This window comes from Symphalangus syndactylus, chromosome 22 (genome assembly GCF_028878055.3).
Source record: "Symphalangus syndactylus isolate Jambi chromosome 22, NHGRI_mSymSyn1-v2.1_pri, whole genome shotgun sequence".
In the NCBI taxonomy this organism is placed as follows: domain Eukaryota; kingdom Metazoa; phylum Chordata; class Mammalia; order Primates; family Hylobatidae; genus Symphalangus; species Symphalangus syndactylus.
In genome coordinates, this window is record NC_072444.2 from 75365879 (window position 1) to 75433680 (window position 67802).

General features: G+C 60.0%; 2 protein-coding genes across 20 annotated transcripts; one reads left to right on the forward strand and one right to left on the reverse strand.

Moving 5' to 3' along the window:
* Positions 1–5124: 5124 nt before the first annotated feature.
* Positions 5125–10027, reverse strand: LOC129472709 (uncharacterized). Of its 5 annotated transcripts, none has more exons than XR_008654019.2 (3): positions 9461–10027; positions 6255–6385; positions 5125–5672 (listed from the first exon to the last, which is right to left on the reverse strand). XR_008654019.2 is itself a non-coding variant. In XM_055262640.2 (3 exons), the coding sequence occupies exons 1-3, from the start codon at positions 9660–9662 to the stop codon at positions 5483–5485; spliced, it is 273 nt and encodes a 90-aa protein (XP_055118615.1). In that variant the 5' UTR covers positions 9663–9850; the 3' UTR covers positions 5125–5482. The 5 variants fall into 5 exon arrangements, 4 of the variants coding, with proteins under 4 accessions (XP_055118615.1, XP_055118614.1, XP_055118616.1 ...); XM_055262640.2 differs by lacking the exon at positions 6255–6385 and having other exon boundaries at positions 9461–9497; positions 9617–9850; XM_055262638.2 differs by lacking the exons at positions 5125–5672; positions 6255–6385 and adding an exon at positions 7401–8387 and having other exon boundaries at positions 9461–9497; positions 9617–10027.
* A 164-nt stretch (positions 10028–10191) lies between these two features.
* On the forward strand, positions 10192–42666 carry MICALL2 (MICAL like 2). Of its 15 annotated transcripts, XM_055262636.2 has the most exons (18): positions 10455–10547; positions 11733–11851; positions 20057–20105; positions 21606–21747; positions 22636–22826; positions 23655–23770; positions 24999–25775; positions 27881–28173; positions 29707–29800; positions 30306–30466; positions 31820–31975; positions 32439–32503; positions 32572–32695; positions 32812–32902; positions 33522–33595; positions 34313–34427; positions 36128–36169; positions 36557–36788. In XM_055262636.2, exons 4-18 carry the CDS (start codon positions 21663–21665, stop codon positions 36762–36764), a joined length of 2592 nt encoding a protein of 863 aa, XP_055118611.1. In that variant the 5' UTR covers positions 10455–10547; positions 11733–11851; positions 20057–20105; positions 21606–21662; the 3' UTR covers positions 36765–36788. The 15 variants fall into 15 exon arrangements, 11 of the variants coding, with proteins under 11 accessions (XP_055118609.1, XP_055118607.1, XP_055118610.1 ...); XM_055262634.2 differs by lacking the exon at positions 11733–11851 and having other exon boundaries at positions 10192–10547; positions 36128–36174; XM_055262632.2 differs by lacking the exon at positions 11733–11851 and having other exon boundaries at positions 10230–10547.
* The last annotated feature ends 25136 nt before the right edge of the window (positions 42667–67802 follow it).

The window sequence follows — 67802 nt, forward strand, 5'->3', positions numbered from 1 at the left end:
TCTGGGAGGGTCCCAGTGCATGCGGGGTGGAGCTTAGCGTGGGGCCCTGTTTGCTGGCCCACAGTGCACTCTCCTGCCTCCCAGCCAGGTTGGGGCTAGGGCTGCCCACCCCTCTGTCCTCCTCGCACCGGGGTCTTTCCAGCACACAGATGGGACCTGTGCTCTCCCGGTTCCCCATGAGTGCTCCCAGGTCAGCCAGGCCCTGGCTGCCCTCCACCCAGGCCACTGTGGCTGAGAAGCCGACCCAGGCCCTCCTGCAAGCCCAGGTGGCGCGAGGCCTCAAGGTTCTAGTGATGCTGTGGCCTTGGAGGACGCCCTGTGAGCACCCAGCAAGGGGGCAGCCAGGCTCCAGGCCCACAGCCTCCCAGCCTAGCCCCTGGCCTGCGCACCTGCACCACCTGCCTGGGCCCCTGGGCACTCCTGCGCCCACCTGCCCGCCCTCTTCGGATTCTTCCAGGCTGCACAGGTCTGGGGACCAGGTCCCGGGTGGGGTGAGCCACCGCCGGGTCTGTCACCAGACGTGCCTGTCACCAGACGTGCCTGTCCACAGCTGGCTCCTGTGGCTCCAGGGGACTGGGAGGCTGCTCTGGGAGTGACTTGGAGGCCCGTGGGCCGCCGAGCGGTCTCCATCCCAGCTGTGCGGGGCCGTCCTCCCCCACCCGTGCCCCTGGTGCCAGCACCTCTGCTCTGGGTCTGAGTATGTGTTAGGGACAGGGACAGCAGTGAGGAGCGCCTAGCACAGGCCTGGGTGTGGGGTGAGGCCCTTCCTGCTCTGCTGTTGGCTCTCCCACTTTGCGCGGGTAAGGGGCAGGGCTGAGATTTGAGCCCTGGGGCCCTGGAGCCATGGGCTGCCCCAGAGTGGGGCTGGGCTGAGTGGAAGCAGGGCCCAAGGTTTGTGCAGTGGGAAGGGGCCCTGGAGGCTCAGCAGATGCAGGGCAGAGATGTGGATGCCTCCCCAGCCCCGGGGGTGGGGTGTGGATGCAGGGAGGCATCCTCATAGGGGGTGGGTGTGTGCAGGCTGTGTGGGCTCAGGGATCAAGGTCAGGGCCCGTGTCCATCCGAGTCTTAGAGGACAGAAGCATGCTGAGGCTTGGCGGGGACATGACCCGATCTCATCTGAGACCGAGTAAGCACGGGCCCACCAAGCCCTTCAGCCCCCAGTGCCTGCTGTGTATGCCCCACACCCAAACCCCAGCCTTCTGAGGGCCAGGCTGCCTTTCCCAGGCCTGGATATGGGGCCTTTCCTAGTCCACACCTTCGGGATCCTGACCCTTCTCCCCAGGTGCAGCACCCCAGCTGTATCACCGCGTCCCCTCCAGCCAGGAGCCACCCTTACCCAACGCTACACCCTCTATGGGCTCCCGGGGCACCTCCAGTCTGCCTTTCTACACCCCACAGTCCAGAGCCTCCTGTAGCCCCACCAGCCTCTGGTCCTCTGCTCTCCTGACGTCACTCCAGCCAGGCTGTGGGGTGGGGGTCCTTCCAGGCGAGGCCTGCCTGCCTCAGGGTCTAATCAGGGAGGGAGGGAGGTCCAAGCTCTGTGGGCCCAGAACCCAGTGCCTGGGTTGAGGACAGGGAAAGGGAAGGACACTGCTGCCAGGCCCAGAGGCCAGTCTGTGTGTCCCAGCTGGGTGCAAGCCTGGGCCCTTCACGGGGGTGCGTGTATCTGGCTCAGAGCAGCCTGTAGCAGGTAGAGCCCCGGGACGTTGGCTGGGGTCGTGGACCAGGCAGGGGGAAGGAGGATGGGGAGGGCGCAGAGGGCAGGGCCCTGATGCTGGGGCCCGGGACCCTCTGGGCCTCTTGCTGCCTGGGCCTGTGTTCACTCCTGCCCAGGAGGCAGCAGAGGTTAAGCTAAGCAGAGGCATCTGGGGGAAGTAGCTGGCCTGGCGGGTGGCAAGGGCTCAGGTGAGGGGTATCAGCTGTGGTGTGTGTGCCGATTGGGGCCAGGATGTGCCAGACGTGCCTGAGACCCCACCCACCCACCCCAGGGTGATGACCCCAGGGCCCAGGGCCTTGGTGGCTCACAATTGTGGCACCCATGGGGCAAACTTAGCCTCTGCCTGGCCCAGGGCTTCCATAACCTCTGGAGGGTATCCCAGGCCTGTCCCCACCATAAAGGGAGCCCCAGGGGGCATGTCTGGCCTTGGCTGCCAGGGTGGACCCCAGGTTCTGTGTGCCAGAGGTGAGAGGCCTCTGCGGTCTGTGCTGGGGAAGATGGAAAAGACGCCTGGGAGGGAAACGTGACCGCGCCTGGACAAAGAAATGAGTAGATTGGAATCTGTGCCTGCAGCGGGCACCTGGCAGGGGCCAGTGTGAGCAGAAGTGTGAGTGTTGGAATGATGGTGCCGACCCCAGGGTGGACGGGGCTGCGAGATGGACCAGGGAGCCCTGGGTCAGGCCATGATCCATGCGTGGCCTCTCCCTCCCTCTGGCTCCCCAAGTTCCTCACCACGGCCACTGGGCCCAGGGACCCCGGGAACCAGCCTTTTGGGGCACTCAGCAGGACCCCTGTGCCACTGGGTGGCTGCGGGCAGGTCCCGGGCCATCTGTTCTGGAACAGTGGAGGATCTGGGATCAGCACCTTCCTGTGTGGCTGTGGCTGTGGCTGTGAGCCCCTCGCCCAGGGTGACCACTGGAGCCCAGATGGCCCCAGGACTCAGAGGGTCCGGCCCAGACTCCACAGTTCCCTTCCTTCCAGGAGCGGAGGGAGGCCCAGGAGCTTGTCTGAGCCAGGCCAGGCAGGGTCCCAGCCCCTCCCAGTGGTTCCCAGCAGTCCCGGGCTGCCTTCTCCAGGTGGGGCCGGGGCGGGGCCGGGGGATGCCATAGTGACAAGCTCACCTGCTGCTTCAGTCTCAAAACAAGTGCTTCCGGGTTTCATTTTCAGCTCTGGCTGGGGATGGACCCTGACCTTCAAACAGGCCAGACAGTGGCAGCCACAGGCTGAGTGTGGGCACCTGGGGCCTGAGCGCCCTCGGCAGCAGGAGTGCAGGTCTCCCCATGAGGCATCTCCCCCATTCACCCTGGGAGGCCCAGACAGTGGCCCGAGGTCACGTGGCAGGTAGGGTGCAGGGCAGGAGCTGCTTGGGGGGCCTGGGCCTTCCCCAGCTCCCTTCCTCAGAGCACCCTAGACCCCTGACCCAGTTAGGCCCAGGCCTAGCCGGCGGTTGGGGTCATTCCAGGTGCTTCCGAAGAGGAGGGTATGGCTGAAGCCTCCCTCTGGGGACAGCAGCCCCTCTGTCCTGGGAGGTGGCCTGTAGGAAGCTGAGCATGGGCAGGCAGAACTGGACGTCCCAGTTCTTTCCAAACCCTCAATGGGCCAGGCCCAAAAGGACACCCCAAGCCGGGCCCTGCTGGGCTCACTGGGGACCCAGGGTTGGACCCCAGTAGGCCTGTGCCAGGGTGTGGTGGGCACCCTCTCTGTGGAAGTTAGGAAGGGCTGTTGGGGGAAGGTGGCATGGTGGGGTGGGTCTTGAGCAGTGGGGAGGAGTTGGGCCCATCCACTTGTAGTGGGGCACAGGGCTCTGGCTGACTACCAGCAGGGCAGGCGGAGGGAAGGGTCCAGCGCCCACAGCCCTCTTTTCCCACTAGTGTCCTCCTGCTGTGGAGCCAGGCCTGGAGGAGCCTGCAAGCCTCGGGGGGGCACAGGGGGCAGGCCTGGCACACAGAGGGCTCCTCAGGCACTCATTCCGTAGTAGGGAGATGGGCCCTGGGAGGGGAGGGAGCCGGGAGGCAGCCACTCGCCCTCCCTAAAATGGAAAACGCAGGGGCCTGGTGAGGGTGTCGCTGACCACAGTGCTCTGCATACCAGGCCACTGCTGGTGCCCCGGCTCTGGGGAACACAGGGTCCTTAGGGACACAGGGCCCGGGGGCCTCTGGAGCTGGGGTACGGTGGAGGGGCTGCTGGATCCCAAACACCCTTTAGGCCTCCTCCACCCCCAGTAAGCATTCCAGCCAGGACCCCGGGGGCCCCATCCAGAGTCCTGTCAGCGGGGGCCATAGCCTGTGGCTGCAGGCCTGGGCAGGTGGGTGACACGAGGCAGGACCGACCCCAGGGTTCTAACGCCTGCTCCCCACTGGCCTTGCACAAATTGCTGCCCCTTTCTGAGCTTGATTCCTCACTGTGAAGTGGGCATCAAGGTAATGCCTGAGGCCAGGCACGGTGACTCACGCCTGTAATCCCAGCACTTTGGGAGAACGAGGTGGGCAGATCAGCTGAAGTCAGGAGTTCAAGACCAGCCTGGCCAACATGGCAAAACCCTGTCTCTACTAAAAACACACTGGGCATGGTGGTGCGCGCCTGTAATCCCAGCCACTCGGATGCTGAGGTGGGAGAATGGCTTGAACCCGAGAGGCGGAGGCTGCAGTGAGCCGAGATCACCAAGGTAGCGCCACTGCACTCCAGCCTGGGTGAAAGAGCAAGACTTCGTCTCAGAAAATAAAAAGGCTGAGTGTGGTGGCTCACGCCTGTAATCCCAGCACTTTGGGAGACCGAGGCGGATGGATCACCTGAGGTCAGGAGTTTGAGACCAGCCTGGCCAACATAGTGAAACCCTGTCTCTACTAAAAATACAAAAATCAGCCGGGCGTGGTGGTGCACGCCTGTAATACCAGCTACTTGGGAGGCTGAGGCAGGAGAATCCCTTGAAACCCGAGAGGCAGATCTCAGTGAGCCAAGATCACACCACTGCACTCCAGCCTCGGCGACAGAGTGAGACTCTGTCTCAAAAAAATAAAAACTGCCTGAGACTTAGGGGCAGTGAACAACCTGTGTGACACACAGCAGGTGCTGAGGGCCAGGCATCTGCGCTATTATCGCTCTCCTCTGAACAGAGAGGTGCCATGACCCGGTCAAGGACACACAGCAATCAGAGGCAGGCTGGCTTCTCTGCCCCGGTCCTGCCACCCAGCGACATCTGTCAGCCCTGTGTGAGCTCTGTGCTCCTCGAAGTTGGGGGCGGGGTGGGCTGGGCCCCGTTACAAGGGATTCCTATAAATGGCGTGGAGAGGATTAATAATGTATTTATAACACATCGTGGTGGTAGTCGAAAATGATCTATAAATGTGCAGTAAATGTTTTATAATGTTTTTGTAACCCGTTATAAATGATAAATGGCAGACCATAGATGCCGGATCAAATATTTATAACGCATTGTGCGCGGCATTGGGCTGCTACAGTTCAGGAAAGCCATTAATAATAAAGTGGATGGAAATGCACGAGTTACCGACATGCCCAGCAAAGCCATTTATAATGAAATGTAAAATTTGGCTGTGGGAAGCAGCCCACCGGCCCCAGCCGCAGCACCGGCCAGGCTCTCCTGGAGGCTGGGGAGGGAGCGGTGGTCGTGAATTATTTGTGAGGTGTTCAGACGAGAATGTATACTCCGCATAGCACACCATATAAATATGCTATTAATATACCCAAGGTGGCATGCATTATTCATGGAACCTAATTAATTAATGGGTGGCCCCTTAAAATGGGGTGTCACAGCTTCCCGCTCCCTGTCCTGCCAGGGGCCGTAGGGATGGCACTGGTTGACGGCAGCCTCGGGGGTGGGGAGGAGGGCGATGTCCCTTCCACGCTCTGTGGTGGGGCTGACGTGGTCCCCGACAACCGTCCGCAGGGGTCCTGTGGGCAAGTCAGTTTGGGAACCATTGTGCAGTGTGGCCTCTCCCTGGAAGAGTGGAGGTGCGTATCAGGCGATGAAGGCTCTGAGAAGTCCCGCGGGAAACGCCGCTCGGCCAGGACACCTCCCTTGGTTCTCTCTCTCCCGCCCTCTGCATTCCTGAACCGCCTCCGCCTCCCAGCCTCAAGGAGCCGATTCTGTTCCAGCTTGGCCCAGCAGCCTTGGTCAGGTGACGTTCAGGGTTGAATCCACTGGTGGAAGGAGTCGACCCCTCATAAGCCCGCCCCACCCCTCTGGGTGTGGCACCTGGGTCCCTACCTCTGTAGCCCCTCTTGGGGACCCAGCAGCCAGCATGTCCTCCAGGAGCTAAGCTAATGCAAGCCGAGGTGGACGTTTAGGACTGAAGTGAGCGATGTCTCGGGCCATGTCCTCCCTGGGTCCCCAGCATGGGCCCTGCCACCCTGATGGGCTGAGAGAACCCTTTCTCCCTGCCTCTGTCTTTGAGGGGTTCAGAACACGTGGAGGCTGGAAGTGGGGAAACTGAGGTCATCTGGCCTGGAAGTCCTGTCCTGGACCAGGGTGTACACTTGGGCAGGACACCAGCTGGGCCGACCTTCTCCCGGGCCTCACCTGGTGTCAGAGTCAGGGCCGCTGCCTGAGAGGGCAGGCTGATCGGGGGGCCTTCTCCCCTCCCTCTTCTCCCCTCCTATGCCCTCCCCTCCCTCCACTCTCCTTTCCTCTCAGAACCTCAGTTTTTTGAGCTGCAGAATCAATAGAGCCATTTATTTTGTAGATCATAAACAGGGTCTTGTTTTGTCACCCAGGCTGGCGTGCAGTGACATGATCACAGCTCACCGCAGGCTCGACCTGTCAGCCTCCATCAATCCTCCTGCCTCAGCCTCCCGGATAGCTGGGACTACAGGTGTACACCACCACGCTCGACTAATATTTTTGTATTTTTTGTGGAGGCGGGGTCTTGCTATGTTGCCCAGGCTGGTCTTGAACTGCTGGCCTCAAGCAGACCTCCCACTTCAGCCTCCCAAAGTGTTGGGATGACTGGCATGACCCTCTGCACCCAGCCAGTCTTGGGTTTTAAACCCACGGCCAACCCACAGCCAACCCACACCCATATATGTACGTGTACACACACACACACACACACACACATTAATGTCCCTGTCACCCACGCTGGAGTGCACTGGTGTGATCACAGCTCACTGCAGCCTCCTGTTCTCATGTGATCTCCTGCCTCAGCCTCCTGAGTAGCTGGGACTACAAGCATGAGCCACAATACCTGGCCCAGAGCCACTTTTTTTTTGGGCGGCGAGTGAGGGGGTGGGGACAGAATCTTGCTCTGTCACCCAGGCTGGAGTGTAGTGCTGTGATCTCAGCTCACTGCAACCTCCACCTCCCGGATTCAAGCGATTCTCCTGCCTCAGCCTTGCAGGTAGCTGGGACTACAGGCATGTGCCACCATGCCCAGCTAATTTTGCATTTTTAGTAGAGACGGGGTTTCACCATGTTGGCCAGGCTGGTCTCAAACTCCTGACCTTGGGTGATCGTCCCAACTCAGCCTCCCCAAATGCTGGGATTACAGGCATGAGCCACCACGCCTGGCCCAGAGCCACTTTTAAAGGGTGACTGTAAGTATCAAATGACAACGTAGGCATGGAAATTGGTGGGAGAAGTTGGAGTAGGGGCCTAGCTGGGCCCTGCTGCCTGCACCCCTTCCTCCTGCAGCCCCTGCACCTCCTCCCAGTCCCCTGCACCAGCAACACCAGCCTATCTTCGAGTCTTCCTTCCTGCCGCAGGGCCTTTGCAACTCCTGTTCCCTTTGCCCTTTCCCCTTCCTCCAACAAAGTGATTCCTACTTAGCCTCCAGGTCTCAGTTCTCATGGTCCTCCCTAGGGAGGCTCTTGCTCTGTCTTCTCTCTCTCTCTCCTCTCCGCTTTCTTTCTCCCCTCTCTTTCTCTGTCTCTCTCTTTCTCCCCATTTTCTCTCTCTCTGTTGGTCTCAGGCTGAGGTCATCATCATTTCTAAAGGGCCTGAAGTCTGGGCCCCCATCTCAGAGCTTCCCCGTCCTGGGGCCTGTTGAGCTCACACTGCTCTTACCTGTTCCCCACCCCTGGGTACATCATGCTGCATTTATTGCGTGCCTGGCCGTGGGGTAACCCTTGGTGGAAGGGGCTATGATGTCACTTTGCAGATGAGGAAACTGAGCCCAAGAGAAGGCAGTTCCCCAGTGAGGCCGGAAGGCAGCAGGTTCCCCGGGTAGAGGCTCCCTCCATGTTGGACGGGGGAGGCGTGTGCAAACAGAGTCCACATGGCAGCCCTGGGGAGCACAGATGGGTACCCCGGGAGCCTTCGGTAGCTCCAAGGGGCTTCAGGGTGGGGGTCCTGGAGGACGAGGAGGAGGGGCGGGTGCTGGGGGCCGGTGCGGGCGCGAAGCTCTGGGATAAGCGTGGCAGGGTGCGGCCGGGGAGATGCGGCGTGATAAGCCTGCCGGAACGTCTGATAAGCAACCTGGACTTTATTCGAAGGACAGCCTGGGAGGCTCCTGGCAGGGGAAGGGCTTGGTCAGGCCTTCTAGAAAGATCCCTCGGGCTGCTGGGGAGGGTGGACTGTGGTGGCCGGAGGGGCAGGAGGCAGCCCTGTGGGCAGAGGCGGGGGGACAGGTCGTCTGGATGGGAGGGTGGCAGCCATGGGCAGTGGGGAGAAGGGACCATTTGTCTGGGGGTGTCCTGGCTTCTGGCTTCGGGGACCCTGGAGGGACATGCTGTGTGAGGTGCTGGTGGGGAAGCGTCACAAATGCTGCCTCCCAGCTCACTGGTGCCAGAGGGGGGCCGCGCAGGATGGGCCACGGGGTGACCAGTGAGATGGCTTTTTAAGTGTGCAGCGGTAAAAGTTCACGATAAAAGTGAAACCCAGGCCACCTCCCACACCACTCTTCTAAGGGAGCTGGGCCCTAGTGCCTGTCCACCCCTGTGTCCCCCATCCCCCACTAATTCCCTCCGCCCACTGCCCCGCTGCTTCTGCTTCTTGATCTTTCCCTTCTTTTCCAGCTTTTCTGGTTCTCCTAACCGTTGCCCTGGGAATCAAGAAAACCCGGTGCCAGGACCGGCTCCGGCTGTGCTGGCACGATGTCCCCTGACATCCGCAGGTCAGGGACTGTGGCGGAGCAGCGGTTAGGGCCAGCCACAGTCCCAGGCCACAAGGGCTCCCCTGCCTAGCAGCTGCTTGCACGCCCCTGGTGACAGGGAGCTCACCACCTACACACAGGCCTCACTGACACTTAGGCAGCCGGCCATGCACACTACGGTGTCTCACCAGGGACCAGCCTCAGAAAAGACCTGGAACAGCACCAGTGGCTGGGGTTGGGAGACCTCAGTTTCTGCTCCTCCCAAGGGGCACAGAGAAGCTGCCCTGACTCCCTGCCAGGGGCTACTGCGGGAAAACACCTTCCTTCCTGCAGGCCCTGCCCGGACAAGCCCTGGCCCCACAGCCAGCAGGGTAGGCCCCCCTCACATGGCTGGTGTCAGTGATTCCGCCCTCGTCCAATCCCCGTGGCCACAGACAAGGTTCCCCAAGGAGAACGGGGCCAGGGGCCAGCCCAGGATAATTTAGGGCCCCACCAGAGGGACTTTCCTTATTTCTTGTGCCACACCTCAAAGTGGAAAATTAGGAACTACCCTGCAAGTCAGCCTGAGGAATCTCCTGCCCAGGAACAGATCCTGCCCACAGGCCCCCAGAAGAAAAGCACAGGCCAGCTGTGCAACTCCGGCTCCACGGCCCTCTTCCTGCCCTCAGTTTCTCCTCTGGCAATGCCCAGGCCTCACCTCTGCCTTGCCTGGAACCCCCGCTGGCATGTAGCGGCTGGAAAGAGAAACCAGATGCGGACGTCCTTTGAAACCCTGAAACACAAGGCGCCTCCTGCTCCCCGGGAGGCCAGGCTGCCCAGGCCTGAGGCCCCAGACAGGGCAGGGCTGTTCGAACCTCAGTGTCTCCATTTGTCAACGTTCTTTCCTGCCTCTTCTCCATGGCGGTGGGGTGAGATGGTGGTGGGAGGTGGGGCGGCGAAAAGAAAGAAAATCCCAGGTCTCTTCAGGGGTCCAGAATGCCAGGAGCCCCAAGCAGCCCGCGCCCCTTCACCGGTTGGGGGTCTCGGCCAGCAGCGGTGGGGCGGGGCCTGGGGAGGGGCCAGGCGGCGTGGGGGGCGGGTCCTGTCGGGCGGGACCTGACAGCGTGGGGGCGGGACTTATCAGGAGGCGGGACCTGCTTGGGGCGGGAGCCCGTACCGGGGCCCGGCGGCGTGGGCACGGGGCCTATCAGGAGGCAAAACCTGGAGGCTGGGGGCGGGTGTCCGGAGTCGGGGCCTGCCTGGAGCGGGAGCCTGTGCCGGGGCCAGGAGGCGTGGGGACGGGGCCTATCAGGAGGCAGGACCCGGCGGCTGGGGGCGGGGCCTGTCGGGAGGCGGGGCCTGCCTGGGCGGGAGCCTATGCCGGGGCCGGGAGGTGTGAGGACGGGGCCTATCCGGAGGCAGGACTTGGCGGCTGGGGGCGGGGCCTACAAGGAGGCGGGGCCGGCGGGGGCGGGGCCGGTCTCGGCTTCTCTTAGGGACCCGGCGCTCGTCGCTCTCAGTCCGACTCAGCTCGGGCTGGGCGCCGTGGGTCTGGCGGTGCGGTAGCGGTCCCAGCGTCTGTCCCGCCGGCCGGAAGGTCGCGGCACGGCCGCGGGAAGGTGTCGGAGGGCGGTTCCGCCGCGCGGCGGGCGCGCCGCCCACATGGCGGCCATCAGGGCGCTGCAGCAGTGGTGCCGGCAGCAGTGCGAGGGCTACCGCGACGTGAACATCTGCAACATGACCACGTCGTTCCGCGACGGCCTGGCCTTCTGTGCCATCCTGCACCGCCACCGGCCCGACCTCATGTAAGTCCTGCCTGGCGCCCTTTGACCCCTCTGCTGTTCCGCTGGGCGCCGACACGGGCAGGGAAACTGAGGCCCGGGCGGCTCGGGGATGGGGAGCCGAGGCGTGGGACTGGGCAGGCACAGCCCACCGTGCAGCCCCCGAAGCTGTCCCCAGTGGCCTCAGTGTGCCCGGACACCGAATGCAGCTGGGCCAGAGCCGTGGCATCCCCCGCCCGCCGGCTGAGTCAGACGTGACTCAGGGCGGTTCCTGGGCCCTGGCTTCAGTCCAGTCCCCCTCTGTGTCCCTGGGAAAGGCCAGCAGAGCTGCCTCTTTGGGCCCTCCGAGGCTGTCACTGCCCAGGGGCCTGGCCACCAGATGGGGTCCCTGGATACCCCTCGTGTGGGCACTGACCCTGCCCCAGCCTGTTCAAGCCCCTGGGGGGATGCGGCTACGGCCACTGTGGGGGAGCGGCCAGTGCAGGGCAGGAAGCCCCCAGACCCCATGTGCTGCTGCCAGCCGGGCCTCTGATGCCCCGGGTGATAGGGCCCGAGATGGAGAACAGCCCCCATCTCTGGGAGCAGCAGGAAGTTGCAGGGGATGAGGACTAGGCTGTCTCCCCCCAGGAGGGTCTTGGCGTGTGTAGCTGGGCAGCTGGCCCTGCCCATTGCTGAATCTTGGCCCGAGCCTGGACCTGCTCCGTCGTTTATTTACTCAGCAAACACTGTTTGGCTAAATGACTGGGACCAGGCTTGCTGGGAGAGATCTGTGTGTTGGGGCTGGGGGCTAGAGGCTCAGGAAGGGGGGGCCCTCAAAGGCCACCTACAGCCCAGGCACCTTCTGGGCAAAGCATTCTCCTGAGTGTGTTTTTGGTGGGAAGGTTTTGGGGTTGGGAGGAGCCACAGGCAGCACCTGGGTTCTCTGTCAGGCCACAGCTGTGCAGACCAGAGAACCGAGGCTAAGAGGAGGGGTCCTTGCTCAGGTCACACAGCCCCAGCCCGTTGTGCAGATCTGGGGCTCCTCCCCTGTGCCCCTGGACACTGTCCCGCCAGTCCCACTCTCTGCAGGAAGCTGGGGTCTTGAGCAACAGCCTCAGCCCCTGCCCTGAGGTTGTGACATGCATTCGTGCAGCCACCAGGGGCCTCTGTGTGGCGTTTGGGCAGCAGCCGCTCTCCCTCGCCAGGAACGTGCCTCTGTTGCCCTTGCAGGCAGGAGATGCTGGGTACAGGGTGCGTGCTTCCATATAGAAAGCCTGATGCTGAGCTTTGACGGAGAGGGCCAGGGACCCGGAGACTGGGAGAAGGACCCGGAATGGGGAGGAAGGCAGGTGAGACCCCACCCCCGGGGCTGCAGGGTCCTGGATGAGGCTGGCTGGTGGCCAAGCCCAGGCATCCAAGCTGGGGCCAGACTGAAAAGCCTTCGGGGCGGGGAGAGGCGTTGCCGGCGGCTGCTGGCCACCAGCTTCATGGATCACTGGTGTCGCCGGAGATTTGGGGCCCTCTAGTCCTGGGGAGCTTCTCTCTACTCCCTGCCGGCTCAGATGTGTGCAGTGCCCAGGGGTGAGCACAGGTGCAATGTGCATGCACTGGCACAGTGGTCGCTGTGTATCTCCTCAGTGCACTCACAGTTATTGAGCACCTGCTGTGTACCCAGCACTGAGTCCTTTGCCAGTTCCCCTCAGCCTCCAGATGCAGGGAGCAGTGTTCCGGTCACAGAGACAGACAGGGAACAGGTAAATGAATAAAAGCCCAGGGTGGCTCCAGAGAGTCAGAGGCCAGAACAGGAAGGAGGCGGGAGAGAGACGAGGCCCTCTGCCCCCAGCTCCGGTGGGTGTGCAGTTGCCCAAGCTGTGGCTGACTTGGTTCTATCCCAACTGGACTGTCAGCTCCAGAGGGTGGGGGCTCTGTTTTGCTCACTGCTGCATCCCCGGTGCCTGGAACTGGGCTTGGTAGATACCAGCACGGGGTTGGAGCTCTGTAGATAAGGGCCTTTCCGTTGGGGCTCAGTAGATATGGTAGGAGCTTAGTAGGTGCCCACGTGCAGAAGGACAGAGAAGGCCATGTGCCCTTGGAGGCAGAGATCAGAGAGGTGCAGCCACAAGCCAAGGGTGTCCTGGGCTGGAAGTGGCAGGAAGGACCCTCTCCGAGAGTGCCCTTAGGCAGCAAGGCCCAACCCACACCTTGACGTCGGAGTCCGGCCTCCAGAGCAGTGAGGAAACAAATTCCTGGTGTTTTAAGCCCTGGAGTTTGTGGCAATTTGTTACAGCAGCAGGAAGAAGCTAGTACAGGCTTCCATGGGTGTTGGGGCATGGGGGCCTCTGCAGACCCTGGCTGATGGAAAACCCGGAGTGTCATGGGGGTTGGGTGTGCACCAGGGTGTGGGGACACGTGCTCGTACGGGTGCCTAGGCCCTTTGCTTTTATTCCAGAGTTGGAGTCTGGCTCTGTCGCCCAGGCTGGAGTGCAGTGGCACCGTCTTAGCTCACTGCATCCTTGAACACCTGGACTCAAGCAGTCCTCCCACCTCAACCTCCCAAGTAGCTGGGACCATGCCTGGCTAATTTTCTTATTTTTATTTTTATTTTTTGAGACAGAGTTTCACTCTTGTTGCCCAGGCTGGAGTGCAATGGCACGATCTCGGCTCACCGCAACCTCCACCTCCCAGGTTCAAGCGATTCTCCTGCCTCAGCCTCCCTAGTAGCTGGGATTACAGGCATATGCCAACACGCCCGGCTAATTTTGTATTTTTAGTAGAGACGGGGTTTCTCCATGTTGGTCAGGCTGGTCTCGAACTCCCGACCTCAGGTGATCCGTCCGCTTCAGCCTCCCAAGGTGCTTGGATTACAGGCGTGAGCCACCGCGCCCGGCTAATTTTCTTATTTTTAATTTAATTTAATTTTATCGATTTATTTATTTATTTGAGACAGATTCTTGCTCTGTCACCCAGGCTGGAGTGCAGTGGTACGGTCTCAGCTTACTGCAACCTCTGCTTCCCAGGTTCAAGTGATCCTCCTGCCTCAGCCTCCCAAGTAGCTGGGGTTACAGGGGTGCACCACCACACCCGGCCGATTTTTGTATTTTTTGTAGAGGTGGGGTTTTGCCACGTTGGCCAGGCTGGTGTCGAACTCCTGACCTCAAGTGATCCATCTGCCCGCTTCAGCCTCCCAAAGTGCTGGGGTTATGGGCGTGAGCCACTGCATCTGGCCTGTGTCTGGCTACTTTCTTTTTTTTTTTTTTTTTTTTTTTTTTTTTTTGAGACAGAGTCTCGCTCTGTCGCCCATGCTGGAGTGCAGTGGCGCAATCTCGGCTCACTGCAGGCTCCGCCTCCCAGGTTCATGCCATTCTCCTGCCTCAGCCTCTCCGAGTAGCTGAGACTACAGGCGCCCGCCACCACGCCCAGCTAATTTTTTGTATTTTTTTAGTAGAGACAGGGTTTCACCGTGGTCTCGATCTCCTGACCTCATGATCCGCCCGCCTCGGCCTCCCAAAGTGCTGGGATTACAAGCGTGAGCCACCGCGCCCGGCCTGTCTGGCTACTTTCATTCAGCATATTGTTTCTTTTTTTAATTGAGAGGGGATCTGGCTATATTGCCCAAGCTGGTCTTGAACTCCTGGCCTCAAGTGATCCTCCTGCCTCAGCCTCCCGAAGCGCTGAGATTACAGGCATGAGCCGCCGTGCCTGGCCCCTGGCTCTTTGGATGTGCCTGCCTCTGTGCCTTCATCACCCCCATCCCGTACCCTCAGCCTCTGCTCCCTGCCGTGCCTCTGGATGAGGTGGTGGCTGGGGTGGGGGTCTCCTTGTGCAGCCCTCAGCTGTCCCTCCTGTCCCCAATAGTTTTCAGGAAGGGAGGAAACGCGTGTGAAGGACAGGCACAGACCGGTTGTCCTCTCAAGGCAGCTCTGAGATCAGACTCTGTGTGAGGCCCCGTCCTCGCCACCTCATTCCCCTCTCCTTCCGGTGAAGACCCCTTGACAGCAGAAGGGTGGACGTCCTGTCTCTGTGTCTGTAGCTCTGCCACCAGGAAGTCTGTCCCTTTGTCTGGCCTTAGTCCTTCCTGCTGCACGCAGAGTGCGCTTCCGCTTGGCCCTCAGGGGAGAGCAGCTGTGAAGGAACCAGCTCGGGCGCCAGGCCAGCCAGGTGGGGCAGCCGGGCTCCTGGTTCTGCCTCTGCCCTACTGACCCCAGGTGGAGGGGGCGGGGATCCGGGCGTTCCTGTGTACCATATTCCGGCTCCTTGAGCCACGTGTGACCACACTGGGGAGCCCCACAGACACAGAGAGGTGTCCGTGAATCTCCGCTTTACAGCCAGGAAACAGGATCGCCCAGCCACGCCAACCAGGAGGTGGCAGGGTGAGCGGGTCCCCTGCCTGGTCAGCCTGCCTGTGCCCGCTTGCCCCGTCTCACCTGCGGCTGTGGGTTCTCTGAAGCCAGGCCTCAGGGCGCCTGCCCCCGGGCACTGTTTCCATACTGGTGTCACAGGGCAGCCGGGCAGCCAGGTGAGCTCAGAAACCACCCAGAACAAACAGCCCCACCTGCCGCCTTGCCTCCCTCAGCCAGTCAGCCTGTCGGGGCTGGAGCGGCTCTGCCATGGGCTGGCTCCTTTCACTCCTGGGCCCAAGCAGGTCTCCAGGCACAGCCCTCGGGCAGATGGGGCAGGGGGCACAGCGTGTCTGGGCTGGGAGGGAGCGGGGCTGGAGGGAGGGCAGGCGTTTTGTGTGGCGCAGGAAGCCGTTCAGCAGGTGGGAGAACATTACTGGCCTCCTCCTTGGGGTTCGTGGCTGGGGGCATTTGTTGGATTTGTGACCAGGCCTTGGGAGGGTGTTGTAAAGTTGGGTCTCTGCTGCACCCTCAGTTCCAGGGCAGGGTCCCTTAAACTTTCCCTGGTCCCTGCAGCTCTGGAGGCCGGCTCAGGGCTGGGCCAGGAAGTGGGGGTGTCTGGGGCGGCCACTGTGCAGTGCATGGAGCCCTCCAGCAGTGGCTCCCAAGGGTGGTGGGGCTCCCCGAGACACCACTATTGTTGGGGGCCACGAGAGAGACTCGCACAGAGGCCCCCACCCAGAAGCTCCCAGGCAGTGCCCTCACTTCCTGGGCCGGAGCCGAGGGTAGGCTGACCTCCCCTCCCACGCGGGGCTGGGTCAGCAGGAAGCTGCTTGTGGACAGAGGCCTTCTGTTGCTGCCCCAGGGCCTGTAGCCAGACCTCTGTGGCCGCCTCTGGCCGGAACCCTCCAGGACGCACGAGGGAGGGGTCTGCCTGTCCACCTACTGCAGGGGGACCGCCCAGGGCCCCACACTTTCCTTCCAGAGGCCCAGTGTGTGAGGTGGGGGCCCTGCGGCCTCCCCACCCACCGTCGTCACGGCCCCCTGCCCACCCCCTCCTCTCCTGAGCTCTGCCTGGCCATGTCCTTGCTGTCTCTGAGGTTTGCTCCTTCCCCGAGTCCCCTCTCTGCCATCCCGACTGTGCCGTCTGGTCCCTGTCTCTCTTGGGCCTCCCTCCACCATCTCTGCCGGGGTCTTCGTCTCTGTCTTCAGCTCTGTCTGTCTGTCCGCCTGCCTCTCCCCACTCCCTCTGCTCCCTTTTCCGTGGGATTCTCTCCTGATGTGCTGGATGTGCCTCGGCTGGGGCTCCTTCCCTTCCAAGTCCCGCACCCCCCCGCCCTCCCCACTCCGTGGCCGAATCTTGTTCCAGGAAGTAAACAGTGTGGTGTCGGCCACCCAGGAATTTGGAGGGGGGTATACATTCCCAAGAGCCCCCAGAGGCGCCGGGGCAGAGGCCGGCTGGACTCCATGGGCTGAAGTGGATGGTCATGGGTCAGTTAGAGGGGTGGCGGGGGCAGGTGTGGCCGGGCAGGGGCACGCACGGCGGAGAGTTGCCCAGGGCAAATCTTGTGACCAACACACAGACTCAGTAAATTCATTCATTCAGCCAGTGTTGAAAGAATAAGTTACTGCCACAGAAGTCTCACCAAGCACAGAACAAATGCATCACAAGCATTTATAGGGCACCGACTGTGTGCCTGGCCCCACGGTGTGTGTCTTGGAGCCGGGCCATGGTATACCTGATTTTAATTCTGAGGCTTCAAATAGGAGAAGATTAAATCTGGGAGGGTGCCATGTCTCGGAGGTGGGCAACCTGCAGCCCCCATCCCACAGCCCACAGGTTTGCAGTGGTGGCTGGGGCTGTGTCCCGGTTCCGGCCGTCTCACCATGGGCAGCTGGTCACCTGCTAAGTGGGGGGAAGCTGATGCATTTTTGTCCAGCAAGGGCAGGGGTGTCCACCTGCTTGAGCTGCCCTCGAAAGGTCCCCCAAACGGGCGGCTTCAACAATGGAAGGTGTCCTCCCGCAGTTCTGCAGGCCAAAGTCCTGACGGAGGTGTGGGCAGGGCTGGGCCCTCCTGGGGGCGGGAGGGAGGATCTGCCCGGCCTCTCTCCTTGGCTCTGGGGTGGCCGTCTTCGCCCTGTGCCTTCACATCCTCTTCCCTGTCAGTGTGTGTCTGCATCCACATTTCCCTTTTATGAGGACACCAGTCACGGGACCAGGGCTCCCCGCTAAGAACCCTGTTTGAATTCTTTTATCTCCAAAGGAGACAAAATGAATTCTCTCACCTCCAGAAAGACCCTGTCTCCAAACAAGGTCACGTGGGGGAATTGGAGGTTAGGGCTCCAATGTGTCATTTTCTTGGGGGGCTCCTGGAGACACCTGTGGGGTCTCCACCTGGCAGTCTCGGTGGGGCTTGTGAGACGGTTCTGGCTGGCGATTTCGGCCTCTGAGCTCAGCTGCTCGGGGCCCTGGAATGTGAGCTCAGGGACGGCAAGGTGCATCTGGGGAGGGCCTGGTCAGTGCATCGGGCGGAGCACGGGAAAAGCTGTTCTGCGCCGGGAGTGTGGAGCCATGGTCTGGAGGCTGCAGGGCCGGCCCTGGGGAAGGAGCTTGGGGCAGGACGGGTGGTGGCTGTGGGACTGGCCAGGGTGGTGCAGCCCAGTTGAAGAGGCCTCAAACGCCCAGAATGCAGCTTGAACCTCCTCCTGAGGCCGCGGTGGTTGAACTAGCAGCCCAGCCCTGCGCACTGTGCGGGCACTGGCTTTGATGTGTCCAGAGGGCCTGGGGTGCCCTGATCTGCCTGGAGCTCTGAGAGCCTGACTGTGGGTCTGGGGGTGAGATGGCCCTGCAGGGAAACCCACTGGACAGAGCCGCCGCCGGCCCCTGGGGTGGACGGAAGCAAATGCGGGAGGCAGACGGCCTCCTCCTGCTGCTTGTTTAGAGAAAAAACAGACTTGTGACACTGGCCTCCCAGCCGTCGGGGCATTCTTTCCGGGGACACGGCCGCTTTGGTCGGTGACCCTGAGGAAGGTCTGCAGGAGAGCTTGAGCTTTCAAAGGGCTGCGGGCGGGGAGAGAGGGAGGGAGAGCCGGCTCCTAAGCCCTGGGGGCTGAGGCTGAGGCCCAGCATGGCTGCAGAGTCCCTGGGCATAGACAGCCACCCACATGCCCTTGAGTCACACCCTATCCAGGGACAAGCCCAGGCAGACAGAGGCATCGGCCCAGGCCTGAGCAGATGGAAACCCCTTTCCCTGCCACTGAGCCCAGGGAGGGGACTCCTCATCATCCGTCCACCTGGAGAGGAGTCCACGCCCCCTCTTGTCCTGTGTGCAGAAGCTCCGCCTGTGCAGACGGGTGGTCCTGCCGTCTGAAACCTGTTATCTGGGAGGGGGTCCAAGCTGGAAACAGTGGAGGGTTCCCAAGGATCCCAGCAGATTGATGGACGGCAGGGCTGGAGGCAGATGGGGCGGGGGCTTCCTAAGGAGGGAAGTGGGCAACCTGCAGCCCCCATCCCACTGCCCCCTCCCCACCGCGTGGCTGCTGCCCAGCCTCAGTTTCCCCATCTGTGAAACGGGTGAAATGGGCTCACTGTCCAGGCCTCGGAGCGTTCTTATGGGGGTCAGGGCCAGGCAAGGGCTGTGCAGGCTGGGCTCAGAACTAGGCTGCCCAGGCCGCGTGGCCACAGGGGTCTCAGCCCCCACTTCTCCGTTTGAGACCTGCCTGGCCTTCCTGTTTGCTGCAGCTACGGCCGTCAGATTCGCCACCAGGAGCTGCAGTTGTCCTCCCAGACAGGGAGACTGAGGCCCTGAGACTGAGGCTGGCCGGGGTCAGACATGCAGGCTGGGGTGAGGCAGGATACGGCTTACAGCCCCAGCTTCCTCTGTGGGGCCAGCAAGCTTCTGGAACAGTCCAGTTCATGCTGACATGGTAGCAGCTGCTGTCTGGGACCCCACAGGCAGCAACGTGGACAGACGGGTCACGATCACTATATTTTTGTTTTTCTGAGACGGGGTCTCACTGTTACCCAGGCTGATCTCGAATTCCTGGGCTCAAGCGATCCTTCTGCCTTGGTCTCCTGAGTAGCTGGCACTACAGGCGTGAGCCACTGCACCTGGCTTCCAGATCACGATTTAACCAACTCTCCCTCCCAGAAGCCGCAGCCCATGCTGGGAGCCTGGTGGTTTTTGTCAGAGGACCTGGGGCTGGGCTGGGGCCTCCTGTGTGGGATCTCGGTGTGTTTTCTGCCCAGGGCATCCTCCCAGGGTGCCCATGAGGAGTCCCAGGACCAGCTGGAGGTCACGTGAGGCTGTCCTCTTGGGGTCTCCAGGAGGGTCCTGCTGTCCAGGCTGGCCGGGGACCTCATCTCGGGAACTTCCTGGGACCCTTGCATCCCTGTGGTCTAGTGTGTGAGTCGGGGGTGAGGCTGGGCCCTCGCTGAGCACCTGGGAAGGCCACTCCACCACCCAGAGAGAACCATGTAACCTCAGTGGCCTTGGCGGCTGTCTCCCCACTGTGTGACCTGGGGCAGGTCCCCGAGCCGCTGTCTCTGTGAGATGCGGACATAACCGGTGTCTGCCCCACAGGTCGGCTGTGAGCCTTAGGTTGGTATTTGTGAAGCGCTGAGAAGGGCACCCTTCACCGCAGGGTGAACAGAAGTCACCCCTCCCGACAACAGAAGCGATGATGTGTGGGACAAGGCGTATCCGGGGCCTGTCTTGCCCTCGGGGGCAGCGTGGCCCGCCCTCTCTGCATACGGCACCATCCCTGCCCTGGGAGCCTTTTTCCTTGGTTCCCTGTGGTCCTCCGGGGATATCAGGCTTCTGCGACCCGCCTGGTCACCAAGCGTTGTGACGGGAGGACCCCCCTCCTAGCTGAGCTGTGCTGGACCGCCCTGGGCTGGTGACCTCACCTCCCAGGCCTGCTTCCTGCTACCTCTGACTGTGGCAGGAGCACTGGTGAGGGGCGGCCTGTCCAGGGCACAGGAGGTGAAGCTGGGGCCGTCTGATGCCGTACCACGGTCCCAGCAGCGTCACTGTGGCCGGAGCAGGGCCGGGAGCCCGGGCCTGTGCCCACCTGTGTTCCTGTGCCACCTCATTCCTTCACAGCCCCCCATCCTGGCCTCAGTTTCCCTGTTTGGGCAAGATGACCTTTGAGGCCCTCCAGCCCCTCCCTTCATGGACTCTGAGCTGCTTTGGACACCATGTTTTTATCTTCCAGAAACTTCAGTGCTCTCAAGAAGGAAAACATTTATGAAAACAATAAACTGGTGAGTGGCCCCTGCACCGGCCCATGTCCTCCTTCCCCACCCCGGCCTCACAGCTGGCTTAGCTGGCCCGCTGAGCCCCACCCACATCCAAGGGACCGAGGGACTCCCCCCAGGCCCTGCACCTGCCTCGGGAGTCTTGCCCGGGACGTGGGGGCTCCCTGACCAGCCCTGCAGCGCGTCCTGGGCTGGGTGACCCTAGAGTTCTAGAAATAGCCTCTTATCTTGGAGCCCAGGGCATACTGGTCCCCTCTTTTCCTCAGTTGGGGAGCAAGGTGGCAGGAGGTGGCTGAGGACCCTACTTCACTGCGGGGGGCTCAGCCCAGTCTGCCCCAGGCAGAGCAAGGGCCTGGGGGTGGCTGTGAGGGGCCATGGATGGGTCCCAGTGGGCCAGCTGCCACTCCCACCACATGGGACCTGCCTTCCGGCCCTGCCAGGATTCCAGTCCTGCCCTGCCCGCCCCAGCTTCCAGGCCCTTCCCTGTGTGCAGCCTCAGTTTCCCTGCTGCAGAATAAGCTCCACGCTCCCTCGTGGGCAGAGGCACCGGCAGACTCACTACGCGCCTGCAGGCGTGTCTTGTGCTGTGCCAGGCAGGCCCTGGCCATGTCCCTGCCCCGGAGCTGGCCTTCAGCGGGGACAGCGGTCAGCACTGAAGACACAGTCATACCTGCCCGGCCGGCACTGCCCTGCTCAGCACAGGGACAATTTGAATTTAAGCTTTAACTTAATTAAAATGAACTAAAATTACAAGTTCACGGTGAAACCTCGTCTCTACTAAAAATACAAAAATTAGCAGGGCGTGGTGGTGTGCACCTGTAATCATAGCTATTCAGGAGGCTGAGGCAGGAGGATTGCTTGAATCCGGAAGGTGGAGGTTGCAGTGAGCTGAGGCTGCGCTCCAGCCTGGACGACAGAGTAAGACTCTGTCTCCAAAAAAAAATAATAAATAAAAAGAAATAAATAAATAAGCCCAGTTCCTCAAGTGTGCCGGCCACACTTCCCATGCTCACAGCCATGCCTGGCCAGCGGCTGCTGGGCTGAACAGCGTGGGCTATCGTGTCCCTGTCTCAGCCTCTAGTGGCCCCCACCTGTTGCCTGGGAGCACTGACATGGCGACCTTTGTGTCCCTTCTGGCCCTGGGGGAGGGCTCGGCAATGTCAGCCCTGCCTCTGGAGGGAGCTGTTTCAAGACCGCATAAGTCTGGGTTGGGTGGGGCCCGGGATTCTCCCAGTGAGGGGCAGGATCCCCTGAGGTTTCACCTGGGCAGGGCCTTGAGCGCCCACCGGCCTGGCGACCTCAGTCCTGTGCGGATGGGACCGTGATCCCCACTGCAATGATGGGTAAGCTGAGGCTGGGAGGCCACGCGAGCAGGGCCCAGCTCCGGCCTCGAACCCACGCCTCTTTGGGCTCCAAGACTGTGTCTTTGAGTCGAGGTGAGCTGGGGCCTGGAGGAGGAGGAGGGAGCTCCCAGCTGCCCCGCTGACCCCCTCCCACCTCCCGCAGGCCTTCCGCGTGGCGGAGGAGCACCTGGGCATCCCAGCCTTGCTGGATGCCGAGGACATGGTGGCCCTGAAGGTGCCCGACCGGCTGAGCATCCTGACCTATGTGTCCCAGTATTACAACTACTTCCACGGCCGCTCCCCCAGTGAGTCCCTGCTGCACCCGCCGAGCCAGGCAGGACCAGGCCCCCCACCCCTGGCCCGGCTCCCAGGCCCATGGACTTTTTGGGGTCCATGCCCAGCCCCCCCCCAAGAATGGCCCCTGGCATGGGCACTGGGGCTGTGCACTGGCTGTAAAGCAGCAAGAGGCCTTGCTGGGCGCCCCCCACCTCTAACCCCAGCCCTGTGCAAAGCCCCAGGCTGTGTCTTCACCAAGAGGGACCGGGGCCCTCGTCCTGCTGCCCTGCCCCTCACTGGGCCTCAGTTTGCCCATCTGGACCCCTGAGCTTCTGTGCCCACTGGGGTGGCTTGGCCAACCAGGGGCAGCTCCTGGGCCTGCCTTCATCTGTCCTGATTTTGGACCCTATGGAAGCCAGGCTGGGCTGGCAGGGTGGGGCCCCCGGATAGAACTGGGCAGGGGAGGGACAGGCCCGGCCTTTGTGTGTGTAGAGCTCAGCTCCCCACCCCCCACCCCCACATTCCTCTTCTAGGGTTTAGAAATCCCCGGAACCATTCCGGGCACAGGGCCTGCCCTGCCTGCTGGAGAAACAGAAAAGTCCCTTTTCCCTGACCCAGCTGGGGCTCTGAGTGGGGAGGGAAGGAGTGGGGACCGACCCGGGGCTGTGCCAGAAAAAGTGCCCTCAGGGCTACCTCTCCCCAGCCCTGGGCCCCCAGGTCCCCCCCGGGCACCAAGGCCTGTGCTGGGCACTGGGACCCCTGGAGGGACCTAGACCCTCTAGACCCTTTCAGAGCCAGGCCTGGGACCCTCCCGACCCCTCAGACCCCTTCAGAGCCAGGCCTGGGACCCTCCCGTCCCCTCAGACCCCTTCAGAGCCAGGCCTGGGACCCTCCCGATCCCTGCTTGTTTCCTCCAGTTGGGGGCATGGCAGGCGTGAAGAGGGCCTCGGAGGACTCTGAGGAGGAGCCGTCAGGGAAGAAGGCTCCAGTCCAGGCGGCCAAGCTGCCCTCGCCCACCCCAGCCCGGAAGCCTCCATTATCTCCAGCCCAGACAAACCCTGTGGTCCAGAGGAGGAATGAGGGTGCAGAGGGCCCGCCCCCCAAGACTGTAAGCTCCCAGCCCACCCTCCGCCTGGTTCCCTGGGTTTTCCACCGGCGGGTGCAGAAGGGGCTTGTGGGACTACGTGCAGCCCTTAAACCACAGGACCCAGAGAGGGGTGTGGCCTCTAAGCTACAGGACCCAGAGGGGGGTGCGGCCCCTAAGCCATGGGACCCGGAGGGGGATGTGGCTCCTGCAGTCCAGGGCTCAGCCTTAGCAAGAGCCACCGGGACCGGCTCTCCAGGGCTCCATCAAGCCAGGGGTTGTGATCCCACTTTGTACAGATGAGTAAACTGAGTCCCAGGGAGGGCACAAAGGTGGGACAGAGCTTGAACCTAGATGGGCCCAGGACACCTCCCTCCCAGGGAGAGAAGGGTTGCTGGGCTATGCCCTGTACCCAAGGCCGGCTCTGCAGAGTGAACCCAGGCACTCCCATTTCTCAGAAGCGGAGTTGGGGTGGAAGGCGGTGGGCGAATAGCTGGTGGTTGGCAGCCCCTGCTATGCCTGGACTGCCACTCCAGGCTCCCGGGATGGTGGGAATTGGATGGGATCCGTGCCCCTAGATGGGGCAGGAGGCCTGGAATCTGTCCCCTGGCCCCCAGCCCCACCGAAGGACCACTAGCATCGGGCCCCAGCTCCTTCCCCAGGGCTGGGCTAGAGGCCCTGGACTGGGGCTGCCGCTTGCCCGGGTGTGACCCCGACCGCAGCCCTGCTGGCGGCTCCTCTCCCTGCCAGTTCTCCATCTGTAAGATGGGCTCTTCCGGCCACCTGTGGGCTGCCGCCAGGAGGGAGGGCTGGGTGGACGGCCACTCAGAGAGGTGCTGGCATCTTCCCCAGGACCAGGCGTTGGCGGGCAGCTTGGTCAGCAGCACCTGCGGGGTCTGCGGCAAGCACGTGCACCTGGTACAGCGGCACCTGGCCGACGGGAGGCTCTACCACCGGAGCTGCTTCAGGTGGGGCTGCCCTCTGCCCGCACACCTGAGTGTGCCCCCCCCTCCCCTCCCCTCCCACAGCTCCCATCCCCTCCCACCCGGCCTCCTCCTCCTCCTCCTCCTTCACCTCCAACTCCTCCTCCTCCTCCTCCCCCCCTCCTCCATCTACCCTCTCCCCTCCTCCCCCTTCCCCTCCCCCTCCCCATCTCCCCTCCTTCCCCTTCCCCCCTCCTCCCTCCTCCCCCCTTCCCCTCTCCTCCCCTTCTCCCTCTTCTCCCTCTCACTTTCCTCCTCCTCCTCCTTCCCATCCTCTCTTCCTCCTCCTCTCCATCCTCCCCCTCCTCTTCCTCCTCTCCCTTCTTTCCCTCCTCCTTACCCTCCTCTCCCCCTCTTCCTCTCCCTTCTCTCCTTCCTCTCCCTCCTCCTCACCCTCCTCTCCCCCCTCCCTGTCCTCACCCTCCTCCTTCTCCCCTTTTCACTCTCCTCCCCCTCTTCTTCCTCCCCCTCCTCCTCTTCTTCCTCCCCCTCCTCCTCTTCCTCCTCCCCCTCCTCCTGCTCTTCTCCCTCCTCCCCCTCCCCAGCCTTCTCCTCCTCACTCTCCTCCCCCTACTGCTCCTCCTCCTTACCCTCTTCCCCACCCCCCGCTCTGTTGCTGATAGCCCAAGATGCTTTGCTGTTCCCAGACACCCAGGGCCTGATGCCCCTCACTAAGCCCCAGTGTCCCCCAGTGCCCCCGTCGAGATGCCCTCCTGACTGTCCTTCCACACACACACCAGCTCAGTCTCCCTCCTGTGCCTTAGCCCTTCCCACTGGGGTGTTTTACTCAGTGGCCATCCCCAGCCCCTCCCTGCCACCCTGCACCCCGGGTGCGGGCTGCTAGGAAACAAGCGCTGTTCCCCCTACTTCTGTCCCCAGCTCTGCAAGGCTGGGGTGGGCCGGTCCCCCTAGTTCCATCCCCCATGCTGTGAGGCCAGGGTGGGTCGGCCCGGAGGTGGGACCTGGCGTGGCCTGTGGGTGCGTGTCTGCTGACCTGCACGAGCACCCTCTGGGGTTTGCACCCCAAATGAGGTTTTTGGTGGGGTCTGTGACTCAAGTGGTTAAGGACCCTGAGAAGAGGCGTTTGTTGAATGAATCAGCGACCTCGTGAGTGGACACAGGAGTCCGCCATGCCTGCTCTCAGGAGCACGTGGTGAATGTGTGGCGGGGCGGGTGGTGCCGAGCTGGGGCTCCTGTGCCTTTCCTCCCCCAGGTGTAAGCAGTGCTCCTGCACGCTGCACTCGGGGGCCTACAGGGCCACAGGAGAGCCGGGCGCCTTCGTCTGCACCAGCCACCTCCCGGCGGCCGCCTCTGCAAGCCCCAAGTTGCCGGGTCTGGTCCCCCGACAGCCAGGGGCCACGGGTGTGGATTCCAGGACCTCCTGTTCCCCACAGAAGGCCCAGGAGGCGAACAAGGCCAGGCCGTCGGCCTGGGAGCCTGCTGCGGGCAACTCGCCTGCCAGGGCTTCCGTGCCAGCTGCACCCAAACCTCCAGCCACCAGCGCCGCGTCCATCCACATGAGGAGCCCAGCCAGGCCCTCTGAGAGCCGCCTGGCCCCCATTCCCACGGAGGGGAAAGTCCGCCCTCGTGTGACCAATAGCTCCCCGATGGGCTGGTCGTCAGCTGCCCAGTGCACAGCAGTGGCCGCTTCCCATCCCGCTGTGCCCCCCAGTGCCCCAGACCCTCGCCTGGCCACACCCCAGGGTGGGGGAGCCCCCCGAGTGGCAGCTCCTCAAACCACACTCAGTTCGAGCTCCACAGCTGCAGCCACGGTGGATCCCCCAGCCTGGACCCTGTCCGCCTCCAGGACCCAGCAGGCCCGGAATAAGTTTTTCCAAACATCAGCGGTGCCGCCCAGCACCAGCCCTGCTGGCAGGGGTCCCGCTCCATCACTTGCTGTATCCAAGGACAGCAGCAAGGAGCAGGCTCGGAACTTCCTCAAGCAGGCCCTCTCAGCGCTGGAAGAGGCTGGCGCTCCAGCGCCTGGCAGGTGAGTGGCGTGGGGACCGAGGGACCTGAGGGTGCGGCCTCTATGCACCAGCCAGCGGGGCCCCCGGAGGCCAGAGGGGTTGGGGGCGCTGCCCCTCCCTGGCTGTGTGGCCCTGGGGACTGCACTTCCCCCGACCTGTTTCCTCCTCTGGGGAATGGGGAGGAGGAGCCAGGGCGGCAGTGCCTGTGCTCGGGGTGGTGGGAGCCAGGTCCTTACGGAAAAGCTGCTGTGTGCATGTGCTCGGGCGTCATGGGTGTGGTGGCACTGCCACTCCGGGGCCCACTGTGCCGCACTCCCTCGGAACCCAAGGGCCCTACGCCCATTTCATGGATGCAGGGACAGGTTGCGAGTAGGACCCACACTGGCTGGTCTGAGTGGATGCGGGGACAGATTGCGAGTAGGACCCACACTGGCTGGTCTGAGTGGATGCGGGGACAGGTTGCCAGCAGGACCCACACTGGCCGGGCTGAGCATCACCTTGTCTGACTGAGTCCAGCCAGGCCCTGACCTTCCACGCCTGGGCCCCGTGCCTGCCCGTGCCTGGACCCTGGGCAGATGACGTGGACGGGTAGAGTGGGGGGTGCTGCGTCAGTTTCCAAAGACCCCCTCACTGGGCGGCTTACACAGCAGAAATCCACCCCCTCACAGCTCCGCAGGCCAGAAGTCCGACCTTGAGGCGTGGGAAGGGCCTCACCCCTCGCAGGGCACTAGGGGTGGACCTGTCCTTGTCTCTTCCAGCTCCCAGCGGCTCTGAGCGTTCTTGGCTTGTGGCCGCCTCCCTCCAGTCTCTGCCTCCGTTTCCACGTGGCCTTCTCTCTGTCTGTCTTCTCCTCTTCTGTCTCCTCTAAGGACGTGGTTGTTGGACTAGGGTCCACCCTAACCCAGCGTGAGTGCATCTTAACATGATCATAGCTGCCAAGACGGTTTACAGATAAGGTCACACTCTGAGCTTCCCAGTGGACGTGAATTTTAGGGGTCACCATTCAACCAAGTACAGTCACTTAGCGAGTAAGGATGCTTGTCGCAGTCTGGCTGACAACGCTGTTTGCTGCCCCGTATCATGGGGTGCAGGCGTCCCCTGCTCAGAACTGCCTCCTGCCCCCGCAATGGTCAGCAGGGGGTGCTCAGAGCCTCTGGGGTGGTCACAGGCAGGAGAAGAGCGAGTTCGCTCTGCTCCTCCTGGCACTGGGGGTGTCCAGGGCATCCTAGGGACTGAGGATGACTGGGGGGGGAGCGGCTCCAGGGAGTGCTTCGTAGGGGGTGGAGCGGGGGGTGTGTGTGGCTGGGGAGGAGCCCAGCTCCTCTGGGGAAGCCGGCCTGGCACACCTGAGCCTAGTGTAAAGGGAAAGAGGGGAGGGAAACTGGTTGTCGAGGGGAGTGGGGACATGGAGGCACTGGCTCGGGGTTGGGGAGGCACCTAGTACCCCCACCTCAGGCTCTGGCAGCCTCACTCCCGGCGTGGGCCCGAGGGAAGGCAGGAAGGCACGGAGGCCTGTGTCTGGCCCTGTGTCTGTGTGTCTGGCCAGGCTGGAGAGACTGTGTCACATAGGACTGAACCTGGCAGCCCAGGCAGGCCCAGGCTCTGACAAAGCCCCAGGTGCCTCCAGCCTGGGTGTGTGGTGTGTTTAGGGGGTGGATACTTTAATCTCAGCCAACACTGGATTTCACAGGAGAGTAGAATCAGCCACAGCATATGCTCATGCCAGAAACAGGTGTCTGTGGCCTGTCCCTTACCAGGGTGGTCCGTCCTGCGGCCAGAGGCTGGGCATTGGGAGCAAGCTGCAGGGAGGCAGAGGGGTGGCCTGGCGCAATGATGGGGGAGGCGGAAGGGTGGTCTGGGGTGATGGTGGGCGGTGAAATGTGGCCTGGGGTGATGGTGGGACTCCGTCCGGAGGCTGGGCATTGGGAGCAAGCTGCAGGGAGGCAGAGGGGTGGCCTGGCGCAATGATGGGGGAGGCGGAAGGGTGGCCTGGGGTGATGGTGGGACTCCATCCGGAGGCTGGGCATTGGGAGCAAGCTGCTGGGGAGGCGGAGGGGCAGCCTCAGGTGATGATGGGAGGGTGCCTGGATCCAGCTGTGCCTGATGCGTGCGCTTTTACTTATAGGCCCTCCCCAGCCACTGCCCCTGTTCCCAGTTCTCAGCCCAAAACTGAAGCACCACAAGCAAGTCCCTTAGCCAAGCCGTTACAGTCCACGTCTCCCCGGGCGCCTGGCCTCCCTTCGAGGATGGAATCGCCAGCCCCCCTGAGCACGAGCAGCACCTCTCAGGCATCCGCGTTGTCCCCAGCAGGCAGGAGGAGCTTGGCCGAATCCTCGGGGGTCGGCAGGGTGGGTGCTGGCTCCAAGCCGAAGCCAGAGGCCCCAACGGCAAAGGGTAAAAGCACCACCTTAACGCAGGGTGAGTAAGGGGCTGGGAGGCAGGAGGCCCCAGGGGCTCGCAGCTCTGGGACTCTCCCCTGGCCGCTCTCTGCAGTGTGTGTGGTTTCACCGTCAGCCCCGCCCGCCTTCCTCTCCATCTCGTCTCGTCTTGTCTCTGTCCTCCGTGACACCTGCTCACAGCCTCCTGGGGTCCTGGCACGCTCTCTGTGCGGTGCCTGCAAACGTTCTCAGGGCTATGCTGTTTGCCGGCACCCAGCCCACCCCACCCACACGTCCTGCAGGTGCCTGCAGCCCAGCCCTGCAGCGTCCCACTCAGCTCGGTCTGGCAGTGACACCCGGTGGCTCGCAGTGGCCTGGCTTGGCCGTGGTCTGCGGGGCCTCCTGTTCTCCGTGGTGTTTTGCGCTTCCTGCCTGTTGCTTTGTTTGACGATGTTGCACTGTTGCTGTGGCACTCTGTGTCGCCACATACTGGAGATGGGACCCTGTGCCCCGTACCTCCCAGCAGTGTCCCGGAGACGGTGCCCTATGCCCCATCCCCTCCGCTGGTGTCCCAGTGATGGCACCCTGTGCCCTGTCCCCCATGGTGGTGTCCCGGTGACAGTGCCCTGTGCTCTATCCCCCCCAGGTAGTGTTCTGGTGACGATGCCCTGTGCCCTGAGGGCTCTGGTGCCTCCCAGGCTGGGAGGTCTTCCTGGGGGCTCCCTGGACCACACGGTCCTGTTTTATGGCCTCACGTGTTTTCGGGAACAGGGAGCGAGCTTTTTTCTAGGCACCTGGCCATCACCCACCAGGGGTTAGTCCCCTGGGTGATCATGGCCCGGCTGGACAGGACGTGGGTGTAGGGCTTGTGAGGCCAACCCTGTGCCAGCTGGGAGGCCCAGGGCCCGGGGATGGCCAGGCTACCCAGTGAGCTGTCAGCTGTGCCAGTACAGACCCCAGGCTCCCGGCGGCCCTGCTTTGATGCACGGCTCTGTCTCCCAACGTGGGGGCAGCCGAGTCCCCCTCCCTGCCCCCCTGCAGGAAACTGGCCATTCCTGCCACCTGGGGGTGCCTAGAAAAAAGCTAGAGGTTCCCGTGGCTTTATTAAGCTGGGCTCAGAGAACAAGCTGGGCTGCAAAGGGTTTTTCCAGATCCTTCCCTTCAGCTGAGTTCTCATTGTTAAAGCTACGCCCTGGGTCCTGCAGGACCTAGGAGCCAACAAAGCCTGCAGACGGGCAGCTGTGGCTCAGGTGTTCCCCTTGCACAGGTGGACAGAGGATCAGAGTCCACGGGGCTCACCTTGCCATGTCCCCATCCATTCGGCAGAAGGGGAAGTTGAGGCCCAGAGGCAGGGAGACCTTCCCCCAGGGACACACAGCACGGGAGACCTAGCTGGGAGCCCCTCCCCTGACTCCCTGCCCGGTGCTCCTCATGCCCACTGGCCAGCTGGCTGTGGGGGTGTCTGAGGGTGGAGTGGCTATGGGAAGATGGCAGGGGGAGGCACAGCCATCCTTGCAGACACCCCATTCCCAGCACTCCTGCCTCACGCCCAGACCCCTTGCCTCCCACCCAGACAGGAGCGCCAGCCCCCAGGAAGGCCAGGAGGACGGGCCGGCAGGATGGAGAGCGAATCTGAAGCCCGTGGACAGGAAAAGCCCAGCTGAGAGGTTAGGGATGGGTGGGGCTGGCCCAGGGCCTGGTACACCATAGGTGCTTAATGCAGTGAGTATGTAATCGACCGATTGACACGCCTATCCAGGGATGGACGCACCTCCCTGTGAGTAGCAGAGGCCAAGTCACCCCTGCCTGAGGGACATGGGGGCCGCTGTCCCTGGTTTGGGGGCAGCGTTGCTGCGTGTCTCACTTGGACATGGCAGCACCCGTGTGGGTTCACGCACCATGCCTGCAGCTGGGGTGCAGTCTCCCCATGTGTGGGTCCTGTGGGGCCCGGAGCTCACGCCTGGAGTCTGGTTTGCACCACAGCAGGTAGCGGTGGACACATCTGTGTTTGCAGGAGGGTCCCAGCAGGTGTAGTCGGTGGGCTGGGAGGTGGCATTTGCTCAGCAGGCCACCTGCTCACTCGGGCTGGTCTGCATATGGCCTGGGAGCCCCTCCAGGTGGGCCAGGCCTGGGGCTGGTGGTTTGGGTTCTGACCTCATGCCTTCTGCCCAGGACTCTGAAGCCCAAGGAACCACGGGCCCTGGCAGAGCCGAGGTGGGGGGAGGCCCCCCGGAAGGTCTCAGGCAGCTTTGCTGGGAGTGTCCACATCACCCTGACCCCCGTGAGGCCTGACAGGACCCCGCGCCCAGCCAGCCCAGGACCCAGCCTCCCAGGTACTGCTGGAGGGGACCCTGGGGCCCCCGGGTGCCTAGCTGGCCCTCCCCCTTGTGTGGGGGTCCCAGGACTGGACCTGTAGTGCCACCTCCTGGGGCGTGCGGGGAGGTCCTCTGGTCAGCCAGAGAAGCTGGTGGTCCTGGGCAGGCTTGTGTGCACGTGTATTCATGTGTGTGATGCATGTGTACATCTGTGTTCATGTGTGTGATGCCTGTGTATCTGTGTTCATGCGTGATGCATGTGTCCATGTGCACATCTGTGTTTATGCATGTGATGCATGTGTATGTGTTCATGTGTGATGCATGTGTCCGTAAGTACATCCGTGTTTGTGTGTGATGCATGTATCCATGTTCATGTGTGATGCATGTGTCCATGTGTACATCCGTGTTTGTGTGTGATGCATGTGTGCATGTGATATGTGTCCATGTGTATGTGTTCATGTATGGGATGCACGTGCATGCGTGTCCATGTATGTGATGTGTCTGTTCATGTGTACGTGTGTTCATGTGTGATGCATGTGTCCATGTGTACATCCATGTGATGCATGTGTGTGCAACCGTTTGTGATGCATGTGTCCGTGTGTGCGTGTTCATGTGTGTGATGCATGTGTTCGTGTACATCCATGTGGTGCATGTGTATGCAACCGTGTTCATGCGTGTGATGCATGTGTGCAACCGTTTGTGATGCATGTATCTGTGTGTGCATGTTAATGCGTGTGATGCATGTATTCATGTGTACATCTGTGTTCATATGTGTGATGCATGTGTCCGTGTACATCCATGTGATGCATGTGTATGCAACCGTGTTCATGCGTGTGATGCATGTGTGCAACCGTTTGTGATGCATGTGTCCGTGTGTGCATGTGTTCGTGCGTGTGACGCATGTGTTCATATGTACACCTGTGTTCATGTGTGATGCATGTGTGTGCATGTGTGCAACCGTGTTCATGTGTGTGATGCATGTATCCATGTGTGGATCTATGTTCATGCATATGATGCATGTGTGTCCATGTGTGCACCCGTGTTCATGTGTGTGATGCATGTGTATGCACACACATCTCTGTGTGTATTCCCAGCACTCACAGCTGCCCTGGATCCATATCTAGCTCTCGTGCCACTTCCTGTGTGACCTTGAGCAGCCAGCAGCCCCCTGGGTTAGCCCCCTGGGGAGACATGGCCAGGTTGGGCAGGACGTGGGTATGGGGCTTGTGATGCCAACCCTGTGCCAGTCGGGAGGCCCAGGGCACGGGGATGGCCGGGCTACCCAGCGAGCTGTTGGCTGTGCCAGCACAGACCCCAGACTCCCAGTGGCCCTGCTCTGAAGCGTGGCTCTGTCTCCCCACCTGGGGGCAGCCAGGTCCCCCTCCCCATCCCGCCGCAGGAGACTCGCCGTCCCTGCCAGCCTCGACGTTTCTGACAACTGGCTTCGGCCGGAGCCCCCTGGCCAGGAAGCCCGAGGGCAGAGCTGGAAGGAGGAGGAGAAGAAACCCCACCTTCAGGGCAAACCAGGTCAGCCCTAGAGACGCCGTTGCCGTTAGGGGTGTAGGTGAAGGGATCCTTCCTCTGAGGAGGCGATGCCTGCTGGGGCTTGCATAGGAGCTCAAAGGACCTGGAATGGAGGGAAAGGACCCAGCCCCGTGCCCCAGGCCTCCCTCATGAACAGAGACCGTAGCTGTCTCAGAGCACCTTGTCACAAACTCCTGATGATGATGGAATGTCTGCTCCTGGCAGCTTGAGGGACTGCGGTGGCTGGGGTGTTGCTGACCTGCAGGAGGGCAGGGTGCAGGGTGGGGCTGGGCCTGGAGGCCACATGTCTGTGGGGCTGGGGCAGGGCAGCCCAGTGGGCATGCGGGGCATTAGGGAGGCAGGGCTGGGGCCAGCTGTGCTGAGGTCAGGCCCCTTCCAAGCTGTGTCCTGGTCACGTTGGGCCTGGTGGCCGAGGCCCCAGAGGCTCATCCTGCCCCTTCTCCAGGGAGACCCTTGTTCCCGGCCAATGTCCCTGCTCTGCCTGGCGAGACGGTGACCTCCCCGGTCAGGGTGAGTAGCGGTGGGGAACCGGGCAGGGGCCCAGCCCTCCGGCATCCTCACCACCTCTCCGTTCCCAGCTGCGCCCCGACTACCTCTCCCCGGAGGAGATACAGAGGCAGCTGCAGGACATCGAGAGGCGGCTGGACGCCCTGGAGCTCCGTGGCGTGGAGCTGGAGAAGCGACTGCGGGCGGCCGAGGGAGGTGAGCGCCTCGGCCTGGCCCTGGGCCACCCCGACTCCCACAGACACCCTCAGTCCTGGGGCTGGGGGCCGTGAACTCTGGCGGGCCCCCCTGCCCCAGCTGGCTCCTCTCCCCAGATGACGCTGAGGATAGCCTCATGGTGGACTGGTTCTGGCTCATTCACGAGAAGCAGCTTCTGCTGAGACAGGAGTCAGAGCTGATGTACAAGTGAGAGCCCAGCCATGGGCCCCTCCTCGAAGGCCAGGACCTCGCTGTGGGCTGGGCAGGCCAGGCGGGGGACGGGGCGGCAGAGTCAGGCCTCAGATGCGTGTCTGTGCGGCAGGTCCAGGACCTCGCTGTGGGCTGGGCAGGCCAGGCGGGGGACAGGAGCGCAGAGTCAGGCCTCAGACGCGTGTCTGTGTGGCAGGTCCAGGACCTCGTAGCGGTCTGGGTGGGCCAGGCGGGGGACAGGAGCGCACAGTCAGGCCTCAGACGCGTGTCTGTGTGGCAGGTCTGGGACCTCGTGGCGGTCTGGGTGGGCCAGGCGGGTGACGGGGCGGCAGAGTCAGGCCTCAGATGCGTGTCTGTGCGGCAGGTCCAGGACCTCGTTGTGGGCTGGGCAGGCCAGGCGGGTGACGGGGCGGCAGAGTCAGGCCTCAGACACGTGTCTGTGTGGCAGGTCCAGGACCTCGTGGCGGTCTGGGCGGGCCAGGCGGGTGACGGGGCGGCAGAGTCAGGCCTCAGCTGCGTGTCTGTGCGGCAGGTCCGGGACCTCGTTGTGGGCTGGGCAGGCCAGGCGGGTGACGGGGCGGCAGAGTCAGGCCTCAGCTGCGTGTCTGTGCGGCAGGTCCAAGGCCCAGCGTCTGGAGGAGCAGCAGCTGGACATCGAGGGCGAGCTACGCAGGCTCATGACCAAGCCCGGTGCGTCCCCCGCGCGCCAGCCAAGGGGCCCCAGCCAGGGACACCGCGGAGCCCAGGGTGCCTGGGGGCCGGCTCTGTGAGGCCACCTGACTATCCTGGTGGTGAGACCTTCCCTGGAGCCAGGCGGGCCCATGTTTGAGTTTCAGCTCTCCCACCTCCTGGCTGTGTGTCCTCAGCCAAGGCACTTAACCTTGCTGTGCTTGGGTTTCAGCCCCTGCAAAGTGAGGATGCTCGTAGCACCCACCTCACACAGCTGTTGTGAGGATTAAACACATCAATGAGCATAAGGCATTTAGTGTAGCAACAGTCAGGGTGAGCCATGGGCATTTGTCTTGTGATGCCAGGTACCCTGACTGAGGGCACAGGCCCTGGCCATCTGCCTCTGCCCTTTCCTTGCTGTGCGGCAGGGACAGCGACACCCTGAGCCTCAGTGTCCATATCTCTGCAGCAGGTGGTGTTTCTGCGAGATGACGGGGAAGGGTCCCAGCGCATAGACTCTGACGTGGCCATTCCTTCCTTCATTCACTCATTCACTCACTCATTCACTCATTCATTCATTCATTCATTCACTCATTCATTCATTCTGCTCCAGATGCCCCCAAGACCCCATCTTCCTCCAAAAGAGGAGCCTGGCGCTTGGGGGGTGAGGACATTGTGTCCTGTGAGGGGCATGGCAGCGGCGGAGGGGGGCTTCTGCTGACAGAGCCGTCCCCACAGAGGCTCTGAAGTCACTGCAGGAGCGGCGGCGGGAGCAGGAGCTGCTGGAGCGGTACGTGAGCACCGTGAATGACCGCAGTGACATCGTGGACTCGTTGGACGAGGACCGGCTCCGGTGAGGGGCAGGCGCCGGGGGCCCCTCCCAGCCGGGCCAGGTCACCTGGTCCATGCTTCCGGCCCTCAGGGTCAGCCAGCCCCGTAGAACTTTCTGTCCAGGTGGTTACTGTCTGTGCTGACTGGCACAGTAGCCAGGGGCCACATGTGGCCATCGGGAACTTTTTAAAGTCTTTTTTTTTTTTTTTTTTTTTTGAGACAGAGTCTTGCTCTGTCACCTAGGCTGGAGTGCAGTGGTGCGATCTTGGCTCACTGCAACCTCCACCTTCCAGGTTCAAATTATTCTCTTGCCTCAGCTTCTCGAGTAGCTGGGATTACAGGCGCATACCACCACACCCGGCTAATTTTTTTGTTTTTGTTTTGCTGTTTTTTTTTGAGACGGAGTTTTGCTCCTGTTGCCCAGGCTGGAGCGTAGTGGTGCAATCTCGGCTCACCGCAACCTCTGTCTGCCGAGTTCAAGCGATTCTCCTGCCTCAGCCTCCTGAGTAGCAGGCTCGCACCACCATGCCCGGCTAATTTTTTCTATTTTTGATAGAGATGGGGTTTCACCATGTTGGCCAGGCTGGTCTTGAACTCCTGACCTTAGGTGATCTGCCTGCCTTGGCCTCCCAAAGTGCTGGGATTACAGGCATGAGCCACCGTAACCGGCCATAAAGTCTTAGTTTTTTTGTTGTTGTTGTTTGTTTTTTTGTATTTTTTTTTTTTGAGACGGAGTCTCGCTCTGTCGCCCAGGCTGGAGTGCAGTGGCACGATCTCCGCTCACTGCAAGCTCCGCCTCCCAGGTTCACGCCATTTTCCTGCCTCAGCCTCTGGAGTAGCTGGGACTACAGGCGCCCGCCACCACACCCGGCTAATTTTTTTGTATTTTTAGTAGAGACGGGGTTTCACCGTGTTAGCTAGGATGGTCTCAATCTCCTGACCTCGTGATCCACCCGCCTCAGCCTCCCAAAGAGCTGGGATTACAGGCGTGAGCCACCGCGCCCGGCCAAAGTCTTAGTTTTTAACTTGAAGTTCCAAGGCCACGTGCGTCTCCTGGCTCCCGCACAGACTGTGTGACTGTCCCCGACGGCTTTCCTGTCTCATCTCATGAGGGGTCCAGCACATGGCATGCTGGGTCGGCACCTGAAGTCCACCTCTATGAGACCCTCTGGGAGTGTGAAGGGGCGTTAGCATGGGTTGGCCCAGGCCCTCCTGTCCCAGGCCACTGGTGTGGCCAGCCCAGGGCCCTCCTGTCCAGGTGACTGGTGTGGCCGGCTCAGGGCCCTCCTGTCCCAGGTCACCAGGTCAGCCCAGGCCCTCCTGTCCCAGGTCACCTGTGTGGTCGGCCCAGGCCCTCCTGTCCAGGTCACTGGTGTGGCCAGCCCAGGGCCCTCCTGTCCAGGTGACTGGTGTGGCCGGCCCAGGGCCCTCCTGTCCCAGGTCACCAGGTCAGCCCAGGCCCTCCTGTCCCAGGTCACCTGTGTGGTCAGCCCAGGCCCTCCTGTACCTTGTCACTGCTGAGGGTCTGGCTCTGGAGAGGGCAGGGACCTGGCATTGGTGGGAGCAGGGTCCCGAGGTGTGGCCTGTCAGCAGGAAGGGGCAGGTGACATGGGTCCAGGCAGGGCTCAGGGCTGGAGTGCCACTGCTGGAGACTGTCCGGGGGCCCCTCCAGGGCACGTTGCCATTGCCGTTATCGCTCACGGCCACCTGGTCCTGTTTCAGGGAACAAGAGGAGGACCAGATGCTGCGGGACATGATTGAGAAGCTGGGTGACTGGGCCAGGGATGCTGGGGGCTGGGCTGGCTGGGTGGGCTGGGCCTCCAGCTGGGGGTGGGGGCCCGGGTGTCGGGCCCCCCCTTAGCCTTGGTGACAGGACAGGCAGGTTCACCCTGAGGGTGAGAGCTCCCTCCCATCACTAAGAGAGCCAGGGGCAGCTGGTGACCATGTGGTCATGGTGGGGACCAGCCTTCCGGGGCGCCCAGTCGGGGCGGGTTCTCACGTGGGAGGGCACAGGGCTTCCTGCAGGCTCGGAGGCCCAGGGCGGACTGTGGCCGGTGGAAGGGAAGGATGTTTCTGGCAGGGGGACTTGTGTGGGCCATGGCCATGTGGCTGCGGCAATGAGCGCAGCCTCACTGTCCACCTGTCCCCTAGGCCTCCAGAGGAAGAAGTCCAAGTTCCGCTTGTCCAAGATCTGGTCACCAAAAAGCAAAAGCAAAAGCAGCCCCTTCCAGTAGTAGCCAATGGGACCGTGGACTCGGCCCGGACCCGGCATCCGGACTTGGACTCAGGAAAGGCCTCCTGTCCCTACAAGGGGCATGTGGACAGCAGGGACCTGTGCTACCGTCTGTGGCCTCAATAAAGAAACCGACCACACGGCCCCGGCCTCCTACGTGTCCCCGTGTTTGCCTCGGTGCCGCTGGGCGGCCCCGCACCTGCCTGGGTTCTCGCCTGCCTCCCAGCTCTGCCTGCAGCACGAACGTGCTCCGTGGCCTCGGGCAGGAGCCGACCCTCTCAGGGCCTGGCCCTCGAAGGTGGGCCCTTTCATAGCTTCCTGGCACAGATGGGCTGGTGGGAGCCTCAGAGGAGGCTGGAGACTGGGAACTCTTGGGTGCTGGGTTGCCATGTATCGGTGGCCTGAGAGCTGTGACCTTGTTCTCCCAGGACTGGGGCCTGGGATGGGGGATTGTGAGCGGTGGTCCCTGGTCAGGGAGACTTCCTGGTGGCCAGGACAGGACATGGGGTGCCCCATCCTTTCTGACTCCCACTGAGAGTGGATGTCGTGGGAGGGGCACTCAGTCAGAAGTGCAGCGTCCCCGTAAGCCTCAGTCTCCCCATCTGTGCGGAGAGGGGTGGCCTCAGCTGCTTGTCGCTGCGCTGTTTCAGCTGCTGTGGGAGCCTCTGCAGCGGTCCTGGGGAACCCTCAGCCATGGCAAAGCACCAGTGCTCTCCACCTGGTGGCTGGTGGGGTCGGGACCCCACGGGTCCCAGCACGGCCAGAGCAGGTTCAAGAGCCTGGAGCCCCTCCCGTGTGCGCGTGGGCCCTGGGGAGCTTGTGCTGGGCAGACCTCCGGCGTTCCGTGGCCTTCACTGTGCCTTCAAGGGTCTCAGACTCCTGGAACATGAGCTGGGTGTGGGGCATTGAAGGGAGGGTGGGCTGGGGTGCACGGATGGAGCACAGCCTCTGCAGTCACAGCTCTGCTCCTGGCAGCTGTTTGGCCTCGGGCTAGGGCACTGCCCTCTCTGAGCCTTTGGTGACATGGGCTGCCTGGGGGCTGTGTGAGGATTGGAGGGGCCCGCCGGTGTGCCTCGGGCAGTGATGAGGGTAGAGGAGCACTGAGGTGCTCTCTTGCCCTCTGCTGACAGTGAGACCCCTGCTGCCTCCCTCTGTACCCCCTGCTCCCGCCAGCCACTCGGGGCCCCCGTGGAGGGAAAGGGGCCCCCCCAGGTGAGGCCAGTGGGTCACCTGCACAGAGCAGTGGGTGGGGAACGGGGCTGTGCTCTGCCTGGCCCTGAGGTCTCTCTTGGAGTCAGGCCACTGGGACTGAGTGTGTTGGTGGAAACTCCCTGTGCCCTCCGAGGACTGGGAGGCAGTGGCTGGCAGCAGCGGGACCCTGGAGCCTCCAGGAGGCTTCTGCAGGGGGTTCTCACCTGCGTATTGAGGAGTAGGGGTCCCTCGGTGGATGGGCAGGGTGTGTCCCATTGCAGGAACAGCATAGGCAATGATCTGGGAGCTTGAAGATGTGCGGTGGGGCAGGGTGGGGAGGGGCCGGGGTCAGGCGGGGCGGGGCCGGGCCGGGGTCAGGCGGGGCGGGGCCGGGCCGGGGTCAGGCGGGGCGGGGCGGGGCGGGGCCGGGCCGGGGTCAGGTGGGGCGGGGCGGGTGATGGAGAGAGGGGCTCCGTCAGGGCCTGGGCCAGCGGGGACTCTCCAGGTGCAGCAATGTGGCCTCGTTCCTCGGGCACTGGGCGCCTCGGGTGGTTCTGAGCAGAAGCCCCAGGGCCTCTGCTGTGTTAGGAGCATGACGCCGTGGAGGGCGGTCTGGACTGGATCCCGGAGCTGAGCCTGTGGGTCCCCCGGGATCTCAGCCCCCTGCTTACGTTCCAAAGCCTGACTCGCGGCAGTGTGGCCTCTTCACCACCAGGGGGAGACAGAGAGCCACTTAGCGGCGAGGGGCAGCCGGGGGCCGGAATAGCTCCGTTTTTCAGATAGGGAAACTGAGGCTGGGAGAGGGCTACGGCTCTCCCACGTCACACAGCAAGCGAGGTGGGGCCAGGGCATGGGGCTGCATAGCGTTTTGGAGACCGGAATGGGAAAGGAGTGTTGTCCAGCAAGTTAGGGGTGTGGGCACCTGGGGCTCGGTCCTGCTGCGGACTCACACCCGGGGGTGTCCCACCGCAGGGCCAGGAAGCTTCTGCCCCCACCATCAGCCCCCTGCATCTGGGGACCTCAGAAGCAGCCCTGGGGTGCCACATGCGCTCCAGGCTGGTCACACAATTTGGTGCTCAGTGATCAGAGCCCCTGCAACAAGTGGTCAGGTCCTCCACGCACGAAGCCGGCCCTGTGGGACGTCCTTGCTGCCCACCAGGGGCCCAGCACCTGCAGACCCCGGTGACACCATCACGGTGAGACAGGCAGGAGCGCAGCCCTGGGGCCATGGGCATTGGCCAGGCCCTGTGATGCCCGTGCTGCAGGAGGCTGTGAGGATGGGCGTGGGACCCCCCGAGCAGCCGCTCGGGCACAGGTGGGGCTGGCTGCGCCGCCGCCCGGCTCCTGCAGAGGCTGCCCCAACCCCAATGTGGAAGAGTTTCAGCCCGGGCCCCACCCACCCTAGATGATCCCCCACAACTTTCAGGGAGGGCAGAGGCGTGCAGCTCCCCAGGGGCCTGGCTGGACGTCACCCACACCTACCAGAGACTCCGGGTCATCGTCTCGTGCCTGTGCATGTGGCACGTGGTCCATGCACGTTTCAGTGGCTTTCCCTCTACAGACATGGCTAGGAACAGCCAGTCTTCCCGAATGGATATGGGGGTGGGTGGGGCCGCAGAGAAAGGGAGGAACTGTTCCCTGACCCACACCCCCGGCGGCCCCCGTATCTGCACTGGCTTCAATACTACAGCCTCAGGTCTGGGGATCGAGGGCTGGATTGAGGAGTGTTCTGGGCTGAGGGACCAGTGTGGTCCTTCTGGTGAGCTCCGGGGTGGGGAGCTGACACTGGCCCCGTGCGGCTGCGGCAGGAGGGACAAGGAGGGGGGCAAGGCTGGGCCAAGCAGGGTCTCCAGTGGGATGCTCGAAATTTGGACTTGGACTTGAGTGGCCCCTCCAGGCCAGGCACAGGGGTCCAGCCCAGCCATTACAGGGCACTGGTCTGTGGGAGGGTGGGGACAGCTGGTGGGGACTCATGCTCACCCCTTGGGAAGCCGGGACAGGCTTGGGCTGATTCCCAGAAGTTCCTCCAGCCTCACCTCCCGTCACCCTTGCCCCCTCCGCTCTGGCTGCCCGGCCTTGGCCATGGGCGTTTGCATTTGCTGGTCCTGCTGCTGGGGCCCCTGCACTCCACACAGCTGGCATCCTGCTATCTCTGCTTAACTGTGCCCTCTTCAGAGAGGCTCCCTGCCCCTCACCCTGATTTATTTCTTTCTTTTTAGAGACAGGGTCTCACTCTGTTGCCCAGACTGGAGTGCAGTGGCGTGATCATGGCTCCCTGCAGCCTTGACCTCCTGGGCTCAAGTGAACCCCCCACTTCAGCCTCCCGAGTAGCTGGGACAGCCAGTGCACACCACCACGCCCAGCTAATTCTTAAAGTTTTTTTTTTGTAGAGACATGGTTTTGCCATGTTGCCCAGGCTGGTGTTGAACTCCTGGCCTCAAGCAATCCTCCTGCCTTGGCCTTCCAAAGTGCTGGGATGACAGGCGTCAGCACACGGCCACCCTGCTTTATTTCCAGCACTTGGAACGCATTTGTGTTTAGATGCTTGTTTGGGCTTCCTCTCTGTGATGGATCCTCCGGAGGTCCGGGCTCCTTCGTCTCTGCCACGCCATCCTCAGCGCCTAGAACAGTGCCTGGCACACAGCAGGAACCTGATGAGGATTTGTTGAATGAATGAATGACACCAGGGCTCAAGGCCACTCTGGGACTCAGTATTCTCACCTGTCAAGGGGGCTAGCACCTGGCCCACGGTTGCTAGCTGGTCCACTGGTCCAGGGAGACAGACCTGCCTGAACCTGACTGGTTTCATACTTGTGGGACCCCCGGGGCTGCCCCTGCCCTGACTGGGGTGGGAGGATTAAATCAGGTCTCGTGGGTGGTGGAGCCACTGCCAGCGGGCACACACCAGGCACCTCCTGCCCTACCCGGACTTGGGCTGAGCAGGGGAGGGACAGGGAGGGACTTGGGAAGAGAGCACAAGGTCTCTTGGGGTATTTTTCGGGCATCTCAGAATGGGGGGCCATCCTGTTCCCTGGGGCCCAGAGAGGGAGCCCGGTCCTGGCCCTGAGTGATGAGGACAGCCCAGCCGGGCCCAAAGGCCACCCCCCACCCTGATCTGTGTAGGCTGTGGGGTCCCGGCTGGGGCCTGGGAATGTCATGGCTGGGCTGCCCGGCAGGGAGTGGGGGATTGACACGCAGAGCTGACCCCAGCTGCTTCCATGGCAGGGCCCCCTCACCCCTGCGGGCCCGTCTGCCCTGCCCAGGCTTCCTCCTCCAGCCCTGCCCCAATGCACAGGAACTGGCTTGGCCCTTCCAACAGCACCTCAGCTACCCCCAGACCCCTTTTCAGAGGACGGCGATGAGGCCAGAGAGGGGAGGGACCTTCCCAGTCCCTGAGCCTGCCAGGGTGGGCCCGGCTTGGGGTGGGGAAAGGGGCTGCTGCTGGCTGGGGCAAGAGTTGGAGGGGTCTTCGATGGGGGCATGGCCACGCCCTGTGCCATGAAGCCCCTCACAGAAACTAGGGAGTCGTGGGCAACACTCTGTCCCTGTGACAGGAGGGGAAACTGAGTCACGGAGTGCCCAGGGCCCCATGGCAGGAGTGGGCAGGACCTGGTTTTTGTGCCTTAGCCTCCATCTGGGAGGAGGCAGGGAGCAGAGCTCAGACTCCTCCCAATGAGGGCCCCCCATGTGGCTCTGCTGCACGGCCCCAGTTCGGGGGCTGCCTAGGGGAGGGCCTCTGGGAAGCCCACAGTTACCCCCAGGCAGAAACGTCTGTGGCAGGCACCTCTGCAGCCTGGCCTCCTTCCAACCTCGAGCGGCTGCTGTGAGGGTGTCCAGGAAGAAGGAGCTTTTCCTGGGTCTCCTCCTGACTTCTTCTTGCCCCTCCACGTCCTTCCAGGGCCTCACGGGGACCCCAGGGCCGGCCATGCCTTGATTCTCGGGTGAATCATGGAGAAGGGGCCTCATTTGGAGCCCGAGACGCAGGGGGCTGACGGCTGCCATGCAGGCTTGCTTCCCAGCGGCCATTCCCTGCCAGACCCACCCTCACCTTTGTGGGGCCCGGGAGAGAGTTGAGCCCGAAGCTCCCCCCACTTCTCCTCTCCGGATGCCCTGTTTAGCTTTGGGAGGGAGGAACCTCCCACCTCGGGCCTGGGAGCCTCCACGCCAGCACTGGGAAGGCCTCAGGAGGACTTGAAGGGGCTTTCAGGGGTGTGCGCTCAGGGAATTCTGGGGTCCCGGGTGCTGGGGCATCAGGTGGGAGGTGGACGTGAGCTCTGGGTGGCCCCCTCAGCCCTGCAGACCCCGCCAGGAGGGGCACAGCCAGATCATGCGTCCGGGCCCTGCTCCTGTCTGCAGACCCCCTGCTGGGGGAACTGCCCTCAGCCTGAAGCTGCTCTGGCTCCTACTGGGCTGGAACTCGGACTCCCAGGGCCCTGCTCCCCGGGGACCCTCCCAGCAGAGACCTTTGACCAGCCGGCTGTGACGGGTCCTGACACCCCATCTGTCTGTCGGTCCACCTAGGTGTTCCCTTCCGGGCCGGCCTGCCGTGACGATCACAGCCGTGCCGTCTCAGGTCACAGTTTTGGATTCTGCGCTAACGAGATCTCCCAGGTGGGCCGGAAACACTGATGAAGACGGATAGAAAAAACACCAGCCCACCGGATTATTAATGAAGATAATCACACACACACCTTTGTCGGCAGCCGGCCTGACACTTTATAAAGCACGTTAGGATATAATCCAATTGAAACTGCAATATCGAGAACATCTCATCTTATCACAAATTGAAATTATATCACATTCCTCTTTTCTTAAATTAAAAAGCTAAAACCTTTTCGTTTGCTCCCACACAGTTGTGTAAAACTTAATCAGTGGTTTTAACAACATTATATTTCCATATGGGCCATTTCTAGTCTCGACTTACGGGGGAGAACTTTCCGGAAAAGGGGCGATTGGCTTTGTAAGCAGGAGCAGCAGGCCTGGAGCCGGTGCCCGGCAAGATGGACTTGGCCTCATCTGCACGTAGGCGGTGGCTGGGATCGGGGTCCGAGGATATACCAGGGATGGTGGAGGGATTTCAGCAGATGCATGTTCCCATTTTAAGAATTGCCACCTTAAATATATATATGATATCTATATATCTACCATATATATGATATCTATATGATATCTATCATATATATGATATATATATATCATGATAGATATCAATATATATATCATGATAGATATAATATATATATCATGATAGATATTATATATATATATATATATATATATGAGACACAGTCTCTCTCTGTTGCGCAGGCTGGAGTACAGTGGCACAATCTCGGCTCACTGCAACCTCAGCCTCCCGGGTTCAAGTGATTCTCCTGCCTCAGCCTCCCGAGTAGCTGGGATTAGAGGTATGCGCCACCACACCTGGCTAATTTTTGTATTTTTAGTAGAGACAGAGTTTCACCATGTTGGCCAGGCTGGTCTCTAACTCCTGATCTCAAGTGATCCGCCCGCCTCGGCCTCCCAAAATGTTGGGATGACAGGCATGAGCCACTGCGCCTGGCCACCTTAAATATTTAAGAGGGAGAAGGATGCAGTCACACAATTCACAGCAAATTGAAAGCCGAGGACAGCAGAGGAGGTAGGCCCGGGGACACAGTCCCAGGAAGCCACTCTCGGGGCCAGCGGGACAGAGGCTGGGTCTGAGGCTAAGTGGCCTGGAGGCCCAGAGGACGGGGACTCGGCCCGCAGGGGCGGGCGTGGAAGCAAAGACTTTCTGCTTCAGTTTTGCACTTCAACAAGGCCCATTCCCTGGTAGCCGAGAGCAGCTGTTGGGGCTTTCGAGGTCTCTTGAGATGAAAAGAAGCCGTCAGGCTAGCAATTATAAAAATGTATTTATTCATTTATTTATTTCTGGGACAGGGTCTTGCTCTGTTGCCCAGGCTGGAGTCCAGTGGTGTGATTACAGCTCGCTGCAGCCTTGACCTCCTGGGCTCAAGCGATCCTCCCACCTCAGCCTCCCGAGTGGCTGGGACTATAGGCGTACATCACCATGCCTGGCTAATTTTTTAACTTCTTGTAGAGATGGGGTCTCACTCTGTTGCCCAGGCTGGTCTTGACCTGCTGGACACAAGCGATCTTCCTGCTTCAGCCTCCCAAATTCTGGGATTACAGGCATTTTTTTGTAGAACTGGGGTCTTGCTATGTTGCCCAGGCTGATCTCAAACTCCTGGGCTCAAGCGATCCTCCTGCCTCAGCCTCCCAAGTAGCTGAGGCTGCAAGCATGAGTCACCGTGCCTGGCTCTCGCTTCATCCTTTTTAGTTTTTTTTTTTTTAAACGCAGCTACTAGAAAATTGAAAATGACAGGTGTGGCCCACTCATTGTGGTTCGCGTTCCATTTCTGTGGACGGGGCTGTTCTGGCACATTGCAGGGTCTCCTGAGATCCTACTCACCATTTTTGGGGTGTCCACCATCATGGTAGCCCCTCCCTCATCCACGTCCTGTCTGTTTTCTCCCACACGATTTCCTGGGTCTGAGCGTTCCCCTCCACCAGCCCCCGACTCCAGGACTCTCCGTGTCTCCCCAACCTCCCCTCCCCACCCAAGTGTGCTCAGTGTTTTGGTGGCCCCTGCAGAAGCCGTCTGGGGTTTCCTGTTACACTCCAGGCTAAGTCCAGCTTCACAGCAGGACCCCGTCCCCCCAGGACCCCATCCTCCCAGGCCCACACACACCTCCATGGGATGAAACTAGTGGGTGCTGGTCGCCGGGAGATTTTGTCCCGTGGACGCTGCCCACAGTCACATCATTGAAGGTCCAGGTGGGCGGCCTCGGTCTGCCGTCAGCGATCTCCTGGAAATGTTTGTTCATCCTTTCATCCTTCATTCCATCCTTTTTGTTCCTGAGACGGAGTCTCGCTCTGTCACCCAGGCTGGAGTGCAATGGCACGATCTTGGCTCACTGCAGCCACCGCCTCCCGAGTTCAAGCGGTTCTCCTGCCTCAGCCTCCGGAGTAGCTGGGATTACAGGCGTGCACCACCACGCCCGGCTAATTTTTGTATTTTTAATAGAGATGGGGTTTCGCCATGTTGGTCAGGCTGGTCTCGAACTCCTGACCTCAGGTGATCCACCGGCCTCAGCTTCCCAAATTGCTGGGATTACAGGCGTGAGCCACCACACCCGGACCCTTTGTTCCGTTCTTTTAATTGAGCATCTCCTCCATGCCAGGCCACCCGCTGGTACCACAGCCCCACACCAGCAAGAGACCCACCAGCTCCCGTCCTCGAGGACCTGGTGGAGGCATAAAGAGGATGGCAGTCCTGGGGGCCGGGGCTCTGCAGGGACATGGGGCCCTGGGGAGGGTGCTGAGGGGAGGGAGAGGCAGCCTGGTGGGAGGGCTGCGGCTGAGCCAGGCAGGGGGCCTGAGGCCAGGGAGGGTTGCAAGTTCTGGCCAAGCATGGACTCCGTCCGAGTGAAAAGGCTGGGAGAGGTCAGAGGGGCAGCACAGTGGGGTGGGGCCCGGAGGGCATTAGGTGGAGAGATACAGGACCAGGGTGGTCTTCGATGCCAGTTCTGGCTGTGGGTGTGAAGGTCCAGGGGGCAGAAACCAAGGACATATGACTCCCTCGCTGACATCCAGGGCCCACCAGATGTGGCCTGCTCTATCCTCATTGGCCAGAATGTAGTCACATGGCCAGGCCAGGCTGCAAGGGATGCTGGGGAATGTAGTTCTCTCTGGGGCTTGCTGTGGAGGCTAAAAGGGGAGGTGGGGAATGGATATTAGGGATGCATGAGTGATGTCTGGCTGCAGTGACAAAGTACCAAAAATGGGGGGCTTCAAGGAACAGTTAGACTTCTAGAGGCCAGAGTCTGAGATCAAGACATGGGCAGGAGGCCAGGTTTGGGGGCTCATGCTTGTCGTTCCAGCACTCTGGGAGGCCAAGGCAGGAGGATTGCTTGAGCCCAGGAGTTTGAGACCAGCCTGGGCAACACAGTGAGACCCCATTTCTACAAAAAATTTAAAAAATTAGGCCAAGTGTGGTGGCTCATGCCTGTAATCTCAGCACTTTGGGAGGCCGAGGCGGGTGGATCACCTGAGGTCGGGAATTTGAGACCAGCCTGGCCAACATGGAGAAACTGTGTCTCTACTACAAATACAAAAATTAGCAAAGGATGCTGCTGCACACCTGTAATCCCAGCTATTTGGAGACTGAGCTGGGAAAATCGCTTAAATCCGGGAGGCAGAGCTTGCAGTGAGCTGAAATCAGGCCACTGCACTCCAGCCTGGGTGACAGAGCAAGACTCTGTGTCAAAAAAAAAAAAAATTAGCCAGGCATGGTGGCACGCACTTGCAGTCTCAGCTACTCAGGAAGCTGAGAGGGGAGGATTGCTAGAGCCTGGGAGTTTGAGGCTGCAGTCAGTCACAATCGTACCACTGCACTCCAGCCTGGGCAACAGAGCAAGATCCTGTCTCAAAAAAATAATAAAATATGTGGGCCTCGCTCCCTCCAGAGGCCCTAGAAGAGGATCCTCCCTGCCTCTTACAGCTCCTGGTGGCTCTGGGTGTCCCTGGCTTGTGACACTGTCACTGCAGTCTCTGCCTCTGTCACCATCACCTGGCCTCCTCCTCTGTGTTTCTGTGCCCAAAGTTCCCTTTTCTTCTAAGGACACCAGTCGTTGGATTAGAGTCCACCTTAAATCCAAGATGAACTCCTCTCAAGAGCCTTAACTAATCACATCTGCAAGCACCCTACTCCCAAATAAGGTCACATCCTGAGGTTCCAGGTGGACAGGAAGTTTTGGGGGCATATTCAACCTACTACATATGGGATCATAATCCTCTTTGTTTAAACTTTCTCAATTTTCTGATATTTGTAGATGAGAGCATCCTAATGGATATGGAATTTGGTTCCAGGAGTGGGGTGCTAAAGTCACAGAACATAAGATGAGGAATTGTCTGAGTGAAGGGCGCAGGGTGCCAGGCAGTGAGGGCCCCACCACCCAGGCTGAGAATTTGGCTGTCACTGTGATGGACTCATGTACAATTGCATACGGCTGTTACCTATGGTATACCTTGGGTCCCAGACTTCATATTCGTCAAGGCTGAGGAAGCAGTAAGAACGTATTCAGCATACTGATATCATTGTGATATCATTGACTACTTCCTGTGGCTTTCAGTAAGATTTTTTTTTTTTTTCGAGATGGGGTCTCGCTCTGTCGTCCAGGCTGGAGTGCAGTGGTGTGATCTTGGCTCACTGTGCAGTGGTGTGATCTGGGCTCACTGCAACCTCTGCCTCCTGGGTTCAAGTGATTCTCCTGCCTCAGCCTCCTGAGTAGGTGGGATTTACAGGCACAGCACTACCACGCTCTGCTAACATTTTGTATTTTTAGTAAAGATGCGGTTTTGCCGTGTTGGTCAGGCTGGTCTCGAACCCCTGATCTCAAGTGATCTGCCCACCTCGGCCTCCCAAAGTGCTGGGATTACAGGTATGAGCCACTGTGCCTGGCCATTAAGGTCTTATAAGAGATAGTTGCCGGACGCAGCAGCTCATGCCTGTAATCCCAGCACTTTGGGAGGCCGAGGTGGGTGGATCACGAGGTCAGGAGTTTGAGACCAGCCTGACCAACATTGTGAAACCCCATCTCTACTAAAAATACAAAATTAGCCGGGCATGGTGGCGGGTGCCTGTAATCCCAGCTACTCAGGAGACTGAGGCAGGAGAATCACTTGAACCCAGGAGGTGGAGGTTGTAGTGAGCTGAGATGGTGCCATTGCACTCCAGCCTGGGTGACACAGTAAGACTCCATCTCAAAAAAAAAAAAAAAAAAAAGAGAGAGAGAGAGAGAGAGGGTTGAGTTTAGGTTGAAGGTAGCCAGTCTGAAAGCTCAAGGTAGGAATTAGGGATTTGCTAAGGGAACCCTTCTTTCTGAAGTCAGACACCTACTGATTAAGGGTTCCATGAGGCGGTGCTTTGCTGTGGTGAGAAAGGCAGTTCTTGTGGTCCAAGCTACAGCTGGTACCAGCAGAGAAAAGAAAATCAAGAGCTTAGCAGAAGAAAGTCTTGGGATTCTAAGTCCCCTAGAAACCTCTCATTAAGACAATAGTATCATTATGTGGGAGACACAGCCCCCAACTTTGCTGGATGCCATCTGGTATTTGAGGTGCCGTGGTGGTATGTGGGACTCACGGTGCCACAGCAGCCAGTTTGGGACCACGAGGGATGGTAAGGCCGCCAAGCAGAGAGGAGCTGGGCAGAAACAGGGAAGGCTCCTGGGTCTTTGCTGACCTCCTGTTGGTATCACTGAGCCCGAATTAGCCAATCTAGAACCTTCTTATGTGTAGATTTCTTGTTGGGAAGGATAATGAATCCAGGGTCGTGTAAGCCTCTTTGACTTGAATTTTCTGGGAGCCAAGTCAATACCCTAGTGGTTTCCATTGATGTCCTGCCGACGGGATGTCCTTCAACTCCCCACACTGTCTGCACTGGGGCCTGGGGGTTGTCCAGCCCCGTCCACTCCCTTGAAGTCAGTGGGGATGCTGAGGCCCAGGAAGCAGAGTTGCCGTCCCATCCCCCACCAGGGCAGAGCCACTGGGCCAGCCTCCTGCGTCCTCCTGCACCGTGGCCCTCTCAGGGCCTGCACTGGGTCTGGGGCCACTTCCCTGTTATGGGACCTTTGCAGGACCCCGTTTTCCATGGAAATGAGGACAACAGTGACAATGACATGCCTCCCCAGGCGTAGCCCCTTCTTCTGACCTTGAGTCAACCAGCCCCCAGGAGGGTGGGCAGGATGGGGCTAGGGAAGGTGGGCTTGACAGCTTCTCCACGTGCCGCTCCTGCCCCCTCTTCCCCCTCACTTCCACCTCAGTCTGTCTCTCCCTCCCTCTGTCTCCCTCTCTCCTGCCCTCTCTGTCTCTCTCTCCCTGTCTGTCTCTCTCTTCTCTGTTTCTCTCTCCCTCTCTGTCTCTGTCTCTCCCTCTCTTTCTATCTCTGCCTCTGTCTCTCCCTCTCTCTCTATCTCTTTCTCCCTCCCTCTCCCTGTCTTTCCATCCCTCTGTCTCTCTCCCTCTCTCTTTCTGTCTCTCTCTTTCTCCATCTCTCTCTCTCTCTGTCTCTCCATCCCTATCTCTCCCTCTGTCTCTGTCTCTCCCTCTCTCCCCCTCTATGCCTCTGTCTCGCCCTCTCTCTCCATCTCCGTTTCCCTCCCTCTCTCTCTCTCCCTCCCTCTCTGTCTCTCCCTCCATCTCTCTGTTTCTGTCTCTCCCTCCATCTCTCTGTCTCTGTCTCTCCCTCTCTCTCTGTCTCTCCCTCTCCCTGTCTCTCTCTGTCTCTCTCTCCCTCTCTCTCGGTCTGTTCCTCTCTCTCCCCCTCTCTCTGTTCCTCTCCCCACTCCCCCTTCTCTCTCCCTCTCTCTCTCTCTGTCTCTGTCTTTCTCTGTCTCTCTCTCCCTCTCTCTCGGTCTGTTCCTCTCTCTCCTCCTCTCTCTGTTCCTCTCTCTCCCCCTCTCTCTGTTCCTCTCCCCACTCCCCCTTCTCTCTCCCTTTCTGTTTCTCCCACAGTTTCCCTGTCATTCTCTGCTATGGGGGCTCATGCATTCTGCTTCCAGCAGGCTCAGAAAGTTCTGCTTCTTATCTGACCACTGCAGAAGGCTGAGATGCCGCCAGGTGCCACTTTGCGTCTTGGGGTTGGATGCGGGGGCTGGGGGTGTCCCCTCCTGCTAGGCTTAGGCTGACCTGGGTGTGCCTCTGGCCAGAGCTCTCAGCCAGGCTCAGAAGGCCCCAGGGATCACAGGAGGCTGTCATTGCTTGGAGCGGGTGAGGCCAGACCAGAGCAGCCAGCAGCGCTTGGCGAGGCTCCAGGCAGCAGCCAGGTAGCCAGCTGTGCTCCTCCCTCCCCTGGAAGTGGGGGGCCCCCCGGGGGACCCCTGTGTCACATGACCCATCAGCTGACAAAACAGGATGACTCAGCCGGCAGCTGTCGGCCCCCTGAAATAATGACAAAAACAATTAGCAATCCAAGCAGTAGCCTTTCCTTAATTATCTCCTCCGAGTTTAATTAACTAGCTAAATTATCAGCAGTAATGTAGGCATTAATTATGTCAAATTACAGTGTAAAACTCACAAAGTGTGGAAAATGTCAATTCAGCTTGGCTCACCTGCCAAGCGGGGGTGTCGAGTGCATGCACGTAACTGTGTGAGTACCTGTTTGTGCCTCGGGGCCGGTGGGGCCACCAGGGCCGGGGCAGGGGGCAGGAGGCAGCGTCTGCGGGGCTGGACGGAGGGAAGACGCCGGGGACAGGGTGGGTGGGGCCCTGGGGACACCGGCGGGGGTGGTGGGGAAGCTTTGGCTCAGACTGAGGGAGGGAAGGGAGCCTGTTCCCTGACCAGATGGCCGAGGTGCTGAATTATTAAATTATGAATATTAATACAAATCAGACACAAAAGAGGTAATAATTTTGCTGCCCTACAGAAATAATTAACATAATTTTGATAAATTACATGATAAGAGAATCTCAAAATTGAGGTAGATTTATCTTAATTAATATCTTGGACCAGCTCCGAAAGGTAAATTGTTCCTCGGGGGGTTGGGGCAGGGTGAGGCTGGGGTTGGATTCGGCCCCTGGCCAGGGCCCTGGTCTCTTTCTGTCACAGAGGCTAGGGTGGGGGGACAGGGTGGGAAGATTGAGGACCCAGTCTGACTCAGTTGCACTGGAGCACCCTAGGCGAGGGGCAGCCCTCTCTGAGCCTCAGTTTCCCTTTCTGGGAGCCTGGGTGGCTGGCCCAGCTGGCTCACGGGGCCTTCAGCGGGGACTGGCTGGGCGCTGTGGCTTTGGCCAAGCTCTGCCACTCGAATGCTCTGGCTGAGCCCGGGGACACCTGCCCTCCAGCTGAGCCACACACCTCCCTATTTACCTGTGCACACCTGGCCAGGGAGACTGAGGACCCAAGAGCTTGTCCCAGCAGCTTGTCCCATTATGAAGGGTCTGGGCCAGGCCTCATCCTCTCCAAGCCTCAGTTTCCCTTTGTACAATGGGAGTTGGGCTGCACAGACGCTGAAGACCGTTGGCCACACCCTCAGATCTCACTCTGTGCCACTCCCATCCGTCTGCAGGGCCAGCCAGTCTTGTGGTGTTGGGGGCAGTTAGCAAACCTACAAAGATGGGGAACCAGCTTGTGCAGGGGCACCGGGGCACCCAGGACCCCGCCAGTCCTCAGACTCTAGCAGCCTGGCCTCCCATGTCCTGGGACCACGGACAGCCCCTCAGGTGCTTGTCACCTAGAGGCCAGGTCTGTGTCAGGGCATGGAGCACCTGTGTGGCTTTAAGGCCTGCGATCTGCCCCCTGGCCCTCCGGACACCCTGCCGTTCACTGACTCTGGCAGCACTGGCCTCTGCAGGTTTCGGACAGCCCAGGCACTCTCTGCCTGCTGGCCCTGCTGTCCACAACATTCTCTCCCGGAGTGGTCGCCCCCGACCTCCCCGAGTCTTGGGTGGGCCTCCCCAACCACCCCCGACGAGGGCAGGGACTTGATCTGTCCGCTCACTGCTGTATACCCGGGGCCTGGCACATAGCAGGTGCTCAGCAAAGTGTCACTGAATTGATTTGTTGATGAATACAACGTCTTTTGTGTGAGGTATCCATCACATCTGATGTGTCAAACACTGTGCATGGCACCCCCTAAACAGCCGGCCACATCCGCGTTCCAGGTCCTGTCCCAGGAGCCGGCCGCATTCCCATGGTGAGCACTGTACGCCTCTGCATCCTGCCTTCCAAGGCACAGAGCTGCCTTCTGCACAGTCCGCGCTGTGTCACATGCAGGAAATGACACGCTCCACCATCCATGAGCCACGGAGCCCGGAGATTGCCACCCACATTGAGTAGGGTGTGGCTCCCTCAATTCCTGGCACGGGACACCCACAGGATGCGTGTTACACATTGGTCACATCACACACATGTGCATACTAAGCCACGCAGGCCCGGCTCAGGGCCTGGGTTAACCCCAACTCTGGAGTGTGTGCACACTCATGATTATACGTGGGTGTTCATGCAAGCATGTGTGTTCATGCACGGGTTTGGGGGTTGTTTTGTTTTTGTTTTTGTTTTCTGTTTTTTTGTTTTTTATATGGAGTCCCACTCTGTCGCCCAGGCTGGAGTGCAGTGATGCGATCTCGGCTCACTGCAACCTCTACCTGCTGGGTTCGACTGATGCTCCTGCCTCAGCCTCCTGAGTAGCTGGGATTGCAAGCACGCGCCACCACGCCCAGCTAAGTTTTGTATTTTTGGTAGAGATGGGGTTTCACCATGTTGGTCAGGCTGGGCTCAAACTCCTGACCTCAAGTGATCCACCCAGCCTCCCAAAGTGCTGGGATTACAGGCGTGAGCCACTACACCTGGCTCATAGAGGTTTTTCGAGAGTGCAAATGTATGTGCCTGTTTTACAAGAGAAATAGATGGGAAGGCACTGAGTCATCCCTTCTGCCCTCTGGCCCTCTGTTTCCTCGCCTGTGTTGGAGCCAGTTCTGACTACAGGTGCTACCAGGAGGAGCCTGGCTCATGCTCTGTAAAGCAAAGTGGTAGCAATGTCCCCAGACCATGAACTCCCAGAACAGCAGCCAGGCCCAGCTAAGGGAACTTCCTCCAGACCAGGACTGGGACACATGAGCCTCCACTGTTTGGAGGAGGAAACTGGGGCTCTGAGGAGTTTCAGGGACCCTCCAGGGTTGCACGGAGCAGGCATGTGGAGGGAGCTGGTGGCAGCCAGGTTGGGCTGGGCAGGAAGCAGCCACCAGGGGGGCCACCTGGCCATACTGGTGGGTTTCCTGCAGCCTGGCCAGCTCTGGGTTCTGCCACTCCATCAGGCCTGGAAGAGCTGAGGCAGCGGCCTGGCCCTGCTGGCAGAGGAGGTGGGTGTGTTCAGCGATGAGGGACACGTGGTGGGCACGCTGGTCAGCCTTGTCAGACCCTTGCCCCTGCCCTAGCTGGAATCAGAGGCCTCCCCCAACACCTGCCCCCACCACCTGGACATGGCTTCTTCCAAGAGCAGAGTGCCAACTATCTGCCAGGGCTGCTCCGAGCAGGTATAGCAATGGAGACCACGGCCTGCTTACCTCCCAGCAGAGGGGAACAGGCAATGCAGAGACACACACATGTACAGAGCATGTGGCCTTAGGTCCCATGAAAGGCCCATGGAAGGTGGAGAAGAGCAGAGGCCGTGCAGTGCTGTGCTGTCAGGGCAAGGCAGGGCACACCCCGCAGGGTACGATCCTGCAGGTTCAAAGGCCTGGGCAGGTGGAAGTGGTGCAGAGACAGTGAGGAGGAGGAGGGCGAGGAGGAGGAGGAGACAGGGGCACGGGAGCTGGAGGGGTAACAGGGCCTGGAACACTGAGCGTCTCGAGACTGTGTTTCAGCCAGGCTGGGCGTACAGGCAGGATTCTTGGTCCGAGACAGTTTATAGGCGAGAAGCCAGGGCTGGGAGAACAGTGTGGAAGAACGCTAGCACCTCAATGGACTGGGCAGATGCGTTTGCCCTCTGCCTCAGTTTCCCCATCTGTGAAATGGGAGAACGATGCTCACCTCACAGGTAGCCCTGAGCCCTGACTTGGGTGGGTGAGGAGGGCTTTGTGAACCACTAGGCTCACGTTCAGTGAGGCACACAGTGGTGACCCCTCTGGGGGTGCGGGCTGCGACCCACAGGGCTCCCAGCACCTGACTCACAGAAACTGCAGACTGGGAAGGCCCCGGGCTCTGGATGACATCAGAGGCAGGTGGAGCGCAGGGTGCCAGAACTTAGGGATTGGCCAGGCTCCGTGTGACGTCAGAATGGTGGAGCACAGAGTGCCGGGGCTTAGGCATTGGCCAGGTTTTTGTGTGACATCAGATGGGGGTGGAGCAGAGCGCAGGGGCCCTAGGAATTGGCCAGGTTTTGTGTGACGTCACGGGGGGGTGGAGCACAGGGTGCCAGGCCTTAGGGATTGGCCAGATTTTTGTGTGACGTCAGATTGGGGTGGAGCACAGGGTGCCAGGCCCTAGGGATTGGCCAGGTTTTTGTGTGACGCCACTTGTGGGTGGAGCGTAGAATGTGGGGCCCTAGGGGTCGATCAGGTTTTATAGTGAAGTCAGATGAGGGTGGAGCGCAGTGTGGGGTTCCTAGGGATTGGCCAGGTTTTTGTGTGACGTTAGATGGGGGCGTGGACTGCAGAGTGCAGGGTCCTAGGGATTGGCCAGGTTTTTGTCTGACGTCAGATGGGGGTGGAGCGCAGAGTGTGGGAGCCTTAGGGACTGGCCAGGCTCTGTGTGACATCAGAGCGGGAACGAAGGGCCAGGTGGTTCTTGTTCTGTCTGCAGGGTGAGAATTTTGGACGTGATTCTAAAGACTAAGCCTTTGGAGAGTATCAGGCAGGGGTGACGTTCCATCTGGGTTTGTTCTTTCTTACATGTTTAATTGTGTAGCATTTCAAATGCAGAAAAGCACAGGAAACAGAATAACTGATAGCCATTTACCCATCACCAGGACTAAGCAGATGTGAACACTGTGCCCTATTTGGACCAGATCTCTTACCCGAGCTCCCTTTTTTTTTTTCTTTTTTTGAGACGGAGTCTTGCTGTGTCACCCAGGCTGGAGTGCAGTGGTGCGATCTCAGCTCACTGCAACATCCGCCTACTGGGTTCAAGCAATTCTTCTGCCTCAGCCTCCCAAGTAGCAGGGATTACAGGTGCCCACCACCATGCCTGGCTAATTTTTGTATTTTTAGTAGAGACGAGGTTTCACCATGTTGACCAGGCTGGTCTCGAACTCCTGACCTCAGGTGATCTGCCTCAGCCTCTCAAAGTGCTGGGATTACAGGCGTCAGCCACCATGCCTGGCCCAAACTCCCTTTTTAAAAGAACGTTTTTATTTTAGAATATTTAGACGTACAGAAAAGTTGCAAGGACAGCGCAGAGAATTCCTGTACAACACTACAGTCTGCCCTAATGTTAACATCTTACATTACTTTGGTGCGTTTGTCACAGCTAAGAAACCCACATCAGCACATGACTCGTTGTGAAACCTCACACTTTCTCCCAATTTCCTGTGCCTCCTAATACCCGTTTTCTGCTCCAGCTCCGCTTCTAGGAGTCCACGCGACATAGCATGGTCAAATCTCCTGGGACTCCTCTGTTCTGTGACTTTGACAGTTTTGAGGAGTGTTGGTCAGGTATTTTGCAGAATGTCCCTGGACTTGGATTTGTTGAGCCTTTTCTCGTGGTCTGACTGAGGTTCTGGGCTTGGGGAGGGAGATCACAGAAGTGATGTGCCCTTCCTAGAGCATCTTCGGATCTGGGTTCTGGGGAGGTAGGAGAAGGGGCAACAGGAAGGGGCCGAAAGGGGGTGGGAGAATGGGCGCCTTAGGGTGGCGGTGGTGGGGTGGACAAGACTTGGGTGTGGGAGCAGCTTGAGGGAGGAGTTGGGGTGGTGGCCAGGTGGGTGCTGGTCAAGGACGTTGGGTCTGGAACTTATGGCTTTGAGTCTGGAGCGGTTGGGGAGGATGTCTTGTTTCTGGTCTAGGTACTTGGGTGGGGGTGGGCTGCTGGCAGAGCCAGGGGCCAGGAGAAGGGCCTGCGGTGGAAGCTGGCTCTGCTCCCCTGACATCCTGCCCCCAACTCGTTTCCCCGCCATGAAGGCTCAGGGCCACCCCTCCACACTCAGTGAGGAGGAAAACCTGAGGGTCTGGCATCCTCGTAATTAATTCATCAGGCGCCATGCTGGGATGTCTGAAGATGTGCAAGTGTTTAATTACAAACTTCTACATAACCATGTGCTTTAATTACCTGGGGCTGGGGAACCCTCCCACCTCGTGTCCAGCTCCAGTTGTCAGAGGGGTCTGGAGAGCCAGGTAGGGCAACTGGTTCCCCAACGCCACTGAGGCTGGAAATGAGGGCTGGGAAGGAGGGACAGATCCAGAGGTGGGAGCCCTGGATGGGACTGCAAGAGGTGCAGGTGTGGGTGCCCCCGACACCCCTTCTGTATATGGCACTTGAGCCTGGGCTGTCTGAGGCCAGGGTCTCAGCTGGGGTCTCTGAGGGTCTGTGTTGGCCTGGCGTGCCTTGTGCCACCTGGGGTCAGGCAGGGACCTCCATGAGGACAGGGTCCTGGGCTCCACCGAGAGCTCACTGTGTGGCCCTGCACCAGTTACCTCCTGCCTCCTGCACCAGCTTCCTCATCGATCACCAGTTACCTCCTACCTCCTGCACCAGTTGCCGGCAAGCAACCCCTCTCCACTACTAAACAATGGGGGGTTACTCGTAGTGCACTCAGCCTCTCTTGGTTTCTGTTTTTCTACTCATCCATCAATCCATTACTCACCCATCCATCCATCCTTCCTCCATCCATCCATCCATCCATCCATGCCTCCTCCCGCACATTTATCCACCCACCCAGCCATCCATGTAACCATCTATCCATCCATCCACCTATCCCCATCTATTCATCCAGCCACTCGCTCACCTACCCATCCATCCATCCATCCATCCATCCATCCATCCATCCATCCATTCACCCATCCACCCACCCATCCATCCACCCACCCATCCATCCACCCATCCATCCACCCACCCTTCCACCCACCCATCCACCCATCCATCCATTCCCATCTATTCATCCAGCCTCCCACCCACCTACCCATCTACCCAACCCACACATCCATCCACCCACTCATCCACCCACCCCTCCACCCACCCATCCATCCCCATTCATCCACTCATCCATCCATCCACTCATCCATCCACCCATCCACCCACCCACTCACCCATCTATTCCTCCCTATCCATCCATCCAACCATCCACTCATCCACTCATTCACCCATCCATCCATCCATCCCCATCCATCTATCCATCAATTCATCCACCCACCCACCTATCCACCCACCCATCAACCCACCCATCTATCCATCCATCCATTCATCCATCCACTCATCCACCCACCTATCCATCCATCCATCCCCATCCATCCATCCATCCACCCACCCATCCATCCACCCATCCATCCATCAATCCATCCATCCACCCAATCATCCATCCATCCATTGATTCATCCATCCATCCATTCACCCACCCATCCACCCACTCATCCATCCATCCATCTGTCTACCCACCCATCCACTCACTTATCCATCTATCCACCCACCCACCTACCCACCCACCCACCTACCCAACCACCCATCCATCCATGCATTAATCCATCCACTCATCCATCCATCCACCCTCCCACCTATCCACCCATCTACCCACTCACCCATCCATCCATCCATTCATCCATCCACTCATCCATCCATCCCCATCCATCCATCCATCCATCCATCCATCCACCCACTCATCCATCCATCCATTCATCCATCCATCCCCATCCAGCAATTGCAGTGGATGTTCACAGGGCTATCCTGGCTGCCCAGCATTTGAACACACACAAGCAGGTACCTGACTTAGCTCAGCCTACCAGCACACCTGACCAAGACCAAGTGGGTGGACAGGTGTCAGCCTGGATACCCCTGTGTGTGTTTGGTGTGTGCGTGAGGGGTGGGGTCAGGCATATGGTGATAGCCCAAAGGGACATCATGGTCAGTGCTGAGCCCTGTGGTCTCAGGCCTTCTCACCCTGGGGAGAGTTGAGGATTGAGCTGTGGGGAGGGTGTGACACCCCCAGCACCCCCACCCAAGGATAGAGAACAGAAGTTTCTGACTCTGCTTCTGTTATCTGTGGCCCCGAGGGGCGTGTGCATGCATCCGTGTGGGGGTGTGACTGTGTGTGCCCTGTGGTAGTGAGTGGGGGTGGCCACTCCTGCCCACGGCGTGTCCAGCCTGCTGTGGTCTTCAGGGACAGGCCCACTTCAGGCTTCCCTCTCAGAGCCTCAGTTTCCCCAGCTTTGCAGTGGGACCATGGAAGGCAACCTGCCCTGCATCTCAGGTTGGTTGTGGGGATGGAATGAAGTAGTAACGTGGCATTCCCCGTATCACCAGCACATGAGGGCCCCTGAGACTCTGCTGTGTGCAGGCCGGGCTGCAGATCTGCCCTCCTATGCTCCATACCTGGGCCCATTTTCCAGATAAGGCTAACAAGGCCCAGAGAGGAGAAACGACTTTCCCAAGGCCACACAGCCAGCTGGGGGCACAGCCAGGTGTGCATAGAGCTGTGTGTGACTGTGTCCTAGGGGAGGGACAGGAGACTCAGGACAGCACGCCTGGTTGGGGGGCAGGCGGAGAGGAGGCTGGGCAGAGGTAGGGACGCACTTGCCCAAGGTCATGCTTCTTAGGGACGTGGCCAAGCCAGGCTGCTTTTCTCCACCCCGCCCCACGGTCCCCCGGCAAGGCCTCCCCACCCAGCAGGTGCAGCCTGAGTTCAGGGCCTGCCACTGTGCTTGGCAGAGGCTCTGGACAGCAGTGGGTTTTGCCCGGCTGGTCCAGGGGCTCCTGCTGGGTTGGCACCCGGGCCAATGCCATCTGTCCCTGGCAGCCCGGTACTCTCCACCCAAGATGCCTCCCCTTTAGAGTGAGATGCTGGAGGAGGTGGCGGGGGGCGTGGGGTGTGGCTGGAGATGCGGCTGCCGTAGACAGAGGCACTCGATTTCCACCCAAGACAGCCACAGTCACCAGGAAGGACCCCACGCGGAGCTGGAGCACCCTGAGCCCCCGTCCCTGCACTGGCTCAGACCTTCAGGGATTCCTGGAATCCTGCACTGTCTGGGGTTGGGGGAAGAACTGAGAAAAGAGAAGTCTTATCTCCCACCTCGCCCCAACCCATTGTACAGATGGGGAAACTGAGGCCCACGGGGAGTCGAGCACCTGCCGAAGGCTGCTCAGTGAGTTTTCCCTGCAGCCCAGGGCCCCGGCCTGCCAGCCTGCCCTGGAGGTGGCTGCCCACTCCAGTCCTGTCTCCTAACTCATTTTGCCCCCAAATCCTGAGAATCCTCTCCCTGCATTCCACATTTCTGGCCATGTAAGATACTGGTGACAGCTCAGAATGCCTGTCTCCATCACTTCCCAGATACCTATTGCAAGGGGTGGGAGGTTGGATGGGTTTATTCTCGTAAATAACTATTAGTTAACAAATAAAGATGAATTTACTAGGAGTTGGGGGCAGTCGTTGATTGCAGACTCTGCAACTAGGATGCTGGGCTCAAGGCCGGCCTACGACTTTCTCCTGCGTGACCCTGGGCAGGTGACTTGACTTCTCTGTCTTGGTTTCCTCATCAGTAAATGGGAGGAGTCAGTGACGCAGCAGATGCTCTTATTACACTCCTGGTGTGCGTTTAAGGCTCACAGTTGTCCTCACAAGGGGCGAGACCTGGAATCGGGCGGAGTCCGAGGAGGCGGGGCACCAGGATAGTCTTTAGGGGCGGGGCCTCTGGGTGTGGGCGGGGCCTCGTGGCCCGGCGGCCCCCCCGGCCCGCGTCCTGCTGAGACCGTGCAGCCGGCAGGTGGCGCTGCGGCGTTTCCTAAGAGAGCGGCCGACGAGGCCCTGCTGGGCGCTGGGCCAGGTGCTCCCACGTGCACACCAGACGCGGGCTGCACACCGGTTACAGATGCGCCCGACTGCACGCACAGAAGCTGCATGCGTGCGTATCCATTACGCACTTGCACCCACGCGCTCAGGCCTGTGCAGCCCACGGTCACCCTGGCTCCCTGACCCAGACCCATTCCATCCTGAATCCCTGGTTCGGGCTGTCTCCAGGCCTTTGCTGCCGCCTCCTTCAACCCTGCAGCCCGGGGTCTGGAGCCGTTCCCCACCTGGCCCTTAGCCCACTTGGCCGCTGGCTTGCTTTCTTCAGAGCACTCCAAGTCTGAGGGACTCCCGGGCGGGAGTTGCAGGTCCCCCCAGCCTGGAGGGAGCACTTCTACCTGGCAGCACTGCAGCGCTGGCCCAGATGCCCGCTGTCAGCCAGGCAGGCCCGAGGCAGGGGCAGCATCTGTAGTCAGGCAAGGCCTTGTGCTGGGAGGGCACCAGGCAATGCCATGCACAGCTCAGACCCATCCCAGGACAGTGGCCCTGACCCCAGAGCTGTGACATCGGCCTCAGCACCTGCACCTACCGAGTGCCTGCGTGGTCTTTGCTACTTCCCAGGGGTTGCCACTGAGGTTGGAGAGGGGTGGGCATTGGCCAGGGTTACTCATAGGTGGGGCTAAGACCCCAGGTCCAGGGGCTTCCGAAGCCACCCTGGACAGCCAGCTTACCTTAGATGGAGGGACACTCGGCCTTGGCCTCTGGGTCCCACCTGGGCTTAAGTGATTCCCTCCAAAGGGACCCCAGGGTGTGGCTTGGAGGGTAAGGAAGGGTCCAGCTCTGCCTCCAGTCCATAGTGCATGGTGGGCAAGCTCCTGCCCTCTCTGGGCCTCAGTTTTCCTGTCTGTCCAGTGGGATTGCAGTGCTTAGCTTGCCCCTGAGGACGGACTGCATGCTCTGTTCCCGTGTCATAATCTGTCCGGGGCGAGCCCAGTAGGTGGGTTTATCTGGTCCCCTTTGGAGCACCTGCCTTTGCACACGTGACCTCCCTGGCACCAGCAGCCTCAACCTCCCATCTGTGCAATGGGCCAGTGATGCTGCCGCACAGAGCTGTTGTGAGGGAGGTGCACACATACTCTGGGAAAGGGCTGTTGAGACAGGAGTCACTTGCCCAGGGAGGCCTCGCTCATGTACGTGTGCTCATGGGTGTGACGCATGTCAATGCAGAAGTATACACAAAGAACGCTTGCCATGACAAGCACCCTGCAGCAAAGACGCCCACACCGCCCGCATGCAGGGCGAACCACAGGCAGGCCCGCTGGGCGCCCCAGCAGAAAAGAACAGCCATGTACACTCCCCCCACCCCGTCCGCCGCCCCCGATTCCTCCGCACGCACAGTTTATCTGTGCAGGTCAACAGCCTGCATTGTCGGCGCCGCACAATTGTTCGAACACCCCGGATACGCAGAGAACACTTCTTAATTAGATTCTGCAGAACCCTGACACACAAACAAAAGATATTAATATCAAGCGGCACAGCATCAATTGCAGTTTACACAGATCAGAGAACATTTTGGGTGCAAAGAGGTTGTGCGTGCGACGGTTTGTTACTTTACAAGGTGGGGATGTGGGCACGTGACAGGCCTGACTGCTGCGGCTCTGAGCTCTGAACAGAATCTGAGGCCCCCAGGGGGCTGTGGGGAGGGGCGCTTGGGGTTAGAGCTGAGGGCCAGGCCAGGGCTGGCTTAGAGGAAGGCCTGGGTGATTCAGAGAGGGAGGGGACACAGACAGGGCCAGGGATATTATTATCACTGTCGTTCCCTGGAACGTTAGTCCAGAGATCAGCCCAGGAGCCGCGGCCACAAAGCCTTCCCTGAGCCGAACTCCATCTGCTCCGGGAGGTCACTCAGGGTGGACTGGGACGCTGTGCTCCCCACGATGAGGTCTGTTTTTTTTTGTTTGTTTGTTTTCTCTCTCTCTTTTAATAGTTTATTACTTAAAACTTTTCATTTTTATTTTATTTATTTTTATTATTATTATTTTTTGAGACAGAGTCTCGCTCTGTCGCCCAGGCTGGAATGTAGTGGTGTGATGTTGGCTCACTGCAACCTCCGCCTTCCAGGTTCAAGCGATTCTCCTGCCTCAGTCTCCTGAGTAGCTGGGATTACAGGCTCCCGCCACTACACCTGGCTAATTTTTATATTTTTAGTAGAGACAGGGTTTCGCCATGTTGGCCGGGCTGGTCTCAAACTCCTGATCTCAGGTGATCTGCCCGCCTTGGCCTCCCAAAGTGCTGGGATTACAGGCATGGGCCACAGTGCCCAGCCCATTTTTAATTTTTATTTATTTATTTAGAGACTGGGTCTTGCTGTTAACCCAGGCTGGACTGCGGTGGTGCAATCTCGGCTTCCTGCAGCCTCAACCTGCCGGGCTCAAGGGACCTTCTCACCTCAGCCTCCCAAGTAGCTGGGATCACAGGTGTGCACCATCACACCTGGCTAATTTTAAAATGTTTGTAGAGATGGGGTCTCACTATGTTGCCCAGGCTGGTCTTGAATTCCCGGGCTCAAGCAATCCTCCTGCCTCAGCCTCCCAAAGTGCTGGGATGATAAGCATGAGCCATCTCATCAGCAAAACTTCTTTTTTAAAGAGTAGCTTTCTGGCCAGGCACGGTAGCTCACGCCTGTAATCCCAGCACTTTGGGAGGCCAAGGCGGGCGGATCATGAGGTTAGGAGATCGAGACTATCCTTGCTAACATGGTGAAACCCCATCTCTGCTAAAAATATAAAAAAATTAGCCAGGCGTGGTGGCAGGCACCTGTAGTCCCAGCTACTCGGGAGGCTGAGGCAGGAGAATGGCATGAACCCGGGAGGCAGAGCTTGCAGTGAGCCGAGATCGCGCCACTGCACTCCAGCCTGGGTGACAGAGCGAGACTCTGTCTCAAAAAAAAAAAAAAAAAAAAAAAAAAAAAAAAAAAAAAAGTCGCTTTCTTGTGCTATAATTCACATATTATGTGTTGAATTTTCCCCCCAAAAATATGCTGAAGTCCTAACTCCTGATACCTGTGAATGTGGCCTTACTGGAAACAGAGCAATTGCAGCTGTCTTCAACTTAATGTGAGCTCATTAGGGTGGGCCCTAATCCAACATGACGGGTGGCCTTATAAGAGGAAAAAGCCACGTGTCAACAGACGCATGGGGAGGAGAGGGCCACGTGAGGGCGGAAGCGGAGGCTGGAGTGATACGGCCGCCAGCCCTGGAACTCCAAGCATCGTCACCACCACCAAAAGCTGGGAGGGGCCTTGGACAGTTGCTCCCTTAGAGTGCTTGGAGGGACGGGGCCCTGCCAACACCTCGATTTTGGACTTCTGGCCTCCAGACTGTGGAACTATAAACTTCTGTTCTGTGTTTTTGTTTGTTTTTTGAGACGGGGTCTTGCTCTGTCGCCCAGGTTGGTGTGCAGTGGCACAATCATGGCTCACCGCAGCCTCAGCTTATGGGTCTAAAGCAATCCTCCCACCTCGGCCTCCCGAGTGGCTGGGACCACAGGTGCATGTCAGCACGCCTGGCTAATTTTGTACTGGGGGCCTTGCTACGTTGCCCAGGCTGGTCTCAAACTACTGGGCTCAAGCAATCCTTCCCCCTCCCAAAGTGCTGGGATGACAGGCGTGAGTCACTGTGCCTGGCCATTTTCCATGTTTCTGATGCTCTGACACCTGGGGCAATGGGGACTCAGGGGCCTCCTGTTCCTAGAGACAGCAAACAGCTCCCCGAAAGCTTACCTTTGATATGCGCAAGAACCCAGTTCAGAACCCACTTCCAACACCTCCTCGGTGGGGTTCTCACCCTCGGGCCACCATCCAGCTGCCCCAGTCACTCAGGGCCAGGCACCAGGCAGCTAGAGGCGGCCTCTACAGGCAAATCTGCCAACATTATCCCAGCCACTCAGCCCTAAGCCTGCTTCCCCAGCCCGTCCCCAGACGGGACGGCTCCCGGAGACAGCGAGGCCTTTCTTTCCGAGGAAACCCCAGGAAATGCTCTTCCCCCTTGCGCCATCTACGGCTGCCTTCTGATGCAGCCTAGTGCTTCCCAGGTGGCCCCGAGAACTCTGTCTCCTGTTTCCAGGGGACGGTGAGTGTCATACCTTCCTCCTCGTGCTAGCATTTCCACATCTGCGTGTCTCACCACACCAGACTAAAACAAGTCCCAGCTACCCTTAGAACACCCATGGCCTGGGTGCCAACACTGCGTGCCAAGTGGACACTCCACAGGGGTGCCACTCTGAGGGATCCTCAGGCATAGTCTCAGGACATCATCCTCTTTAGGTAGAGGCTGTTACTAATGAGGAAACAGGCTCAGAGAGGTTAGGCAACTTGTCCAAGATCGCACAGCGAGCTCATGGTGCAGCCAGGGTTGGAGCCCTTGGTGGTCTGATTTCAAAGCCTCTTGTCTCCTCCTTGGGCCTCTGCCTGTGGGTGACATGGCCTGGGTGACCCAGAGGCCTCTCTCCTCCTCAATGGACCTGGACGCTCTCATATCGTAACCCTGAGCCGAGTTCTTAGGGAAGGACAGCGCCGTTCTCGGGGAAGGGAAAACGTGATTGTTTACAGGAAACAGCCTCTGATGTATTCAATTATACGTAATTTATATAACGGCTGCTGGAGTTTCCAGCCAAAAAAAAAAAATAATAATAATTGCATGACTTTCGTTCCAGGGCCCCAGAGATAAATTAAAATAATGTAAAGTGAGTTTCTAATTGGCATGGGCCAGGAGCCTGGGCAGCGCCAGGTGTGTGCCTGACACACGGTGGCCCCGCTCCCCCAGGCCCGGCCTGCCCTCCCCTCCCGCCCGCCCGGGGCCCGGGCCGCGTGGCCGTGAGCACCTGCACTGCAGGCCACGTGTGATGCCCCAGGGCTCTCCCCGTCCACAGAAGCCCCGTGTCGGGAGCTGCAGGCTGTGGGTGGCCGGGGCGGAGGACGTGTCTGGAGGCCCCGGAGACGGCTAGCTCCATACGCCGCCTCGGCCCCGGCGCCTGCCACCTCTGCTGTCCCCGCCCCTGCTGCCCCCCGGGGTTCACCTCGCTCAGGGAGTGAAAAGCTCCTAGGAGCTCTTGCTGAAGCAAAACAATCCCCTTTCTCCTGCTGGGAGATGAAATCCTGTAGCAACATCCGAAGGTGATGGCCCTGACATTCGAGAGAAGCCCACAGGCAGGCCAGCGCGGACCTGAGTTGTCCCGGACGGTCACCGGCCCCCGGCCGCACCTCACTCTCCCATCTGTAAAACAAAGCAAGGTCTGGGACTGAGAGCTTGGACCTGCAGGGGTCACATGCTGTGACCCAGAGGTGGGCACGCCCCACCCCCTCGCCGTGAGCGCTGTGTGAGGCTCCATCTGCGTGGCCCGTGGCTTGGGTGGCCCTGGGTGGCAGCAGGGCTCCCCTGGCCCTGAAACCCTGAGGATTCCTTTCCTCAAATGCACAGCTTTGGCCAGGCGCAGTGGCTCACACCTGGATCCCAGGGTTTCAGGAGGCCGAGGTGGGAGGATCGATTGTGACCAGGAGTTTGAGACCAGCCTGGGCAACATAGCAAGACCCTGTCTTTAGAAAAAATTAGCTGGGGCCGGGCGCGGTGGCTCACGCTTGTAATCCCAGCACTTTGGGAGGCCGAGGCGGGCGGATCACGAGGTCAGGAGATTGAGACCACGGTGAAACCCCGTCTCTACTAAAAACACAAAAAAATTAGCCGGGCGTGGTGGCGGGCGCCTGTAGTCCCAGCTACTCGGAGAGGCTGAGGCAGGAGAATGGCGTGAACCTGGGAGGCGGAGCTTGCAGTGAGCCAAGATTGCACCACTGCACTCCAGCCTGGGCGACAGAGTGAGACTCCGTCTCAAAAAAAAAAAAAAAGAAAAAGAAAAAATTAGCTGGGTGTGGTAGCTCATGCCTGCATTCCCAGCCACTCTGGAGTCTGAGGTGGGAGAATCTCTTGAACCCGGGAGCACGGAGGCTGCAGTGACCTGTGATTGCACCACTGTACTCCTGCCTGGGAGGCAGAGCAAGACCCTCTGAATGAAAAATAAATACAAATAAATAAATAGAATGAAAGCACAGCTTGTGATCTCCCCACTGTGCAGGTTTAAAAATGGAGATCCAGGCCAGGCGCAGTGGCTCACGCCTGTAATCCCAGCACTTTGGGAGGCCGAGGTGGGCGGATTACTTGAGGTCAAGGAGATCGAGACCAGCCTGGCCAACATGGTGAAACCCCATCTCCACTAAAAATACAAAAATTAGCTGGGCGTGGTGGTGCATGCCTGTAATCCCAGCTACTCAGGAGGCTGAGGCAGGAAAATCGCTTGAACCCAGGAGGTGGAGGTTGCAGTGAACTGAGATCGAGCCACTGCACTCCAGCCTGGAGAATAAGAGCGAGACTCTGTCTCAAAAAGAAGAAAAAAAAAAAGGTGGCCCAAAGGAATTGAGGACAGACGCAGCCTTGTGGGGCTGGGGTTGGGGATGGGCCTCTGTGTGCTCAGCAGCCCAGCACCATCTGCAGGGCTCTGTGGCCCTGTGAGCCCACAGGCACATGGGGAGCCTGGACCTGGGGTGCAGTGGTGTGGTAGGCGCAGGGTCCTACCAGCCCTTCTCACCAGCCCCTCAGGCAGCTCCTTGCCTTCCTACTGCTGGATGACTGACCGTGCACTCACCTGGTCATCCTGCCACCTTCCAAGCTGCCTCCTGAGATGCTTCTCCGACACCCCCAGGTTGCTAAGGTTCCCTGTCCCCTGCTCATGCCCCCTACTAGGGTCCCCATGCTTACACCAGAGTACATGCATCTCCAGGCTGCTGCAGCACACGGGAAGGCTCTGCAAAGCCAGGGACAGAGGCCAGGGGTCTTGGGGTCCCCGAGGTGAGGTGCTTACCATGAGGAGAGCAGCTTGCAGCTGACAGGTTGGTAAAGCAACAGTGCTTTGCTTTCTCTTTGGAACAAGGATGGGAACAGATCTTTTTTTTTTTTTTTTTTTTCTGTTGCCCAGGCTGGAGTGCAGTGGCATGATCTCAGCTCACTGCAACCTCCGCCTCCCAAGTTCAAGAGATTCTCCTGCCTTAACCTCCCAAGTAGCTGGGATTACAGGCACCTGCCACCACACCCTGCTAACTTTTATATTTTTAGTAGAGAAGGGGTTTCACCACGTTGGCCAGGCTGGTCTCGAACTCCTGACCTCAGGTGATCCACCCGCCTCGGCCTCCCAAAGTGCTGGGATTACAGGCGTGAGCCACCGCGCCCGGCTGGAACAGATCTATTTTAAATGAACCATGAGTTAGAAAACAAACCAATGGAAGAATAAATGTGTCGGTGAGGGAAGAGGTTTCCCCAAGGTGGGTGAGAGGGTGGGCTTGTGGTGGAGGGAGGGCGGGCCTGCGTCCCCTGCCCCGCTCTGGGGACATGAGTTCTCCACTGGGGCTGGGGTGCCCGTGACAGCAAAGTCAATTAGTGGCTTCCTTTTCTCTGGAATCAATAACCCCGATCTGAAATTCACAAAAAGTGTCCTCTGCTTATGAGACTCAGCTCATCCCAGGGGTCTGGGTGGGTGTCCCATCCAGGGGTCACCCTGGGCCACTGGGGGACAGGTGCTTGAGCCCCTGTATTTTGGCACCAACTGTGTATTGCACTGGTCTCGCTCTTCACACTCTGGCTCCTGGCCTTTGAGGGCCGGCCCAGCGAGGTAGACTACACCCTCATTCCAGAGATGGGCAGAGACGGGGACGGCTCCCGGAGACAGCGAGGCCTGGGTAGTGGTGATGGCGGTCACCCGGGGCCCTGGGTGGGTGGTCCTCAGAGCGGCTGTGGATCCCTGGCCGGCCTGGCCACCTCGGCTTTGACCCTCATCTTCTCTAGTCCCTGCCCCCGGCCCGCCACCCACCTGGCCTCCCTTTGACTTGGCACCCAGGCCCCTGTTCCCAGTCTCCCCCGGCCCCCTTCTCCCCTCTAAGTCCCCCCTTCTGTCCTCACCCTTCTCCTGTCTGTAGCTGCAATTACAGCTAATCAGATACCTGAGCCGCTTGCGAAGCTATCAGCAGCTCTCCCTGCCCGGTGGGAAATCAGCGGGCTGGACAATTAGCTTTTTAGTTGCAACTCAGATTCTGATGCAAGCAATAAACAACTCGCACTGCTCCCTCCCTCTTCCCCCTCCCTCTTCCCCCTCCCTCTTCCCCCTCCCTCTTCCCCCTCCCTCTTGCCCCTCCCTCTTCCCCCTCCCTCCCCTCCTCCCACTCCTCCCGGTCTTCCTTCCCCCTTCCTCCCTTCCTTCCTTTTTCCTTTTTCCTCCTGCTCCCCTTGCACTCCCTCTCTTCACCAAACCAGGGGGCTGGGGGACCCCAGGTTCCCTCCTTTCTGCCTGACGTGGTCCAGCTCCTGCACTTGGACCACCGAGCTCCCAGTAAGCCGGGTTCCTTGCCCTTGCTCTCATCTGCGGGGTTTAGGACAGGTGGGGGCGATGGTGACCTGCACTGTCTTCAG

What these genes read in the sequence shown, in the direction of transcription:
- LOC129472709 (XM_055262638.2), bottom strand. Translation starts at nt 9,662, where the DNA reads ATGGAGAAGAGGCAGGAAAGAACGTTGACAAATGGAGACACTGAGG. An exon ending in GACAAATGGAGACACTGAGG is followed by an intron (nt 9,498 to 9,616) that starts TTCGAACAGCCC and finishes TTCTCTTTCCAG; the next exon opens with CCGCTACATGCCAGCGGGGG. An exon ending in GGGTTCCAGGCAAGGCAGAG is followed by an intron (nt 8,388 to 9,460) that starts GTGAGGCCTGGG and finishes ATGTCCCTCCAG; the next exon opens with GGTCCCCGAAGCCAGAAGCC.
- MICALL2 (XM_055262632.2), top strand. Translation starts at nt 10,405, where the DNA reads ATGGCGGCCATCAGGGCGCTGCAGCAGTGGTGCCGGCAGCAGTGCGAG. An exon ending in AGGAAAAGCCCAGCTGAGAG is followed by an intron (nt 29,801 to 30,305) that starts GTTAGGGATGGG and finishes CCTTCTGCCCAG; the next exon opens with GACTCTGAAGCCCAAGGAAC. An exon ending in CTGCGGGACATGATTGAGAA is followed by an intron (nt 36,170 to 36,556) that starts GCTGGGTGACTG and finishes CCTGTCCCCTAG; the next exon opens with GCCTCCAGAGGAAGAAGTCC.